Here is a 72,089-nt window from a genome sequence, read left to right as displayed (position 1 = left end):
ATCGTTACACAAAGAGACGGAGAGAAATGCATAATCGTTACACAAAGAGACGGAGAGAAATGCATAATCGTTACACAAGGAGACGGAGAGAAATGCATAATCGTTACACAAAGAGACGGAGAGAAATGCATAATCGTTACACAAAGAGACGGAGAGAAATTCATAATCGTTACACAAAGAGACGGAGAGAAATGCATAATCGTTACACAAAGAGACGGAGAGAAATGCATAATCGTTACACAAAGAGACGGAGAGAAATGCATAATCGTTACACAAAGAGACGGAGAGAAATGCATAATCGTTACGTTATTAGTTCGTCAACTTTAACCTCACCTTTTACCCTTACTCGATACGTCCGACAACTACTGCAGGCAAAATAATAATTTTAAAAAACGGGTTTATTATAAAACCGTCTCTGTTTTTGATTAAAAAACGGATGGAACAAGTTAGAGTATATATATTTATTTAGCATAAGTGCAACAAATATGAGTATGAATATGTGAACAATAAACAGATAAATCGGTACAGAGACGGGCAATACAGATTCGATACATTTTGCACTGAGTTTATTGTGACGAAAATGGGGAGCATAGTCAAATAAATGAAAGCGTAGTCGAAAATACTTAAATATCACCCGAAGGAATAAAAATAAGATAAACGCTCTAAAGGTAATACCACCTATTTTTTATTCCACCCCTATTGAAGGGATTGCAATTTGCGTTGTTATGATGAGTTAACTAAAGCGTTTATCATGTAAACATTTACTCTCTCTGTTGGAAATATTGACACATGAGACTACGAAAGCAATCTTTGCCATCCGAGATGTGTCATTGAATTCTACCATACATAAAAAAAAATTGAACGGATTAACATTCAAGAGCATCTTATGAACTTTTATGATTCCGATGCAGTTAATATCAGCACAGTTAGAAGATGGGTTCGTCAATTCCAGAGTGGCTATAGAAATGTAACTGAAAACGCGCACTCCGGACTTACTACCCAAGACATCAGAAGAGGTTTGCAAAATTGCATTGATGACTGTTATTGTTTTATGATGACTATGACGAAAATTAATTCCGGAGGATAAACGGTCGCTCTTATTAATATTATAACTTCCGTCTTCATAGCTTATCAACGTTTTAGGTTTTGAGTTTAAATAAATATGATGGTTTACTTTTGGAACGACTTTTGTAATTTGACAATTTAAATGAATTTCATTTTACTTTAATAATTTATTGTTTTTGCACTGGCATTTGTTTTTATGGTTTATAAACTGTATCTTTTCAGCGTTGCATAAGATTCGTGTGTTGGACTTTTAAAAATGAATTTTAAAGAAGCTTTGTTAAGGGAATCTACATTTAGGTTTAGACACAGATAAAGAGTGCGGGGGATTATTGATAGTGCTTTCAGCTAGACGAGTGTTTTCTCGTGAAAGTTTGGCAAGGGAGAAACATAGATTAGAGCTCAGATGAGCACCTGCCATGAAAATAACGATAAAGCAGAGACAAGCTCGCAACGTCTCTTCTGTAGGAAAGAGGTTGCAGGGAAGAGAAAATGCCATTCCCCACTAGGCCACGAAGCCTATTTTGAACTCTGTCAAGCTGTTTCTAGCAACTCCTGCCAAGATGTGTCAAACAGGTTTGTAAGTATGGAAGCTAGTTCTGGCTGAGGTTTTTCCAGCACTATAATTAGAAGACTGCCAGGGCCAGTTGCTTTACTTGAATCAAGATATTTTATTAGCTTGGCAACATATATGTCGCGTATCGTGCTTTCAGATACAGGAAAAATATTGGGAGTTGGCGGCCTTGATCGCAGAGAAGAAAGATAACTGCAAAATTCCTGGCCAATAGTTTGGCTTTGTCTGATACTGACGAGTATAATAATAATAGAGAGTAATTCGTAACTTACATATAGGCGAGAAACACCCATATATACAGAAACATGCGAATTGGTTCGATAATACCATTACTATAGCGAAGAAAATAAGAGACGAAAAAATTGTTTAATAAGGAAACGAATAAGGGAGATAAGTCATATTTTAAGTTGTATAGTTTTATATTACTTTTTGTTTCATAATTTAAAGTTTTTGCCATCGTATTTCTTTTTCAAATGAGTTTAAGTCAAACGCAGTTTAGTAAAAAACATATGCCCCTAAAGTAAAAAGACAAATGACCACCCAAAATAAAATATCGATGCATCAGATCCTATTCGCGTTTAGATGTTTAAATTCGACAAGATAAACATATATGTTAGACATTGTAAGCGTACAAAAATTACCGACTCGTTTTCAAAAGAAAATCTTATTTTAGAAGAAGCAAATGAGCTTGTCTGCCAAAAGATGATCATCGATTCGAACAACCAGCTGAGCAAGCGTGGCATAAATAATGACCAATCAAAAGTCACTTCCCCAAAATTGTTATCTTGAACTATTGATCGACATTCAAAAAAACTGTATTCCTGTGGTTATGGGGAAAAAGTCAAAGATTTACAGACGAACCAATGAGAGAATTATAAAGTGCAAAACGGATTGCGCATCAGAATGGCCAATATTTCCATATATTCTAAAGCTCTCGTAAAATGCCTTGCAGCTTTCTCCGGGCATTACGGAAATCTAATTGGAGTATTCCCCAAGACAAGGTGAAGGCGCACAATGAAAGTTTTATCTAATAAGCATTTTTCTTCACATTTATTGGTTTAAGCGTGGGAGTTTGGAAGCTCCGTATAATAGTGTCAGGTCGTACATCAATTTGATGAGGGCTGTATTGTGAGTGAATACCTCATTAGAACATGCTAGAACAACATGACGTCTACAAGTACTTTCTTTATGAAGACTGAAGATACCCGTAAATAATTAATATCATGGACAGAGAAGTGTAATGTCGTTACGCTCAGACCATATTCGTTACAGTTCTAACCTCTCTCGGAACACACGCAGCTGGTACAGTCGAAAACGAACAAATAAACAAAATTATATGAATCCGGCTCGGCTTTTCCTTCTGTTTTAGCAAAAGGTGTTTCCAAACAATGCATGCTTCTTGCTTTTTCTAACTGTTCCTTTCGTCCGCTATGAGATTAACAAAACTCCACCGTCTTGATACTAGCTTAAAAAGTCTTTAGCTGCCACTGCGCGTCACATGTCCATCTCCCCTGGTTGTGTTTTTCTTCCCGCTCCACTACACGCCGACCGTAGACTAACCATTTTCTAAATAAAATAAGATACATATTGAACACGTTTGAAGCCAAATAACTGCAACGGGATATTTTTTTATATAAAATAAACGAGTGTTTATTTATTTAGAAATATATTTCGGAGATATACTCCTTTGTCAATCTATATATTTTTTCCTCTTTTTCTTCGCCATGATGTCGAGTGGAAGAATGTTCAATGAATTAAGTCCATGTGATGTAAGCTGCGGGGTTTTTATGTAGTCGGATAGAACGCGTGGTCGCGCGGTTTGAAAATCTGGGTAGTGTTTTGTTTATATCCATTAGAGGCGTTGAGTGAAATTTGAAAATAAAATAAGATACGTATTGAACACGTTTGTCATTGATATAACACGTTCATCTTTTTCAACCACATTTTTCCTCCCGACCACGTGGTGTCGTTTTTTTTCTATTCCTTATCGCGCAAGGTCGCGTACCCTTCCTAATTTGCATATGTGCGTTTTTTTCTTCAGTTGCTGCTGCTGATATTCTCGCAAGCCAGCTATCTTGCAGCTTCTGCTGATATTTTCCCACGCGTTCGAACGTGCTTTGTTACAGAAGCACCTTACTAAAACTATTTAAAACTTCTATTAAGAGAAATTATTTGAGATAAAGAGACTGTGTATGTAAATCACTGAGTATTATCACTAATAATGCCTTACCTGAAAACTCTTTATTTAATATCCTTGTTTTAACATTCTTTATAAAATTTTCACCCCAAACAAGGCAAATTGCCACTTTGGTGTAGGGGGCTACTAACAGGGGCAACAACTACTGGGGTACTATGTAGGGATTTGGGCAGCAAGATGTTGGGTCACGTTGCACTTGAACTTCTGCACGTCAGTACAGTTGGGGAAGCAGGGACCTGGAATGGAATTCCAAAGTCTAGCGGTTCTGGGGAAGAAACTACTGGAGTAGAAAGATCTTTTACATCTAGGGATCTCTAGAGTGTGGGGTGGGATTTTGCAGCCTGTCGGGTCTGTCGAGGGTGTTCACGTCATGGGGGCACAAGTGCTTGCAATTCGTCAGAGCATTTACCATTATTAGTGTTAGTAGTTTTCTAGCACGGTAGAGAGAGCCCACCTTCCTTGCAGCGGCCCTTGCAATGCCCTCGATGTAATTGTTCCAACTCATGTGTCCTGGGAACGTTAGGCCAAGGAGCTTGAGAGACGTACTCTCAGATAAAGAGTCGTTGGCTAGTGCTATAGGGGGTAGAGAAGGTTTATTGTAATTATTGAATGAAACTCATCTCAGAGGAAATTTTGTCGGGGAGGTCATTTATGAATATCAGGAACAGTAGAGGTCCAAGGATAGACCCCTGGGGCACTCCCGCATTTATATCATATTGTTTAGATGTACGACCGTCGAGGACAACCTGGATTTTTCTCTTATCTAAGAAGGATTTAATTATGTTAAGTATTCTACCAGTGATACCGTATGATCTAATCTTCCTGAGGAAACCCTCATGCCATACTCTGTCAAAAGCCTTAGATATATCTAGAGCTACCGCTCTGCCCTCCCCCGCTTTGTCCAGTGAATGGTATATACGTTCAGAGATTACAGTTAGGATGTCCGCTGTGGAACGGGCTTGTCTAAATCCATATTGTTTGTCAGTCAGAAGCTTAGCATCTGTAAGGTGATGGACTAGAGCATGGATAATTAAGGTCTCAAATATTTTGGCAAAAAGTGGGAGGGGGCTAATGGGGCGATAATTTACTGGGCCCATTCTTTCGCCAGAATTCTTGAATACTGGTACCACAGAAGCAGTTTTTCAACAGCCTGGAAAGCATGATTCATTAAGGCATTTGTTATAGAGATGTGAGAGAACTGGAGTTACTTCAGCTGAGCACTTTTAGGAAATTCAGGTAGGGGGTGGTTGGAAGGGTCCAGTGTGGAGTTTGAGGCAAACCGACTGGCAAGCATGTTAGCCTTTTCAGTTGCTGAGCAAACTACCTCGTGATTGTTGGTTAGTGGGGGAATTGTTGATTGTCCATTATTTACTACACTGTTGTAGATTTTCCAGAAGTCACTAGTTCCTAGTTTTTGTGCTTCGATGCGTTTTTTAGTGGTTTCCATAAATTCTGTCTTAGCTGTCGCTATTTCTTTCTTAACGTTACTTCTAGCTTCTATGTACTTCTGTCTGTTTGAACTGGACTTATGTCGGTTAAATCTGCGGTATGCATGCTGCCTTTGAGCAATGGCAGTTGCGCAAGTCGAAGTAAACCATTGGGGAGAGTGGGGCTTGCAATAAAATTTCCGCATGGGAACATGCGCTTCGATTGCAGTTTTGAACCATTCAGTGGTCTCGTTTGCACACTGTTCAGCAGGAAGAGAAAAAAATATTTCCCCATGGGGCATCTCTGATAAGATTTCTGATGGCTTCCCAGTCAGCCTTTCTGTAATATCTCGTTGTTTTGAGCACTGACTCTTCAGTTTTGGCTCTAGAGTTTAGGGCGATTTCAACCATTATCACTGCATGATCAGCGTTCCCAAGTGGGCTGTGGGCATTCGTTATACATTCATCAGGAACTGTGGTCAAAAACAGATCTAAAAGTGATGCGTGTTGTTCTTTCTGGTCAGGGAAACGGGTTGGAAAACTAACAATTTGTGATAGGAAGTGAGATATAGAGAAGCTATGAGTTGTAATGCCTGCTGCATCTGTGTAAGTAGAGAATCCAAGCCAGTTTTTGTGATGGACATTAAAGTCACCAAATACATGTACTTGTGCGCTAGTGTCGATGGAGAGTGCTGTGTCTATGCTGTCAGGGACTTAAAAAATAAATCGCAACAAATACATTAACAACAAAATGCTGTAAAGTCTGTTGTTAAGAAAATGAGCTCTCTCTACTTTGCTAGAAAATTACACCTGAAACATCTGGGCTCGTGTAATTACCACTAGTAATAACAGACAGAGTCCAACCTGATAGGTCCCACACTATACAACCAAACATCAACCTTACCTATCGTCGAAATGTTTCCTCTGATGTGTCTGTTTTACAAAACTTTTTATGAAACTTACCTTAGGAATTCGTCGCATCTGTCCCTCTTCTACATAAATACTTTAACATATCCTACAAGCAGCAATATTCAACGTCTTCACTATTGAGGTCCGTAGATGCTGGAATGTATTTCACTCTAATATTTTATACATTCTGATCACAAGACTTTGGAATGATCTCCCGGTCTCTTGCTTCCCTGACTGTACTTACATGAAGAAATTTAAATTTAATATGAACAGATATTTCGCTACGCATATCTGTACATGATCCCAAATAGTAGCATTTTACGTACAAGTGGAATTGTGTCTTGTCTGGGATGAATACGAATAAAGTAACTGGAAAGAAAAGTTAAGAGTGGTGAATAGCTAGTTATCACAACCGCTGTTGCCAGTTAAGAAAAACGAAGAACATGCAGAATGAGAGGTCCATCTTTTTTGCAGAATCCCTTATTTGTTTAATCATTTTTAATATATTTTAACTTTGAAAGACAATCTTGGACATAGTGGGGGTTTCATGGATGAATTACTATGTCAGTGCTTCATCAGAGTCAGTGTAAAAATCTATTGAATTATTTCCCCTTTTCTGGGGCACTGCAGATAAAAAACACTGAATTTATTCTCTAAAACCGTGAAAAGGGCCATTTGCTCGCCACAAATAGTACGAGTAATTAACTTCTCATACTTATTTATTGATGACATCGAGTTTGAGGTAGTTCATCAGTTTTGCTATCTTGTTGGCATGCCCAATGCAAGTGGACGTGCAAAGTTCTGTAGCTCGTGTACGATCAGATTGGATGACATTTAGCGAACTGCTTCCCCTTTTAATAAATCGTGTTTTCTCTCAGAAAGTCACAGAGATACTATATACGACCTGTACTAGAAGTATCATGATGTATGCTAATGGGACTTGACCCAGTAAGGAGTGCATTAATAGAATTTCCAGAATTATGGGGAGATGGATGTGTGGGGTAAGTCTCAGGGATAGAAAACACCAAAAGAATTAAAGAATAGATGTCATATTCCCAGCATAGCTGATGTTTTGCACCAGAATAGACTGAAGTGTTAAGGACATGGTGAAAAGATGGATGATGTAAATCTAGTCAGCAGATGCAAGTTGATTGATTTAGAGGGAATGGTAGACTATGCTAGACATGGGGTAATTTTCTGTTTTTACACAGTGATCACCACTTATCAAGGCCCGGAAGTCACTCAGGGATAAGGGTTATTGCAAGTACATTACGTTAGTGTGGAAATTTGATGAAGTGTTTACTTAAGGGGGCGGTTCATTAGGAACTTGTTAACATTGGACTTGAAGACATCCAAGTTGTAGTCCGGTGGGAAGCAGGCAGACGGAACAGAGTTCCACAGACGCGCAGTTCTAAGAAAGAAGCTTTGTTCATGGAATCCGCGTTTTGATTTAGGCACAGATATAGACGGGTGTTTTTCGTGAAAGATTGGCGAGGGGGGACCAGAGATTGGAGTTCAGACGAGCACTTGCCATGGAAATAACGATAAAACAAGGATAGGCTCGCAACGTCTGTTCTGTGGGAGAGAGGTTGCAGGGTAGAGAAAAGGGCATCCCCCACTAAGCCACGAAGTCTATTTTGTACTCTGTCAAGGCAGGATAGGCTGTTTTTAGCAGCTCCTGCCCAGATATGGCAGCAGTATTCCATCCTTGGACGTACTTGGCTTTTATATAGATAGAGAATTGCATCAGTAGTGAGATATCTTCTGGAGCTGTAGAAGGATCCCACCATCTTTCCAGCGACCTTGGCAACAGACTTGATGTACATGTTCCATTTCAGATCAGGAGTAAAGGTCAAACCCAGAAGCTTGTCAAAACACGGGGCCTCATCCAGACGAGAGCCATCCATCACAATTGATGCCAGATGGGGATCCGAGCGTTTATGATATAAGGATAGGAGTTTGGTTTTGGATGCATTAAAGGTAACCAGCCACATCTTCCGCCACTGAACCACGCGCTCGAGATCAGAGGAGAGAGAATCAGAGAGAACTTTATCATTTACAGCCTTTGATGTGTTGCCGTAGATGGTCGTGTCATCAGCATAGATGTCAACGAATGATTTAAGTATGTGTTTAGGGAGGTCATTGATGTAGATCAGCAAGAGAGTTGGGCCCAGGATTGACCCCTGAGGGATTCCAGCATTTATATTGCAGGCCTCCGATTTTGTCCATCTACCACTACTCTTATGAGCCTATCGGAGAGAAATGATTTAATGATTGAGAAAACATTTCCAGTTATACCGTAGCTGGAAATCTTGTGAAGTAGACCCTTATGCCATACCTTGTCGAAGGCCTTTGATATGTCAAGAGCAATTTCTCTAGAAAGGAAGCCTTTGTCAAGAGATTCACTAATCCTGTGGGATATTACCGTCAGCACATCTGCGGTAGATCTTGCAGAGCGGAAACCATATTGTGTGTCACTAAGAAGGTTATTCCTGCTGAGGTGGTTGACTATTTCTCTATTTAATATGGATTCCAGCAACTTACTCATAACACACATGAGACTTATTGGTCTGTGCTGAGATTTAGTTAAGGACGGTATACGAAGTTGAGATTACGACCATGCCTTGCTAGGACTAGAATGTCTGAAAAAGAGTCATCAGGCAAAACCGTCTAAGCTATGCAAGCATGGAAACAAAAGTTAAATTTTGACAATCCCTCATTGGTAAACTGATTTTATTTTTGATAGGTATGCTTTTCTTGTTTCCTTTCTCTTTGCTGATTGTACAGAAAAGCGTTGAGCATTGCTACAATATTCCTTATATTATTGCTTCGGCGCCTCACAACGAAGCACACTGCTTTCCTTTCTTCGATGAATTGTTTAAAGTTTATACAAATATGTGTTTATTGAATAAACAATGACAGAACACACACAGATCTTAATGACACGTGACGTTGTTCATATATGAGAGAATATAGAGATTTCATAGATTCCATGAACAAGGCTTCTTTCTAAGAAGTGCACGCCTATGGAACTCTCTTCTGTTTGCCTGTTCCCACCTGACTACAACTTGGATGTCTTCAAGTCCAATATAAACAAATTCCTATTGAATCTCCTCCTTAAGTAAGACACTTTATCAAATCTCCAATACTAACGGTTACTACGATATTATCCCATTGATTACTGTACACACAATAACCCTTATCCCCGAGTGGCCTCCGAGCATTGAGAAGTGATGACCTCCATGTAAAAAAATATCTTGTCCGGGCTATTTTTCTGATAGAAGCTGTAGTTAACTTTATTCGCATGATAATGAGTAAGTATTTTAATGAATACTTTTTTCTGTTTTCTCCTACATAAGTGTATTTACTAGAGCTAAAGTGTATAAGAGTCAGTAATTATGCTAGCGAATTAAATGTGATATTTCAACTCGAACGAAAGCTTTATTTATATAGTTTGACATCGGTTCAGTACGAACGTGTTCGTGTTTCTGTGTTTAATTAGAAGAGATCTCAGCGGCTGATACATATTTTCGATCTCTTTATTTTTCTAAGAACAAAATCCATATATGTCACGTTATTAATGTTGAAGTATATAACGAAACACGAAATATTTCCGTTCGAATTTTAACATAGTATTTACTGTTATAATTATTTAAATGAAATAGTGTTATAATGGAATGACTCAGCACCTCTCAAGACAATCATATAAACACTGTAGATATACTCCTCCGAGATTAGAGTACGAAAGACACCGAACGAGACAGACTCTCGAATTGTATCCTTTGTAAATAAATCTTTGGATTTACCCTAATTGAGTGTTCTGTATCATGATTATCTACAGAAAGATATCTCAGTTGGCGACGAAAGATGAGTGTATATTATTTTGGAGACGGAAAAAACACTTTCTAAGAATAACCCAAAACAAAAAAGTGACACTGAATTCGGAACGCACATGGTCGCATTGAAAAAAAAAACATGGAGTCTGAACGAACGACGGAACTAAGTTCTAAAGCTTAAAATAATTCAACCAACTGAAAAAGGAAATTTTAAAACGAATGCGATACCAAAAGACAACACAAAACTAAGTCACACAAAAAAAGTAAGTAAGTCTTTTTTTTCAAAAGAAAAATAACTAATTCAGTCTGTTTAGTTTCATCCTGAAAAAAGGAAAGAAAAATATTCGTTCTATTCCTAATTTATTTCAAGTTTATTTTCTTTTAATAAGAAAAAAATGAAGAAAAAAGACTGCAAAAAAGTAGCATTTCTTATGCTGCTATTTGTGTGTCGGGTGTCGTTGAGTATCGCTGTGTATTTTTCTTCTCCAAAGGTTTTCGAATTTGTTACGAAATATGTGCCTTTTAAATAAATCCATTAAATTTATTTAGCACTTCCCTTTCGTACAATTAATCTTTTTTATTTTCTGCTTAAAAGTTTAATATAGAGCAAATAACTGAACTTACAAAAACTCTGTAGTTGACTTTGCAAACATATCAAAAGCAAATGGAATATTTACAAGAACAATAACTAAAACAAAGTGAATTATTACAAACTATCTTAATAAAGTAAATAAAAATAAAAAACTGTCGGTTTACAACCGAAGGAATTGTAAACTTTCTATCCGAATGTTTTTATGAACCAACAAATGGTCTGACTTTTCCAGCGTATTTTAGAAGATATGAAAATATTTTTTCTAAAAGATGCCATTCGTGTTCTGACGTTGAAAAGTTATTCTGCTGTTACAAAAATATCAAGTATAAAAATTTCATTCTTCCAAAGAAGCCTGAAAATATTTCTTTTAGAGAAACGATAGATATATTATCGAGACATTTTGCGTGGAGCGTGATAGCTTATTTTATGTGTCATAAGTGTCTAAATATTGTGAAACAAGATGAATAGGATTTTATTGCTTATGCTGGAAAAGCAAATGCTCAATGTGAATTATTCAGAATAAAAAACCTCACAGAAAATAGTTTTAAATGTTTAATTATTGTTCAGAGTTAAACAGTTAAATGTTTAATTATTGTTCAGAGTTAAACAGCCGCTAAAGATTCGTACAATCATGAACTTAGATACTGATATAACTTATAAAGTTACGGAAGAGTGTCAAAAGCTGTTAAATTTAAAACAGGACAATTCAAGTAATGAAGAAAAACTTATTGCCAGAGTACAAAGGGTTAAACAACATTTCCATTATAAAAACATACCTTAAAGCACGTGGAGGGAAAAATCAGTTCACAAAAGAGTGTTACTTTAAAAAAAATATGCTTTGAGTGTTCACATAACGGTCACAAATACATCAGTATGCAAAAAGAAAAAACAACGTAAGCCTGAAAGAACAAATACCATTGGTCTAAAAAAAGAGTTCATGAATCGTAAGAAAAGAAAATATATTGATGTCAAAATTAATGGCTGGACAGTAAACTGCCTTCTTGATACTGGAAGTGATATATCCCTAATTGATTAAGTAACTTGGAAAATAATTGGATATCCAAGTTATAAAATATCGAAAAAATTCTAGAGGCGTTTCTGGAAATAGATTAACATTCGAATGTGAATTTTAGATAAATGTGATACTAAATGCAAATACAGTAAAGACCAAAATTTATGTGATACCAGGAAAAAATTCTAATTTATTTAGTATCGACTTGATGATACTATTCAATTTATGTGAGAAACTAATAAACCTGCTTTGTAGAAAAGTAAGTTTTTTTTTTGTTTTTTTTTTTTTACACAGTGATCACCACTTATCAAGGCCCGGAAGCCACTCAGGGATAAGGGTTATTGCAAGTACATCACGTTAGTGAGGAGATTTTATGAAGTGTTTAATTAGGGGGCGGTTCATTAGGAATTTGTTAACATTAGACTTGAAGACATCCAAGTTGTAGTCCGGAGGGAAGCAGGCAGACGGAACAGAGTTCCACAGGCGTGCAGTTCTAAGAAAGAAGCTTTGCTCATGAAATCCGCGTTTTGATTTAGGCACAGATATAGAGTGGGGGAAATTTTTCACAGTGGATTCAGCTAGACGGGTGTTTTTCGTGAAAGTTTGGCGAGGGGGGACCAGGGATTGGAGTTCAGACGAGCACCTGCCATGAAAATAACGATAAAACAAGGATAGGCTCGCAACGTCTCTTCTGTGGGAGAGGGGTTGCAGGGTAGAGAAAAGGGCATCCCCCACTAAACCACGAAGTCTATTTTGTACTCTGTCAAGGCATGATAGGCTGTTTTTGGCAGCTCCTGCCCAGATATGGCAACAGTATTCCATCCTTGGCCGTACTTGGCTTTTATATAGATAGAGAATTGCATCAGTAGTGAGATATCTTCTGGAGCGGTAGAAGGATCCCACCATCTTTCCAGCGACCTTGGCAACAGACTTGATGTACGTGTTCCATTTCAGATCAGACGTAAAGGTCAAACCCAGAAGCTTGTCAAAACACGGGGCCTCACCCAGATGAGAGCCATCCATCACAATTGATGCCAGCTGGGGATCAGAGCGTTGATGATGTAAGGATAGGAGTTTGGTTTTAGATGCATTAAAGGTAACTAGCCACATCTTCCCCCACTGAACCACGCGCTCGAGATCAGAGGAGAGAGAATCCGAGAGAACTTCGTCATTTACAGCCTTTGATGTGTTGCCGTAGATGGTCGTGTCATCAGCATAGATGTCAACGAATGATTTAAGTATGTGTTTAGGGAGGTCATTGATGTAGATCAGGAAGAGAGTTGGGCCAAGGATTGACCCCTGAGGGACTCCAGCATTTATATTGCAGGCCTCCGATTTTTGTCCATCTACCACTACTCTTATGAGCCTATCGGAGAGAAATGATTTAATGATTGAGAAAACATTTCCAGTTATACCGTAGCTGGAAATCTTGTGAAGTAGACCCTTATGCCATACTTTGTCAAAGGCCTTTGATATGTCAAGAGCAATTGCCCTAGAAAGGAAGCCTTTGTCAAGAGATTCACTAATCCTGTGGGATATAACCGTCAGCACATCTGCAGTAGATCTTGCAGAGCGGAAACCATATTGTGTGTCACTAAGAAGGTTGTTTCTGCTGAGGTGGTTGACTATTTCTCTATTTAATATTGATTCCAGTAACTTACTCATAACACAGAGAAGACTTATTGGTCTGTATTGAGAGGGAGATGACTTATCACCTGAATTCGTAAATACAGGGCAAACTGATGAGGTCTTCCAGGGGGTCGGAAAGCACTTCTCCTTAAGGCAGCGCTTAAATAGTTTCGTAAGTATGGGAGCAAGTTCTGGTTGAAGCTTTTTTAACACTATAATTGGGATGCCATCAGGGCCAGTTGCTTTACTGGAATCTAGGTTTTTTATTAGCTTGGCGACCTCATGCACGGATATTTGTATATTACCTAGCTTGTTCTGTGTTATAGGAGGAAATATGGGGAGTTGATGGCCTTCGTCGCATAGGGTAGAATTAGCTGCAAAGTTCTTTGCAAATAGTTTGGCCTTGTCTGACGCTGACGAGATAACCTCTGGTCCATTGATAATGGTTGGGATAGAACGCACACTTCTGTTCAGGATCCTATTTGTTATTTGCCAAAACTGGTGGGAACCAAGCCGCTGATCAGCTACCTTGGATTTAACAGACTGGGCATATAGCTCTCTTGCATTTTTTATTACTCTTTTACAGTGGTTGCTGGCAGTCCTGAAAGCAGCTTTAGTCTCAGTGCATCTATTACGTTGGTAGTAATGGAAAAAGTGATTTCTGTGCGCGATAGCAGCAGCACATTCTGGGGAGAACCATGGCTGGCTGTTAGGTTTTTGTTGGAATTTTTTTGATTTTTTGTGTGGCAGGGATAGAAAATTCCAAACTGCCAGAACATTTATTAAGGATTTAAAAAGGATTTTAAAAATGTATTTTCTGTTGCACTAAGTTTGAAGTGAAACTTGAACTGAAGGACAAAGCTAAAACTGTGTTCAAACCTAAAAGAAAGGTTCCATTTTCTTCACTGGAAACAATAGATGAAATGGAGCAATTTAAAAGTGGATATTCTGACTATACCCACAGTATATGTAAAAAAGAAGATTAGGGTATGTGCGTATTTCTCAACTTGACTAAATGATTGCTTAAAAGATCATAACTATCCACTCCCTACACCCGAAGAAATTTTTTCTAAGTTGAATGGGGAAAAATATTTTTCAGAGGCATATTTGCAGGTCAAAGTCCATGAAGATTGTTCAAAATACGTGAGGATAAATACCCATAAAGGATTATTTGCCCTAAAACGGTTGGCCTTTATTTTGAAAATAGCTTCAAATTTATTCCAAAAAATTATGGATACTATGTTAGCAGGCCTAAATTTGGCAATGGCTTGCTTAGACGACATTCTAATAACAAGCAAGAATGTTGAAGAACATAAAATTCATATTCGTGAGGTAATCGAGAGAATAGCAAACTACGGATTCGAAGTGGCTTTCGAAAAATGTGACTTTGGTATGGATAAAATTCAATATTTAGGACAAATAATTAATCGAAAAGGTAGAAGAACTAACCCAAATAGAACAGAAGCATAAGAGACATGTCTAGACTGGACAATGTAGTGAAATTACAGCCATTCGTCGGTTTACCGAACTACTATAACCTTATATCCCAAATATGCATGAATTAAGCATACCGTTCAATGAATTATTAAAGAATAAAAATGGCACTGGACACAAGAATGCGAGAAAGCATTCCAAAAAATGAACAAAGGTTTGTTATCGGATCTAGCTTTCGCACATTACGATCCGAAGAAGGAGTTAATTGTAGCAGCAGATGCGAGCGAATACGGGTTAGGGGCCGTGCTTCTATATAGATTAGAAGATGGGGTTGCTAAACCAATTGCCCGCGCCTCAATGGTTTTATTACCCACAGAAATAAATTACAGTCATTTTGAGAAAGAAGGTCTGGCAATGGTATGCGCTTTGAAAAAATGTCATAGATTCATTCATGAAAGATTATTTTTCTTGCAAACGGACCATCAATCATGACTGCTGATTTTTGGTTAAAAATAAGGTGTTCCTACCCATAATGCGAACGGAGTGCAGCGATGAAGCTTTATTTTGCTCAACTACAATTATAAAATGCAACACTTACCATCTAACAAAATTGCACATGCAGATGGTCTCTTGAGACTTATTTCAAGGAAAAACGGAAATTCTCGAAGAAACGGTTATCGCAGCTGCTCGAAGAAATTGATATAACAGCACTAAAAGAAGAAATCGAATTAACAGACATTAATAAATATTGTTAGAGAACTACTTGTAACACTCGAACAAGTAAAAAAAGCACTGAAAATGGCCGAATACATTAAGATAAAAAAAACAAGTGTGGTAAAACGAAAAGAAGAAAAAAGGATTAAAAGTGTTTCCGTTTTCAATATGTGACGAAACTCTAATGTATGCAGATAAAGTGGTAATACCGAAAGTGTTACAAATGAAAATTCTGAAAGAATTTCACGGGTCATCCTGGGATCTCCAGAATGAAAGCTCTAATGAGAGGCTAAAATTGACCAGGACATAGAAAAAATGGTAAAATTATGCAAAGGTTGCTAACTAGCAGCGAAAGCTCCACCCATAAGTATGCAACCCTGCCCGAAAACAGATGTACCCAGCACGCGCATCCATATAGATTACGCATGACCACTAAAAGGATATTATTACCTGGTAATTGTGGATAGTTTTTCAAAATAATCGGAAATTTATAAACACAAAGACCCCAGATATGCAAACACTATAAAGGTTTTAGACGAGGTATTTGGTCGTTTTGGAGTACCAAAAACAATTGTTAGTGACAATGGTATCATGTTCACAGGACAAGAATGTAAGGACGACTGTGAGTCACTGGTCATGGAACACATCACAACACCAACTTTAACCCGCGGTCTAACGGGCAAGCAGAAAGGTTTGTCAAAGAACAACTACATCGACACAGGAAAAGAGTATCAAAAAAGTCCTAACAATTTAGAAAATAACACTCAACCATAATACTAATGAAAATTTATCACCAGCTGAAATAATGTTTGTTAGAAAAGTACCTTCTGTGTTCGATTGATTAATTCCGAGAGAAAAAAAGAGAAAAAATTATTAAAGATAATGCGAAGCATAGGACGAATAAAGACGGTGATAAAGTTTTCTTTAAAAGCTATCGGGAAGGAAAGAGTTTTTAGGGAAGATGGAACAGTCTACTAAAGAATCGCGAAAATTGTCTATATCATAAAAAGACGCATATTTTCCCATAAAAGATATATAAAACAATTGAGACCCAGATACATGGAAACGGTCGAAATTCGAGAGCCACCAATAGAAGTTTTTTACGACACTTTCCAAAGTGAACCTCAAAACAACAAGGAAATAGCAAGAGAAACATCAGTAACTACAAAAACTAGTCACTCTAAAACATCAAAGTATTTACAAATGCAAACTGTAAGGAAAAGTGAAAGAAGGGGAAAAGGGCCGAACGCTTTGGTTCAAGCTTAAGAGAAATAAATAGAAAAGGCAAATTCTAGGGAAGAATTTAGTTTTGGGAGAAGGTATTATAATGGAATGACCTAGCACCCCTCCGGACAATAAGATAGACATTGTAGATATACTCCTCCGGGATTAGAGACTTCCGAGACACTATTTTGCAAATATATTGTATGACAGATCAGGCCCGACGGAAGCGAGCAAGTTTGGTTATCTAGGTAAATATGCAAATGATAACGCCAATGAGAGATACAGAAGTGCAACAAATCGATATAAACGAAATATTTTGAACAAATTAGGAATTCTGGAACAATAAAATAAAGAAAATCACCTAATCTCGAACGTCAAAGAATGACATAATTGTCTAATTTGTGAAAATGACAATTCTAGAGAAGAAAGGAAAAGTAACATCTGAATCAGAGAGAGAGAGGTTTTACTTGGAAAGAGAGTTGCTTGCTTGTCGATAGAGTTTTATTTTGACGAGAGGCTTTGGATCTTGGAAGGCGAGAGGGCACGACACTTGTTTGAAGATGTATGGGCGAGCGAGGAGAACAACGTTGCGTTCCGGTCACGACGAGGTATTGAAGACCGAAATAAACTTACATTTAAAACTGGAATCAAAGAAATTGCTTTAGGTATTGTTCGCATGACATGCGATATCGGAAATATGTTTATCACAGCATCTCCAAGTAGAGTGCAACCACGAATAATTACAGTGTAACAAAAGGTATGCCTGTTTATATATCTCATTGTTGTCAAGGGACATTTTTTGTTTGTTGATTGGAGTAACAGCCCGTTTAAAGAACTGTCTCATATAATGTTTATTCTGTGTGAACACAACTGTTCATTGTATATGTCTATTATGTATGTTTAAACACATACACAACGCATTAATGCGGCATATGACGTAAAATTATTTTATTTCCGTGATCTTTCTGTTTTTAAGAAACAGTATCGAACTTGGTCGTGTACGTATAAACACAGAAGATAAAATTTACATATTTACTTGAATTTATGGGGAGACAAAAAATTCGGAAACTATCCCTTTGTCTTCATCATAAATCACATTTTCGAAAGCTACCCGGTTCTTGAAGAGATTCCTTTCATTTCCTCTACCCCAAATCTTCCTCCCTCTTTGCCATCGATGGCCGTTCACAGTCGACCGAAATAAAAGATTTCTTAGGGAATATCCTATTCTCGAGAAAGTTCTTCAACCCGCAATGAACAGTCGTAAAAAAATAAAATATTAAGTTTTCTTGAAGAAAAAAACCTAATTTTTTCCTGTACTTTCATTTAACAATTTACGCTATCGTAAACATATTTTCACGTATTTTCCTCACAAATATATATATATATATATATATAAATTCTGTGAAAATCTCACCCTCCTAAAAAATTGACTGAACAAAACGTCTTGAAAATAAGTATACTTACACCTTACAATTTACGTTTTAAAAAGATAAAACTTTCATCTTTTCTTGAAGAAAAAACAACAAAAAAAACATTTTGTTAATAAATATTTTGCAAAAATATTTTCAGTCGTTTAAAGGTAGATTTTTGTTATTTTTTATTATTTGTATTTGTATTTTTCCCCGTTTGTTTGTTTTTAAGTTGAACTGCGTCCGTTACAACGACCGATGGTTGCCGTATCGCCCGATCAATGCTTGATCAGAATTCCCGAGAATCTGGGTCAAATTATGCAGGAGTACCCAGACTTCGATTATAAGAGTACGGAGAGCATTGGGACTTTGAGTTAGCCTATTGCCACCCAAATCTTTCACCACCACCTGAAATCATCAGTAAGTACACCAGTAATTACAATAAACTACAACGTCTTCAAAAATGTTGTTTTTGGGGCCCACCTGTATTCTGAGTAAATTACAAGTTAAGTAAAATATCTTACTTTTAAAGCACACGTTTATTCGTGATTAATTATAACGTATATACCTATTTTACATTTTAGACGCGCCCTTTTTAGGTGTATATAGATACACCTGTAATCGAATGATAAGCTATCACATACATTATCTAATGTGTTACAGATATTTATATTTGCATTAAATTACCGATTGTTACCATACTTTTAGTATAATGGAATAATTCAATTACATATCATTAAATTAGAAGATTTTTATATGTTGTCGCCAGTGATCGCATTCTCTGGATTATATATTCCTAGACATCTTCGATTACTATCAAAGGCGTTCCAAAAGTAATGCCTCCTATTTTTACCATACATCCACACACACGCATACAACGTGAAAAATAAGGGTTCAAGCTGAAAAAACGGTATATATTAATTATGTTTTGAAAAAAAAAAGAAAGCAAGATGTTTATTTGATTGAGTAAAAAAATATGTTTAAAATGTGCGCGTCCTATTGTTTTTTTCCGTCACAGAGAAAAGATTTGTTAAAATATTATGAAAAATAGTTGAAATTCTGAAAAAAAGGACCCGTTTTGTTTGGTAATATTAAAAGAAACCATTTGACAATCATGTTTTAAACACATGTTTTATAAACTTATTTTTTAAATAAAACCTAGAAAAACATTTTTATTTTATTTATTTATTTACTTATTTACGGACTGTTATCCTCATCTTTATGGTTGTTGTTGTTTCTTTACGTTTCGGCTAATTCATTCTCTGGCTACTCTAGGTAATTAACCGCAACGGGATAGGAATGTTGAGTTTTGTAACTGTATTTCCAATAATTACTGTCTTAATCAAATGAAGAAGGCGAAAGGATGAGTTGGCCAAAATGAAACAACAACGACTGTGAAATAAATAAAATAAATACAAAACTTATTCATTTCAAAGGATTTCAATAAAAACAGTTAATAATCCTTATAATTTTAAATATTTGTCGAAAGAAAATAAATCTGTTTCTTATTTACAAAATCATCACCAATGTACAAAATTGGTTTAGAGAAATTGAGTTTGATTTTTTTTCAAGAATCAAAAAGATTCCAACAATGGTTCATGTTATTTGAAAAATAAATAGCTCCTATACAATATAAAGTTTTAATGAATTATTTTTGAAAATGTTCTTTATTTTTTAGATTATTAAATACATTACAAAAAAAAATGTCGAATTGGTAAAATTTGGCATTTGCGGCACCAATCGATGGAAAATGAAGCTAAAAAATAAGCCGTTTTTTCACACCCTTTATAAAAAGAAATATTGATTTTAAGAATGTATAACAAATCAGTTGACTAACTGAGTTCGATAGAGTTTAATCTAATGAAATCCACGGCAAACAATTAGTGATTAAGTGAAAGTGGTGGATTGAATTTTCAAAAACTGCAGTGAATACCCTATCTCCTCACCTAAAAATGTAGTGCCGCTAGTAACTTGTGAGACACCAAATAATTCAAACGCGTATAAGAGGATAGGAAGACCTAAGAGAGAAAACACTAAGCAGACCTCCACTGGATAAGTGCAAAGACGACCGGGATTTTGAGAGGCATATTGTCATCCATCTTTCGGTGAGGACCAATAATTGCTACCAATGAGAAATCACTGGTAAACCGTTATTGCGATAACGCTAACAAATTTGCAAATATTATCAAAAGAGGTGATGAGTACTGGAAATTTAGAGAAACTTGTTGTCACTCAGACTCTACCGAACACAACAGATTGTTCTCAAAGAGAATTATTTGGGGATAGCCTGTGTGAAAATTTCTAGTGAATAATAATAATAATAATAATAATAATAATAATAATAATAATAATAATAATAATAATAATAATAATAACAATAAGTAGAGGAAGCCCTGCAACGTCGTAGATTTCACTGTTCCAGAAGACTACAGAATAAATATCAAGGAAACTTAGACGCAGAACAAATATAACAGAACACGGAAGTGCGTATTGCAAATGTATGCATATGAGTGAGCCGTGTGCGAGATGACGTCACGGCAAGGAAAGAGATCATGAAAAGAATGTGTGCACAAACCGATCATCACATTAGAGAGGACAGCGGTCAAAGAGAAGGATCACGTTAAAGAGTTGGAAATGGATGTCTGTTGTTTCAAGAGAAAAAGGAGTCGGGTTATTATTTGTCTTTAATGCCTTGCGACGTGGCAACGTATGAATCAGAACGTTACACAAATACACAGAGCTAGCCGAAGAATGGAAACGTATATGGCAGCTTAGGAAGGTCACGATAAAACCAATAATAGTAGCAGCATTTGGAACAATTACAAAATATATTTAAAAGAGAATAGAAGAAATTATAGTAAAAAATGACTGTTAAAGAGATCTGAAAAGAAGATAAAGAAAATCAAAATAATATAATAGTAGGAGCACTAGGAACAATCCTGAAAAAATTTGATAAAAGAATGGGAGAAATTGGTATCAAGGGAATGACTGGAAAAATATTACGAACAACAATAATGAAAACAGCTGAAATATTAAGAAAAGCCCCTGAATGTGGAGACTAACACACATGAGCAACAAGCGCGGGCCAGACAAACTACTGCAGAGGCACAACATGAAGCGTTACATGGAACCAAGAACATTGAAGCCGCATATCTATAAGCTAAATAACCCCCTATCCCCTATTACCACATCACTGCTCCGCGCAAAAAAGAGCGAAACCAAACAGCCAAGTAGAGTAAAGGAGGAGGGAAAGGCCGAGGAGAAACATTGACTTGACCTCTGCTGGAAAAGTGAGAAGAGAACTGGAACCTTGGAGAGGCTTATTTCCACTCAAATTTCAGTGAAGACCAATAGCCGCTGCCAACGAGAAATCAATGCAAGAAACTGTCACGATAATGCAAATTTATTTGCAAATACTATAAAAAGAGGTGGAGAGTACTGGAAACATAGGGAGACTTGTTGTCACTCAGCTTCCAAGGAACACCACAGACTGTTTTCAAAGAGAGATCTTTGATGACCTGTGTGAAAGCTCCTTGTGATCCAATAATGATAATAATAATAATAATAATAATAATAATAATAATAATGATGATAATAATAATAATAATAATAATAATAATAATAATAATAATAATAAAAACAACAACAACAAAACGAGACACGGAAAGTATTGGGACTTTGAAGGGAGCTTTTTGTCACCAAATTCTTGAAGAGCAGTGATTGTTGCTTGAGAGAAGTTAATAGAGTACTAGAAATCTGGAAAAAATAGCTGTTACTCAATTTCCAGGTACCACAACTACGAATCATCAGTAAACACACCCATAGTTACCGTAAATTACACTGGTCAACAAATTTTTATTTTTTTTCTTTGGCAGACCATCTAGGAGTGTTTTCTGGGGTTTTGAAGGTCGCTGATTACGAATATACCATTGGTTTTGCCAGATTGGCTCTAGTTTAAAAGATACTGATAGCCCCAAATAAGCCTAAACTGCTAAAATTCTCCCTGAAATACTTCAATATAGAAGCAGTAAATAATAATTTTCTGATATTATTGAATCATTACAATGACTATGTATATATTGAAGTATTTCAGGGAGAATTTTTATATCATTATTTATATAGGGAGAATTTTTATATAATTATATACTGTAATTACTTAATAACATGTTCCATAAATATAGTTGCAGTATAAATTAAACAGTAATTAAGAATTTTCTTTTAAATTCCACAGTTGAAAATGAGTTCCAGAGAGAAAATGAGTTCTAGAAGATGTTGCAGATATGAACCGGATGTCTTTTGTTACATCTGTGGACAGTATATGATGGCACAACAAAAGAGGAATATTACAGACTTTGTCAAGAGGGCGTACAAAGCATACTTCGATATGATACTTGGTGACCATAAATGGCTGATTTGTTTGGACTTGAAAATGGTGAATTTTCTGCTTGGTCAGCAAAGTGGGTACACAAAGTATCCCTGCTTTCTTTGTTTGTGGGATAGCAGAGCAAGAATCCAGCACTGGAGAAGGGAGAACTGGCCAGAACGAGAAAGTCTCGAAGTCGGCACAGCCAACGTCATCAATGAGCCTTTGGTACCCAGGGATAGAATCATCTTCCCTCCATTGCATATAAAACTAGGGCTCATGAAGCAGTTTGTTAAGGCGTTGAACAAGGATGGGGATTGCTTCAAGTAAATATGCAGGCAATTTCCAGGTCTTCCCATCGAAAAAGCTAAAGGTGGCATCTTCGATGGACCTCAGATTCGAACACTCATGAGGGATTCTGACTTCACTAATCATATTAACACGGTTGAGTTAAATGCTTGGGTGTCATTCACAGATGTAGTGACAAACTTTTTGGGAAATCGCAAAGCTGACATTTACAAGCAATTGGTCCGTAAGATGCTTACTGCATACGGAAAACTAGGGGCAAATATGAGCATTAAAGTTCATTTCTTGTTTAGCCACCTCGACAGATTTCCTGGTAATCTTGGTGATTAAAGTGAGGAGCAGGGAGAGAGATTCCATCAAGACATCAAAACAATGGAAGAGAGGTATCAAGGCAAATGGGATGAGCACATGATGGCAGACTACTGCTGGAACCTTTTGAGAGACTGCCCAAAAGTTGCTCAAAAGCGAAAATCGTATAAACGTCAATTTTAGTTTTGTGAATAAAATATTGTTTTGTGTGTTCATTGTAACTAAGAATCTAGTGTATAATGCTTTGCATTAATTTATGATATATAACTGATTATGTAAATGTTTTTTTTTTCACTTGGAGAATTAAAATTCAGCAAATTCTTAGCAAATTTTTTGTATATCCTCGAAATCTATGAAAAGTGTTCAGTTATAGGATAAATGAAATGATTTTATATCTAACTTAACTTGTTAGATTGAGATTTTATACTGTCTTTGTGCTTTAAGATTATCAAAAAAATCAATATCTGACATTTATGCACTATTTAGCCGTTTTTTGTACGTTTAGCTATGGTCGCGAATGGGTGATTTCAGACAAACGACCCCCCTGTGATATCTCAAAAACTAGAGCCAATTTGAAAAAACTAATGTCAGATTCGGATTCAGCGCCCTTGAAAACCCCAGAAACCAGTCTTACTTTGCCTGCCAAAAATATTGTGTTGACCAGTGTTATAAATTGTTTAAAATAGGTTATTTTTATGTAACTAGGCCGTTACGCTCGAGCCGTGTTTGTTAAAGATCAAACCTCTCTCTTTGGCACCGTCGAAAAGGAACAGACAAGAAAAATAAATACATCCTACTCGGCTTTTATTTTTTTTTAAAAACACCGAATGTTTATTACTATCTTTCTTTCTCCCCGTCAACTTAAATGTCATTCTCTGCGGTGCCACACGTCCATCTCGCCTCGCTCGCATTTTTCTTTCAACTCCACTACACGCCGGCCGTAGACAGACATTTTTCGTCTTTTACTTTGCACGTCCATATCTTTTACATTCTCACTTCTACTTCTCCGACCACGTGCTGCTCTTTTTTCTTTCTCTTCTCGCGCCAGCCTGTGCACACTTCTCAATTTGCATATGTGAATTTTTCCGACTATTGCTGCTAATATCCTTAACAGCCAGCTATCTTACAGCTTCTGCTGATACTTTCCTTTGCTCTCATACGCAATCTGTTACATTGAGAGCACACCTTCATTCGCAATTAATTACAAGTTGCGTAAAATATCTTACCTTTTCAAGACATCTGTATACGCATTAACTTACAAGTATGCAAAATGTCTATTTATTCCTGGTTAATCATAAAGTATATACAGATATTACATTTTAGATGCGCCTTTTTATGTGTTTACGGATACACCTATAATCAAATAAGCTGTTACATTTTCTTATATTTTAGACATACGTGTATTAGCCGTATATTTCGAGTTACATACATTATCTAACGTTTTACAGATGCATTTACATAAAATCATCGATTGTCGATAGTAAACTCTTGAATTCAATGAAAACCTGCAAATTCGGAGATAAATATTGCTGTAATCTTACGTTAAATTTTTTTTACCATATTCTATTCAAATCATTAAATTAGAATTTTGTATAAGTTGTCGCCAGTGATTGCATTCGAGCGATTATATATTCCTAGACATCTTCAATTACTACGAGGGGCGTTCCAAAAGTAACGCCTCCTATTTTTATTTCGCCCGAATGAATTATAGGGGATTTCAAATTGCATTGTTTATATGATTAACTTTATGCATTTATGGTCTGAGAATTTAATCTTTCTGCTGCAGATAATAGCGGTATGAGACTTACAACAAACATACTATATCATGGACGTGCGTCAGAAGCAGATATGCATCATTAAATTAATGGCAATGGTTCTGATCATGCAGAAAAATAAATTCTTGAGCATAAAGGGTCGTTCTTTTAATGGAACCACTCTCGTCTTCGTGGCTCTTCACTTTGCGAGTAAAAAATATAAGCGGCTTTATCTTTAGATTTTTATCTTACATGACAAAGCGCGCCATAGACGCCTGTTCACGGCCATTATTCATCGCTGGCTGGGATTGAAACTGATGGTGACTATGTAGAAAATTGAATTCTGGCACACAAAAGGTCGCCTCTTTTAATGATAACTCATGTTTTAGTAGCTCTTCAACTTTTTGAGTTGTAAAAATAGGATTGTTTACTTTTGGAACGAACCTTTTTACATAGTGGGACGATAAAATACACAGAAAAGACGACATGATTCCATTTCCATTTTATGAAAATGGCTGAACTATTTCGTTTGATCATATGTCAAGAACATCACCAACATGACCTCCCAATACCTCCATCCGTCGAGTATTCGCCGAGTTCTCGTTGGCGCTTGTGGAAAAGGCGTACTCCCAGTTCTGGACCTGTATCGAGGCGGTGATTGAAGCTGAAGGCGGCTACATTGAATAGATGTCAGCTCTATTACATAATCAAGTTATCTGATTGGAGTTTTTCAATAAAAGTTTTAAAATAAAGCTGTAGTTTTGTTTTCTTTAGGGACAACACTTTTATCGTTCCACCGAGTATATTGTTGAACTACGCATGCGTCGCCGACAAAAGACTCGATTAAGCTTTTATGGCCCGTTGATCGAGCTTACAACTATCCTAAAAACGCAATACAGTTAATAACGCGGTACGTTAATGACAAACACATAATAACAAAAACGAAAGAATAACGTAAAAACAGTGTCATGTATGAATATGGTAATATTGCAAGGAAAAAACATAATTGAAATGAGGGCAACTTTTTATCAACTAAGATCCACACTCTTGTCCCATCGCCGCAATGTTGTACCTCTGTGCATGTTTAACAAGTATATTTATGGGGTGTGCTCTGATGAACTCGATGCATTTGTGCCTCCTCGACGTGCATACCCCTAACAAACCTGCTTGGCAACAAAATCACACCCCTTCACTATTAAGGTCCCTAAATAACAGAAAGATTCCTACTCTAATAGTTTTTTCCCTCAAACAGCTAGCCTTTGAAATTCCCTTCCTGCTACCAGCATTCTTGACTGTACTTATATGCACGTCTATGTTCGCAATGGTTGAATTAACAGGGGAAATGTCACAGACTTTTCCCTTACTTTTCGATCAAACCTTTTCAGAACCTTTGATATTACCTATAACCCTTCACTCTCTAATAGCTATACAATTGTGCATGTTTTTCTAATATATGCATAATTTCTGAAGATTGACAGGATGAAATTTTAGTTATATTTGTGTATATGTCATTTTTCCTGCTTATAAACCAAATACATATCGGTGTTAGTTAAAGGTGTTCTATACGGGATCTATACGATGTTTTGCAAAAAATTTAAACCAAAACATGACTCAACTCAACATTAACACTAAGACAGAACTAATGTACCGATGGAATTTTTCAGGATATTAAAAAATCCTTCAAGTATTCAAAAAGATATAGAACCCTCTTAAACAAAAAAATAATTAACATCTCCTATTCGACAATAGGAAACCTTGCACACAGACAATATATATATATATATATGTATATATATATATATACATCTTTGTGTGTGTGTGTGTGTGTGTGTGTACGACATAATCACGAATCACGTTCTCGACCTATCATCAAAGTTAAGCAACGATGAGTCTGGCCAGTACCAGATGCGTGACTATTTCCGAATAGTAAGTGCTGTATAGGTTGGCGGGACAACACTACTGTCAAAGGAATAAGTAAAGCGCACTCTTGTCTCCGTTATTCGGCCATGTTGATAACACACTGAGCCGTTAGGGTAACGTGAGGTCATGGACAGCAAGTGAGTTCTGTAATATCGAAGTAATCAAGAATAATTCTAATTTCGTATCTCGTTGTGCTGCAAATTCCTTTGGTTATAATTGTCAGAACCATCGCCCAATATGGGTACTGTTGTCTGTACAACTGCAAAGGAAGCAATGTCAATACATCAAAACACTTTCGAGAAACAGTGTGATGAGCAACAAGGAATTCACGAATGTCTCGATGGAAAGATATAGGTATCAGGCAGGACACCAATTGAATGAATACACACACACACACACATATATGAATACACACACACACACATATATGAATACACACACACACATATATATATATATACATGTGTGTGTGTATATATATATATATATAAAGCAAACACGTATCCAACGCGTCGCGATTCGTTTATTTTTCTCTAAAATTACTTTTCTGTTATGTTATATTTCCATCTAACTATGTGCTTGATGATATTTATGTCTGCATTGTTAGTTTCAAGATGATGGATTCATGGAGATGTAGATATTGGAATAATGACGTAAATACATGGAATGAACTCACGCCGAGAAGAAAAAAACAAACGCTTTTATGCACTAGAATAAACTCGCATACATTAGCATAACATTTAAAGCAACCAAATAGTAATAATGTCTGCCTAACAAAACCAGCTGTAATGAAGATTTCAGCAAGCTCATAGAAAGAAAGATGAGGGGAGAGAAAGCGACAGCACCTTTGAGTATATGTGGTGATAATTAGGCAGACCTATTCATCCATTTTCTATTACTTGTTATCAAATGTATAAATATAGAAAATGTCGCACACACACACATATATATATATATTATTTTTAAAATGTAATTATCCGCAAAAACAAATAACACACACACACACACACACATATATATATATGTGTGTGTGTGTGTGTGTGTGTGTGTGTGTTATTTGTTTTTGTTTTTGCGATACGTCTTGAATGAATTCAATTATTTACGAAAGTGCATTTTTACCTAAATGTGAGTTTTGGTAACCCCACATGGTGAGCGGTATATATATTATTTTAACAATATAATTATCCACTGACACGTAGTTCGTCGTCTACGACTCATCAGAGTGGCTGAATCAAGCGAAATTCAAAACCGGGAACCCATGGTTAGAAGCCTAAACCCTTACCCCTTCTCATCGCTGACTGTTCGGATATATCGCGATTTGCGTATATGTTATTTGTTTTTCTTTTTGCGATACGTTTTGAATGAAGTCAATTATTTACGAACGTGCATTTTTACCTAAATGCGAATTGGGAATAATTTTTAATATATATATATATATATATATATATATATATATATATATGATTGATATGTAGTTTGCTTGAAGCATAGTGTGGGATAGGTATGTACTTCGCTTTGTGATAGCCTTCTAAATCTGTAATATATATATATATATATATATATATATATATATATATATATATATATATATATATATATATATTAGCGGGGGTGGGACACCAGCTTTGACCAGGCGTAAATACGCTTAAAAATTATATTTTAATTTGTCCGGATTTCGTATATATTTTGATAGAGTCGTGATTTCAAAAGTTAGAAAAAAGTGCTATCACCAGAATCGAAACCGAAGCATTCAAAGCTGGTGACGTTACCACTGTACTAACGTGATACGTATATAAACTGATAAAATTTTTAAAATTTCCAGTACACGTCAGCGTCCCCCCTCAGTGAAGAGGAGGAGACAACAGTGAAGCCGTCCGTCCTCTTCTACGCCCTATGAACCTACAAAATATTTAACGATTTTTCAAATTTGACCAATTTTTTACCCACATAAAACAAATTTGACCGGTTAAAGATCTATAACAGAACAGCCTGTAAAAACCCCAATCAATTTAAGCCCTTAGTGTCGCTCTGCGCCTTTTTGTTCCAGTGAGATAGAGTTTACAAATATGGCGACGGACGATTTTTTAATAGTATTAAATATTTTATTATATTTTATTCTCCAGATTGTATATATAAAAGTTACTAAAGGTGGGTCTGATTACGGACTCTTTACTACGCCATCGATTTGGGTGTAAATGTTGCCTCTATGATCATAAAAAGAGAGCTCCGTTGTAGATATTAGTAATATAGGGTCGATTTTCAGTGTAGAGAGAGATGGGTCATTATATATATTGTCCATGATGATATCAATAGTTTCGTGAACTGGAAAGTTGGTGAAGAGGCTTTCTACATCTAGTGAGGCGGCGATTTGCTATTAGCTTTTTTGTTTGGAAGATTTGTATGAGTTCTGTGGTAATAAGCTAAGAAAAACAGAAGTCTAGTCACAGCAAGTGAGTTCAGGCCGAGAAAAGGAAAAACAAAGATGGCGGCCAGCATTTTATTACGTGCGTTCTCGCAAAATCTCGTGTGCGCGTGAAGCTGGAAACTACAAAACCAGCTTCATTTTTCGGTGCTGGGGAGATTCCAGATCTGGCAGGAGAGTAGGTGCAATGGGAGTGGAGATTCTACTTTCTCGGATTTATTCCCTTTTGTGTGTTTGAGGTGAACAACCACCCACCCACCCTCGGGAGGCGCAAGTTCTTCGGTAGATTTTACGGTAGATTATACGCTGTATTTGCTTTGTAGGTAAGGGCATTGGTTGTTCTGGTTAATTTATAAATAGGAGTTGTTGCTTGTAAAATAATGAGGGGAGGTGAGAATTGGGTTTATGGGTTTTTACATTACCATATAGGTATCGCGGTTTATAATCACCAATTATTTTAGGGAGTTTTTGATTGTCTATTATAGAATTGTTGGCAGTTATGAATTTATTGATTTGAGTTTTTAGTTGATTTATAGGGTGTCTATTCAGTGTTTTTAATTTGTGCGGTCATCTAAGATGGACTCTGGTTTTATAAAAATAATCAGATTTGGTAAGCATTTTTTTTACAAGGAAGTCACCACTTATCAAGGTCCGGAAGTCACTCGGGGAAAAGGATTATTGTGTGTACAGCAATCAATGGGGCAATATCGTAGTAATCGTTAGTAATGTAGATCTGATAAAGTGTCTTACTTAAGGGGGCGGTTTATCAGGAACTAGTTTATGTTGGACTTCTTTGTCGCTTTTTCTAACGATATTGTTTGGGTTATTTTTAAGCTCATTAGCTGCTTTTTCAAATTATTAGTTATAATTATATTAGATCTTTTGTTTTTATCGATAGAGGAAGTAAAAAATAAACAAAAGCATAGTGTCACTACCGATCAATACGAGGAAATCCAACACCGTCTATCTGAAATTTATAATAACTTTGAAATAGTGCATAGTGTTAGAGAATGAATCAAGAGAGAGAGAGAGAGGGGGGGAAGTGTGTAAATTATATTGAGACACGTTGACCGGAAGTCAAGATCAGTTGATCGGATCGCGTGTGAGTCACGTGATCAGGTTAGCTGAATCGTGGAGATTTAGTTTTAGGACGGACGGCTTCACCGTTGTCTCCTCTCCTTCACTGGGGGGGACGATGACGTGTGTAGAAACGGGACAAAGAGAAACCACACAAGCCAGATTCACTTTCCATCATTCTGCGAGACATCTGGAAAGTGAAATAAAAACTATAAAACAAATTCATCGTGTTGGAGTAAATGAATATTCGTCTAAAACAAGTACCAGTTACCCCTCCAAAACGAGATGATTCCAGATTGACCAACATCCAAGACGCAGAAGGTATGTTAAAAAATACATGTGCCACACACACACAACGGCATATGAACATAGACTGGACACTAGAAGATCACATGACATTAACTCTGACTAGACGATCACACACGATCCCCTTTATCATACAAGAAATATATAATATAGGTCATCTCTTCTAATCCCTTATTAGAGATAACGCAACAATAGAATATCTATCCAAAATAAACAAAACTTTTTATATAAATTATTTATTTTACTTCCTCAAAAGACAAAAAAACTACATCAATCTCTCAAACCAGAAACTTATCGGGCACCAAATTTGATTTCTTAACCTAGGACCCAATTGTCACATTTTTAACACCTACAATCAGCAAATTAAAAGAACTGAAATAGGACGTCTATATGAATACATTACGTTACGGTTACATATATATACATGTGTGTGTATATATATATATATATATAACTGAACTGAAATAGGACGTCTATATGAATACATTACGTTACGGTTACATATATATACATGTGTGTGTATATATATATATATATATATATAAAGCAAACACGTATCCAACGCGTCGCGATTCGTTTATTTTTCTCTAAAATTACTTTTCTGTTATGTTATATTTCCATCTAACTATGTGCTTGATGATATTTATGTCTGCATTGTTAGTTTCAAGATGATGGATTCATGGAGATGTAGATATTGGAATAATGACGTAAATACATGGAATGAACTCACGCCGAGAAGAAAAAAACAAACGCTTTTATGCACTAGAATAAACTCGCATACATTAGCATAACATTTAAAGCAACCAAAACGAACAAAAAAATCACTACGCAGCCAGGAATAAAAGACACACACAAAGCCGAATCCATTAAAAACCGGTTCAATAAAAAAAGATTTAATACAATCATAACTAATAATCCGAAAAAAGCAGCTAATTAACTTAAAAATCACCCAAATATTATCGTTAGAAATAAGCGAACCTGTTTTTAATAGATTCGGCTTGAATATGTCTTTTATTATTTGGTGCGTAGTTATTTGTTGTTGTTTTTTTAATGTAATAATATTTTCATACAGAAGTTCTGTATATAGCCATTATTTTGGATTACAGTTACAAAACTATATGTAGAAAATTGTTAAAAATCTTTGGAATTGTTTGGTTTTCATTCAATGAAATACGCATAAGATAAAATAAAAGATTATAAAAGAAAAATATAAATATATATATATTTTTTTGGTTTGGTATGTAAACTACTGATATATATGCTCTGAAAGTGTGAAAGCGTTTTCATTGAGCTTAAGTCATCGTTCTAATTGCAATAAAGTATACATACTATAAGTATATATTTTATAATTGAAAGGGTATATATAAACAAAAATAAGCTATATATGCATCAAAGATGATCGATTTGGTGAAAGAACATACAAATGCAATATTTGAAAATATGCTGTACATTTGTGAAGTGAAAATGATTTTTGTTTTTGCTGTTTGCCCGGCAAAAGACATTCGTGAGATTTTTTTTTTTTTTATGTAGTGCGATAGTGACGTGAAAAACGATAGCCGTAAGAATTAAAAATCTGTTTATGTAATGGAATGAGCGATTTTGGTTTCAAAATTTATTTAGTATGCATTCCTTACGGGGATAAAAGCGAAAAGATTGTGCGAAGCTTAACTGATATATATATATATCTTGCTCTACTCACGAATTGAGCACTGTTGAAGTAAATACTGAAAATCGATACAATTTTATGTGAAAATATGAAATCTAATATATAAACTACTATATGACTGTCAGTCTGTCTGTCTGTCTATCGGTCTGTCTATTTGTCTGTCTGTATGTCTGTCTCCATATTTTTAAGCTCTATCTCCTCCGAAACTAAAAGTCGCAGAGTGGCAGTAAGGGCCTCAAATGATTGCATTTTTTACGTGTCGTTCTTTTATGGCCTGTAGCCGGCAAAAATAGTTTTTATAGGGGTCAAAAAACAGTCAAAATTGCAAAAATCGTTAAACTTTTTGAAAATTCACCTTAGTTATATAAAATTTTTAATTCTTAATCACTTTATATTCGTCTCACATTTGTACAGTGGTAATGTCACCAGCTTTGGATACTTCAGTTTCGATTCTATCTGATGACACCTTAATACGAAATATGGATAAATTAAAATATCATTTTTTTTAGCGTATTTTACGCCTGGGCAAAGCCGGGCGCCCCCTACTCCACCGTTAGTAATATATATATATATATATATATATATATATATATATATATATATATATATATATATATATATGTATGTATGTATATATGTGTGTGTGTCTGTGTGTATCTGTGTGTTTTGTGTATTTAGTTGACATATTTTGAAGATAAACGTTAGTGCGCAGTAGAGAATGTTTCTGCTTAAGAAGTCTTTTTTTTATTAGTTTTTCGATTTTTAAGATCATATATCAAGTATTTTTGTTGCATTGACGTCCTATTTTTTGCAAGTGCTTTCGATTTATCCTTTCAGCTGTCCTCGGGCGGGGCATTAGACTGGCTGGCCCATATCTGCTCAATTCGTCAAACGGTTCGGCAACGTATGGCTTTTAAATATATGCATTGGTGAAGAGACGCCGTATGCGCGACGTGATCACGTGCTAGCCAGGTTACTAATTAAACATTACAATAATCATGAAATTCAAAGTAAGTTTTATTCAGCTATTAATTTGTTGAAGTTAATTACTAAGAATGGCACATATTGTAGCTAGATTCGTAATTGATAGTGGGTATTGTAAAGTGTGTAATTTTGATGTTTCTTTTATATCATCAAGAATCTTTTGTTTTTATTACATTTGTGGGGTTGTTGACAGAGCGATGTTTGAAAGCCCCGCGTACAGATGATTAAAGAACTCAAATAATGAAAGAAAAGTCCTTTAGCTAACGAAGATCAAGCAAACTGCGGCGAAATCCGACTATCGAAATGTGCCTACTTCATTCAACTATTGAGAATCCATGCAGATGTAGTGTTGTAACTCTTGTGCTCGGATCACAGCGTAACATCCGAAACTCTGGAAGGTAGTGCCAAGAATTAAAGCATTATTATTAATTATTGATTCGAGTATGGCGGGTAGGTGGATCGATTATTATGATTAGAAAAATTAAAACAATTAGATTGGGAAAATATGAGTGACAGCTAGAATAATAAAAGGCACAAACGAATTGAGAAAAAAAAGGTAACCAAAGTTCTGGAAGAATTTTCGGTTTTCCTAAACAAATAATAATATTAAGGTTTACGTCAACGTTGCGGTCTGTGACACGTGATGATACGTAGATTTGAGTAGATTTTTTTATCAGTCGTTAGCTGAACGCCGGTGAAAACGAACGACTGAAGGGGGAGTTAGTCTTTTTCCACGACGCGAGGAGCATCGTCTTCTGAGACAGCGAAGATATGTCAAGACTAAAAAGAGAAAGGGATGTAAATCTCTGAAAGAAACACCTATCTGTTGAGAATAAGAATAAACGAAGAAGACCAAAAGAGGTCTTGCTGTTACTGCTTCACAGTGAAATGTTTTCTTGCAGTGTCCAAGAGACGAAGGGAGCCAAAACCTCGGGTTGATAGTCCATTATCAAACGGTTATTCTGTGCTTACGTATCATGTTTGTTGGACCTGTCCTAAATTAATGACTGTTACCTTGTGCATGTGACGCGAGCATACCTGTTTGAATAGGTGTAAACACGCACACACACACACCTTCAACGAAGATGTATAACCACTGGACGATACAATCATGGGTTTTATACACACATATATCATATAGACTAGATGGGCATGAACACGTATACAACAATATAAAATCAGAAGTAGCAATTTACACTCACTTAGACGATGTGACCCAACAAACTCACCTAACGAATTAGTACTAGAATTATGGGTTAATATTAATAAATATGAAATCTGCATACATTAAAATGCTATATTTATAATTATGTTACGACTGGGAAACACCGAGCATCTTTTAAATAATATATATATATATATATATATATATATATATATATATATATATATATATATAAATATAACAGGCTTGCTTGTGTGTGCGGAATGGTCTCTACTAAATTCCTTTCTCAATGTTTGGTCTACAGACCTTGAAACTTATATAGAGGAGATTTGGACCTATACAACAAATTCGATTTGAGTTTTAGCCGGTAAAAATAGTTGCCAAGGAGTCATAATTGTACAAAAAAAATTGGCACGATTAAGCTGACTAAACCTGTTACTTCTGCGCATGTGCAAATGTATCTTTGTAGGCTAAAGTCGCTTAAATTCTCCTTTGTACTTAGCTCAAACAGTAACGACCAAGGTTGGAGCGCTAAATGTTTTGGTTTCGATTCTAGCTGATGGCATCGAAGTCATTCGTTAAAACTTTCAAAATCATCACTATATATCGGGTACAATATAATAATCAATTGAAGATTGGTTCTATAATAATAAATACGAAATCTTAATAAATTAAAATAAAATAGTTAAGCGTATTTTACGATCGTGCAACGCCGCGTGACCTTCAATTATATATATATATATATATATATATATATATATATATATATATATATTAGTGTTGGGAAGATTAATCGGAATCGGAAAAACTGAGACTTTTAGGGTTATATAGAAACGATTCTTTTAATTTTTCTTATTTAATTCTGTAAAAAGCAAAATTTTCCACTGCTGGTAGTAATGATAAAATAACGAATATGTAATAATTTTTAAATAATAGTAAAACTAAAATCTATAGATCATCATTACAAATGTATTTTTGCACTTGAGAAAATATCTGCACATTTGACATGTGTTTTTACTATAATTGTGGAAAAAAAACTATCTCATAATAAAATATTTAGAGTTTATAAAGAATCAAAATCGGAATCGGTAATTTGTATCGGAATCGGAGAAAGTGTTGGAATCGTTCCATCGCACACACACACACACACACACACACACACACACACACACACATATATATATATATATATATATATATATATATATATTTACACAGTGATCACCACTTATCAAGGCCCAGAAGCCACTCAGAGATAAGGGTTATTGCAAATACATTACGTTAGTGTGGAGATTTGATGAAGTATTTACTTAAGGGGGCGGTTCATTAGGAATTTGTTAACGTTGGACTTGAAGACATCCCAGTTGTAGTCCGGTGGGAAGCAGGCAGACGGAACAGAGTTCCACATGCGTGCAGTTCTAAGAAAGAATCTTTGTTCATTGAATCCGCGTTTTGATTTAGGCACAGATATAGAGTGGGGGAAATTTTTCACAGTGGATTCAGCTAGACGGGTGTTTTTCGTGAAAGATTGGCGAGGGGGGACCAGAGATTGGAGTTCAGACGAGCACCTGCCATGGAAATAACGATAAAACAAGGATAGGCTCGCAACGTCTCTTCTGTGGGAGAGAGGTTGCAGGGTAGAGAAAAGGGCATCCTCCACTAAGCAACGAAGTCTATTTTGTACTCTGTCAAGGCAGGATAGGCTGTTTTTAGCAGCTCCTGCCCAGATATGGCAACAGTATTCCATCTCTCTCTCTCTCTCTCTCTATATATATATATATATATATATATATATATATATATATAGAGAGAGAGAGAGAGAGAGAGAGAGAGAGAGAGAGAACTACTTTATTTAATCACATAAATTAATATACAAAAATTAAATTTTATGCGTAAATTCTCGGTATTTACTTCAACAGTGCTCGATACATACGTAAAGCTAGGTTGTAAGTTATGAAAATATATATGGCAATTATGCTACACAGAATATTCCGTATGCATAAGCCTGACGAATTCTCAATAGAATGAAACACGGAATATTCTGTGTAGCTTAATTGCCAGATATATTTTCATAACTTTCTCTCTCTCTTTCTTTCTCTCTCTCTCTCTCTCTCTCTCTCTCTCTCTATATATATATATATATATATATATATATATATATATATATATATATATATATATTTAAAAGAGTGTAGCCATCAACAATTGTGGTTTTTTTTTAAAGGTTTTCATCATATTTTTATTTTAAAATATTTTTATAACGCGTTTCGAGCTTAGGGTGTGCTCTCTTCAGATATTTTCGTAAAAAGTTTTTCTTTAAAATGGGAGTTTGTAGATATGCCTCCGCTGATATTAAATATGTTTTTCATAGTGATGCGATGCGTGTGTTCAGTATTCAGACGTTCTGTCTCCAACTTTAAGTGTTCACAGTGACCGGTCAAAGTTAGTTTCAAAGAGTGTTTTTTAGTCCATATGGTGAAGGTTTTTATGGCTTTTTTAGGGTTCTTTTTAAAGACTTTCTTTCCCCATGTATAGCATACACTCACACACAATCACATACGCATACATATACATTCATGTACATGTATACATGCACACGCACACGTACGCAGGCACACACACATACACACACGTACATACATAGAAATATATGTAAGAGCATACATATATACACATATACATACCCACCTACACACCCACACACGTACTCGCATACATCCACCGCTAACAATGTCTGTAGAAATATATTTTTTATAATATATACCAATCATTAAATAACAGAAAACTATATTCCAAAATTCATGATGTTGACCATCTTATAATTTATTTTTTTAATTCAGTTTACATTTACAATTCTTGACAGTATCTGTTTCGTAGCGCAAAATCAATCACTTAATTATTTTCTCAATCAGTGAATCTATTTTTCCCTTACCTCAGCAGAAGAAATAGCAATCAATCTGTCAAAATGAAATAAAGCGTGATTTGACATGATTAAAATCCAAAAACTGAAAGAGAAGCTGCAAATACCTTTAATATGTTTCCATCATGCCATTTTGAATTCACGATAGCTAAAGAATTACGGAATCAAGAAGAAAAAACTGATGATTAAAAAGTAGACTACTCGGAATGGGCATCGCCTGCAGACTACGTGATAAAGAAAAACAATAACATACGGGTTTGCGTGGATTCCTCGACCGGACTGAATTACTGTCTAAGAGACCATTTATATACACATCCGACACGGGAGGACATATTTTCAGAGTTGAATAGAGGCAAAATCTTCTCGAAAATAAATTTGTCAGAAGCTTATTCGTATCTCAAGGTAGAAAAGTGAATGTGCAAACTATTAAACCATTAACACATAAAACGGTTGAACCTGTTTCAACAAATTATGGACAAATTAGGGATACGATGCTCTCTGAATCTGGAGTACACAATGGCATACTTGAGCGACATATTAATAACGATTGAAAATTCCGAACATAAAAATCACGTTGAGGACTACGGATATAAGGTTGAACCTGACAAGTGCGAATTTTGCATTAAGAAAATAGAATATTTTGGTAAAAAAAATCGAGTATGAAGAAAAAGAAATTGAACAATAAAAAGACGGAAACCATAAAAATACGCCTATTGCAGATAACGTAATTAAACTATTTCTGTTATGTTACAGAAGGCGTTCTCATTTCGTTCTTCCTCTCGTCTGTCGACCCCAAATAAAGTAAATACTTTGAACTCAGTTTTTGTGGAGAGAGACTTTTATTTCCTTTCCGGGTTTTCCATTTTGCATAACAATTTTTCACAGAGCTGTCACCGCCTAGCGGAAATTATCTGTCGTCTGCTCTCTTTCTGCATCCCGTTCATACCGTCATGTCTCGACCACTCCCATCTCTTTGTCTTACTGCTGCTGTTGCTATCTTCGCATGACGTCACCAGTCCTGCTACCTCCTATTGCTCCTCTCTCTATTTCACTGCAGCTACTGCTGTCTACGTGACGTTGTCGCACACCATGGTACATCCCTAATATGCACGAATTGAATCAATTGGTTAGTACAAGTAAAAAGTGCTGCTGGACGAGTGGATGTGCTTTATCAAATAAAAAAGTGCTTATTATCGCATTTAGCTTTAGAACACTACGATCCGCAAAAATAGTAAAAAAAAGTGAGGATGGAGTACCAAAACATATAATACATTCTGCACGACATTTTCTGTAAAAAGGTGTAATAGATTTATTATTTATAAACGGACCATATATCATTATTGTCGCTTTGGGGGTCGAAAAAGATGTTGCTACCTATTCCGTAAATAGTTTACAAACACGGGTTGTGGTTTTTATTAAATTACAACTTAACAATACAATATATTCCATTCAATAAAACCGCACACGGGGGTAGTTTTTCGAGAATTATCGAAGAAAACTCTGAATTGTTTGAAGAAACAATGATTGCAATACTAAAATAAGAACAATAACTAACAAAAGTATTGATAAACAGTATTAGAGAATTATCAGTTACGATTAAAAAAATAGCAAAAACGGACGAGTACATAAACAACCTGAGTAAACAATTGAAAAAATATGAAAAGAATAAAAAAAACTAAGGATTTGGTAAAACATTGTAAATGGTGTCAATGAGCAGCCAAATCACCACCAGTAACAACTTTGTCCTGACCAAAGAAGGATATAACTTGGTCACGCATTCATGAAGGACCATTAAATAGGTGTTATTATTTATTAACCGTAGATGACCAGAGATTTTTTTTTAATATAGCCATTCAACAGCAGCAAATACGATAAGAGCGCTAAATGAAGTACTTAGTCGGTTAAGAGTACTAAATGAAAAATATGATACAATGTTTACGGGAATTGAATTTAAAGTTTATCGTGATTTGTTAGCAATCAGACACATAACAAACCGACGTATAATCCTCGATCTAACGGATAGGTAGAGAGAGGCGTAGATACATTTAAGCGAGTATTAAAATTAAAAGAACGGGCTGGTGTGGCGTGCGATGTGTAAATGGAGGGGTGGACGGATTCGACTTTCACTTCAACCGGATTCGATAGACTAAGCTCACTGACTTACGTAAAAATGCTCCGCGCATTCTTTTATAGGGGATAGCGGTGTTGGGATTTAGAAATCAGGGATTTACATTTAGATAATCCATCTTCATTACGTCAAAATTGGATTCGCCCTGATTGGCTAAATTGGCTAAATCAGTTGTACATATTATGTAATTATCTAACATGATAAATTTAATTTTTCAGCACAAGAGTCCAATAATATTTCTCGTGTGTTATATCTCCCCTCTTTGGTTTTCATGTATAAAGTAAATTTCCCAGTATATAAGGATTATTTGATACTGAAGATAATCATAATCGTAGCCTATTTCCAAAAGCAGGGAGATGTCACATATGAAAAGAATATTTGGAATCAAGCTCCCACCCATTTCTGTTATTTCAGATCATTTGAAAGCATAACAGGAAGTGTTAGTCTTCCCTCTGGCAATGCCAGAGGTTATATATATATATATATATATATATATATATATATATATATATATATATATATATATATATATATATATATATTAAAAGTTAAAGGTATTCGGGAGATAAAACTCATAAATTAAAACAAGGAGTGCTCAATAAAAAAAAGTAAAAGTGTAGCGAGTTTGTAATATTTATCTATATAAATAGAATATTTATATCATATTATATTATTTTATTTTATATTACATTTTCATGATGAACCTGATAATGGTATTAAAATCCACAGATAACAATAAACTTCGGTGAAGACTTAAGCAATCTCCCAAAACTAAGGGACGTATAATTATGAATGCAATATATATAATTGTGCGGTAAACTCTAAATTCAATAAAAAAGGGAAAAACATTCGTAAACTGTTAACTACTCCGACCGTCGCTTACTGTAAGATTTTCGATAGAGATGTGTTTAAGACGATGTTTGCTAGACGCAGTTTCTATCATTAAGTACGACTACGAAAATAGTTATTTATTTTTCTGTCTAGAATCAACATCTCATTTTGGATACTGTCTATACATTTTTCGGCTTATTCACATTTGTCTTCTTTACTTTAATGGCAATGTTTATGTTTAATAAAAGTAAACATTAAATAATAAAAAAATGAATTATCGTTTATTTTGAATACACTCCCGATTTTAAAAAATGGCTAATATTACTTCATATAATTTTAGACAGCACAATAAAACTACATTGAAGAAAGATACAGAAATGAAAAATTTGTGTAACGAAGCTAAATACATAAAATACACAAAACCGGTATCGAATCTATACCTGGAGGAGAGGGCTAGTGTGCTAACAACTGGGATTGGTTGAGGTTTAACTGCGACACATATAAGATTATCCCTTCAGCCTCGATGGAAGGCATAGGAAAATATTTGACATTCTTGAAAATAATTACCAGCAGAACATCGGAAAGCTTTGGTTGCCTCAAGAAATACGCAATGCTGACCGGTGAAAAAAGTAAAATAACGACACTTAGAAAATAGTTTCACTGCCTTGGGAAAACATTTAAAATTGCCAGAGCAGATGATCATCATCGTTATAGAGAAATTCAAGAACAGATCTAAAAATCACCTGTGTGTCATATGAGAAAGAGGAGAGAAAGAAAGAAAGGGAGAAAAAGCAAGAAGACCAGTTGTTACCAAACTGATTTGATTCCACAAGTTGGGAACCGATTGAGATATATACTCTACTCCTCCTTCTCCTAATCATCATCATCATCATCATCATCATCATCATCATCATCATCATCATCATCATCATCATCACTAACAACAGTAGATGCAGCATCGTTAGCAGCGGCAGCAGCGGCAGCAGCGGCAGCAGCGGTTCTGCTGTTTAATAGCATCAGCGACCACAGCTTTCAAATGTGAATGGCTATCTATAGCCCGAGCAGCTCAACTTTTGACTATAATCCCGTCCAATCGGTCAAGTTGTTCATCAAAGTGCGTTTTGATTGACTTTGCTTTTTTATTCTTGCATTCAACCAATCAATACTAGATGTTATATCCGTTTTTTTTACGGTAAATATGTCCGAAGAACATCAGCAATCCTTTAGTGCATCCAGATCTAGTGCATACTTTACATTAGAAATGTGATGTTTCCCAAACCAGATTTCTGCGTTATTGATGCGTTTCTGCATGTTAGACGAAGAGTCTAGCTTTCGCAACCATATAACAAGACATATATTCACATCCATCTAAAACGAGCTATGAATGACAAAATATTAGGAGCGTTTGAGACCTTCCGACTATACCGCTTAATAAAAAAGAAGTTTTACATAAAAGATTATACAAGAAACGAGTCAAAAACTATAACATCTAGTCAAAAAGTACTTCAGTATATTGGTAGCAGGGAAAGAATTCTTCAGTTATTATGGAAAAAATAACATTTATCTGGCGGAAAGCCGGAATGGTGGATAAATGGAACTTCTCTGAAACAAGTTGCTTTCAGATTCAATTCTGGGGAACAGCTCAAACAGTTATAAATTCCATTTGTCCCCTAAAGAACATCTTCAGCCGTCTTCAGAAACGACGATTAGTGAACATAAAACCCCTCGGCCAATCGAGGAAAAACTTCTCTTTTCTCTCACATATCCCTGTCCACTGGAGGCCCTAGCAGTGACGATCTTCGCCTAAATATAATTTCTGACAAACTTGTGACATTTAAAAGAAATTTCACTGTTTTACTTCGAGGCTGGACCAACATTCTTTCGGTTAAATAAATCCTTTCTTTGTTGCGTTAAAAAGAGTTTTGTTTTTCATTTTATTCGACGTTTTGGTTTAATACTAAGATATAGAAGTTAATCTCACATTTCTATAAGATTATAATTATATATTAATTCATAACAATCTGGAGCGCTAGAGTAAAGAATTATATGGAATATGTAGGACGTTTAGCTCACTCGTGGGAGAAGCAAAGAAAAGTGCATGCGACAAAATAACCTGCTACCTGAAATTTTTAGTGCTTATATGTTTATATGAAATAAACAAGAGAAAATGCATTATGTATCAGCAGTAAGAAATATACTTCGATAATAAACAACATCGTAATTATTTGTAATTTCTAGTTGTTAGTAAAATAAAGACATAAAGACTACGTTCAAATTTCAACATCTACAAAAGAGTATGAGTACAGATTGCTCGATTGCCCATTTCGCTTTCGAGGAATAGCCCAGCTAGCCACAATACAATACTGAGGCTCTCTGTCGAAGTCAAAAGTTCGTCAACCGATAACTTACATCGGCGAAATGATCGTTTAAAGACAGAGATAAAAGTTCAGAGGAATTGAGAAAATGCTAAAAAGTTTCTGTTCAGAAATATTTATCTTTAAAGTTTTCAATTTTGAAACTAATGGGAAACAAAATTACGTGGTGGTAAAAAAAAAGATACTTGACGTTAACGGAACCCTATTTTTTTTAATCCTAAAACTAGAGCTTTTTATGAGAATAGACAATGCGTTGCATTGCGTTGTTGGTTGGTTGGTTAGTTGGTAGTTTTGTTTTACGGCATATCAACCCTTTTCAGGTTATTTAATGCCGAATCTGGTGATTTTGAAGAACGATTTTTTAATATAGTATATTTGTTTTTTAAGTCGTATTCTATTTAACCCATAATTGGGACCCTAACAGGTGCTACCACTCCGGGTCAGAGTGGACCTGGGAGCAATGGCAATTAAAGGGTGGCTCCACACTCCCTAAGGCCTGCAAGCTGGGGCCCTCACCATCGGATATAGTTTAAGGTCATATCCAGGACCGCATTGCGTTGTAATAGAAGATAAGTACCCACTGAGCATTTAAAGTACTGTCAATCCTTGGCTAAAAAATGGAGGATGTAGATAACGGTAAATTTGTTCGTAGAATCAGATTTCCCGATGAAACTTGGACGCTGACGCGTGTTAACAGCAGCAACAGCAGCCTCATGACACGTATCAAATGATCAAGCCGGTGCACGATGTGACGCCACAGCAGATGAAGAAAGCGGGGAGAAAAAAGCACCTTGTAGCGAGGACCGTAAAAAAAGCACGTGCCGGCCTAAAGTTAATGTGTGGCCGGTGGCCGGTGTCGGTGAGAGACTTTCAAGTCCGTGCCAAGACGGTGGGGTTTTGTTAACTATATCGCAGACTAGATGAACTAAGTGATTATTTAAGCAAGATGCAATGCGTTATTTTTGGAAATTACAATGAATAAATGCCTTTTGTTTCAACTGAATTTCTTGTTTTTTTTTTGTTTGTTTTTTCTTTAGTGACTGTCTCTGTATGCAACGTGTGTCAAAATATAACGGCTCAGTTGAAGATTAACTACGCTACACGGATAGGAAACTTCACATGCCTATCGCAGTGATTTAGTCCCAAATACATTGTAGTCAACATTGTACTGTAGAGAACCTGCGGATGATTTTATAAAATCATTTATACAAGCGGAGTAGCGCAAATACACTTAAATATATATTAATTTATACGAATTTCGTATTTATTATTACAGAGCCAATTCTATATTAAATGTTATATTATATCTAATATATAGTATCATTTAGGTACGGGCAACATGAATGGCGATGTTCAAAATGTATAAACATTTTGACCCCTCCCTTTACTTAAAAATTCATCAAAACTCTGGGAATCAACCAATTTTAATGAAATTTTCAGTATTTATTAAATAATGATCGCGGAAAATAATGAATTAATTATTTTTATTTACATCTGAGTGGAAATGTATTATTTTGTTTAAACAAAAAATACCTTTACTAAAGTTATGGTTTTCAGTAGTAAATAAGAAACGCAAGAATTTATTTTTGCTTTTTTATATAAATAAAGCATCTTAATTTGTAACAATAAAAAAATAAAATAATTTTTGCATGAACATTACGAAAAAGACCCTAATGAATTCGATATAACTCGAAGAAAAATGAATTTCTCGAACTACCGATATTACCATTGAATTAAGAATTGTTTATTTAATACTTTCCCGCAAAAAAACTTATAATAGCAAAAATATATCTAAAAATTTTTTAATTACAGATTTCGCATAATTTTTATATGCAAGATTTTAATAATTTCCTTGCTCGCAAGAACGTAGAACTTTTGGTGTAACATAATTTTTATACATTATTGAACAATAATTAAAAATAATAATTTAAAAACAGGAACATAAAAAATAATTAAATTAAAAAATGATACAAATTGATACAAACGTTCAGAATAGGAATATACGTCTGGGGAAAAAAAAGAAATCTGACACCCCTACCTCCTTTTACTATCATGATTTAAATTTGAAACAGCGTTTTGATTGACTGAAAGTTTGAGCTTCCGTATATTCGTGTTTACAAACTGTTATCTGCTGCGTTTTGCCGAACGGCATAATTACTTGCTTTTTGAGGGCTAATTAAGTTGTATTTTGTATAAACAAGGTGTTTTTTTTATTTACTTCAATATCTTAGGAATTTACTTTACTAAATATCTTTGAAATAGACCCAGAAAACTAATATCTATCTTTTAAAGGATTTTTACAACGAATTATTTAATTTCAAAATTAAGCTGAAGTGGTTAGCTAACTTTTTTTCACGTGTACAAATAGTTTTTCCTTTAGGAAATTAACTTTAGTTTCTAATCTTTCAAATACAATCAAAAAGTCGTCGGAAACCTACAAAAGAATAATGATAAATCGGCTTCCTAACTAGCCCCCCCCTATTTTTGCCCGTAGTTAGTATTATTCTATATTAAATATTATATTATATCTAATATATAGTATGATTTCAAAAGATTTTTTTTAAAATGACTTCGGTGGCATCAGTTAGAATCGAAACCCAAAATTCAGTACTCCAGCCACGTCTCCTAGCGATGTAGCTATCGATAGATAAGTAAGAAAGAATTAACATTAAACAACTTGAATAAATGAATTGAATTTGGGCATGCGAAGAAAGAAGTAGAAAATATATCAACAACGCGTCATTCATTCACCTAAAGCAAAGATTTTACTCGTTATAAATCATTGATGGTCATCTTAATTTCAAAGTTATGTACCTAGTAGTTTATAAGTTTATCGGTTAAATATTTACACACAGACAAACTGAGATACACACTACTGTGATATTCTTATAGATGAACGATGAATCGGAACTGTTTTTTTTAAGTTAATGCAACATGATGTAATCAACCATTTTTACCTGAAAATATTGTTAAAAAACTGAATTACTTTTATAAATAATCGATATATGTGTTTTATATATGTATTTATATGCTCCACTTTATAACAACATCGCAATCGAGTTAACTAATATTTCCTTGGTGAGTATATATATATATATATATATATGTATAGTAGAAATTTAGAAGGCTATCACAATGCGAGAAATGAGATATAGTCGGTGTTGGTGAATGAAGACGAAACAAGTGGCGATTTACAAATCAATAAGTACATACATATATGTATATATATATACATATATTTATTCAGTGTATTAAATACAAATGTCTTACTTGTTATGTCTGCGACAATATCCATAATAATTTCGGAAAAACTTTCCTTTTCAAATGGTAGACGTGGCAGATCGATTCAAAGCATGCTAGATGATAGAGCGGAAATTGAATGACTGTGTAGAGCCTCGGAGCAAATTTATGTAGCCTGTTTTAGGTGATTAACTAATTTTTGGTTCCTTTTTTTATAAAATATTTTGTATATATATATATATATATATATATATATATATATATATATTAGTTTATAACTTGTTGCTTTAGCGTAAGCGTTTTTTTAATTTTGTATATTCTATGTCTATTTTGTTGTCTTGATTATTTTTCTGCTGCTATGTATTATTCATTTATTTGTTTAATTTATTAACATCCTAGCATATTCAGTGGAATGACTTGGTGTATCTAACTCACACATAAGTCGCTAGCAGGCGGGTACAGGAAGGCTTTTGAAGGACAGTAGAAAGGGGATGTGAGAGAGAAGGGTAGGGTGCGGGATGAGGCGCTCTTAGTCGGCTGTTGGGGTGTTTAGGTTAGGGGTGCGGTTTTCAGGAACAGAAAGATAGCTGGGAAGGGGGGGCGCTGGATTGATATTCCTTGGGAATTGTTAATGTATTTATTTTATTAAAACTATAAGTGGTTATAGATGGAACATTTTTTCTATTTAATTCTTTATTATTATTTGTTTATTAATTCATTTGTGTTTGTTGTTAGTGTTTATTTGGGTTTGAATAGGTGGGTTAACTTAAATCAAAAGGTTTTTTTTAATTGGTTTATGTTACTTCTGCTAACTATTTTTTTTAATATATATTGCTGTTTTTTTAACTTATTTATTTAATTTCTTTTATTTTTATATATATTTTATATGGGAGAGGGCTTGTGGTAAGGCCCTGTCTGGACTGTGAGTTGGTGTATGAGCGGTGTGCAGTGATTTACCTGTTCTAATGGGTTAAGGTAACGGTAAGTCTTTGGTGGGAGCCGTATGTAAAGTTATATAATGAATGATGATCCGAGCTCCAGTCTGTTGTTGAGTTCTGGCCGTAATTTGGATATTTGTAATGATTCCTTTATGCGAAGATTCCCAATATTGTGTTCTGTGGTTAAAATATCGACTTTAATAGGTATATTGGTGTTTCTCAACACCTGCAGAAAAACTAATATATGATTTTTATGATTGCAATGACAATAGTTTGAATAAAACTTTGTTTATATATTCAAAATTTACAATCCTCTCGTAACATTTCTCATCATTAAAGTGAGAATCGTCCCATCATCTTAACACTAACTTCGAGTGGCTTTGGACATTAATAAGTTAAGATTTTTCGTAATAATTTAAATGACATCAAACATAACTAAATATTTATTTTATGGCATATCGTTTATCTTCTAAAATCCTCTGTAGAGAAATATAAAATTATGATTTATATTTCGTTATCTCCAGTAGGAGAAGATTTCGCGCTGACATTAGTGTTGGAACGATTAATCATAATCAGTATCGAGAATCAGAAATATCAGAACCTTTTTTACGTATCGGAATCGGAAAGAATTGTGTTTCCGATGCCAAAAACGATTCCTTTAGTTATCTTCTTTTTTATTTAATCTGAAATAAAATCTTTCGCGGTAGGTAGTAATAAAGAAATAATAAATATTTATTGATTTTAAACCACCAATAAAAATAAAATCTATAGATCTCTCTTACAAGTCGGTTTTTATGTTTGAGAAAACATATGTACATTTAAATAATAAATTTATAATGAGATATTTCGAGATTTATAGAGAATCGGAATCGGTAATTTTATCAAAATCGCAAATTAAGTACGTAATCGGTAATTGTATCGGAATCGGGGAAAATGTTAGAATCGTCCCATCACTAGATAATATTCAAAGTTTTAATGGAATTTTTCTGTCAATGTTTAACTTTCTCCAATTATTTTCTTTTATATTAACTGATCGATATATAACTGATTTTTAATTTTTTTTTAATTTCCCTCTTTTTCAAGCTCATATTTTTGCAGCCAACATGCAATATGGATATTCTTATTTTATTCATGTGTTATTTCTTAATGTATTCGCTTTCAGGCTTTTATCTGCTTTCAATAGTTGATTCGGATACATTTTAGTTTTCTATATGATTTTATGATTTTAATAGAAACATAACAGTTTCAACTTGTAATTAGCAATATTCCATTATTTATTTCTTCCTTCTTTACCATCAATAAAATGATTTTATCGATTTTCAACTCAATAAACATAGTAAATACAATGCTCCATGTGCCTATATTTTCGTCACTCACAATAATATGTTAGAAGTTTTACATCATAGGAAAGAAGTCAAGCAACATTTTCAACAAAGCTCTACGATAACAGGTAAAATAGAATAGAAATTCTAAGAAAATAGAAGAAAAAGAAATATAATCTGGTATACACCGCCCTATAATCAGATACTCTAGACTTAACTTGATAAGTAAATTATTAAATATCACTGAAAAATGCGTATGCTTGTAAAAATATAAAATATTCGATAAGATAAATAAACATTCTCATACAGCTGCATACAGCTTAGAAGTGATAAATAAAGCACAGAACAACATAATAAACACGAATAATAGATAAAAACAATACGGTGCGTTAAACGTGATCATTATAGGAAAATAAAAAAGACAAATAAAAAAATATATACAGTAGCAGTAACTACAACCGTAATAACAATTACATAATAGCAATAGCCCTAATAAAAATAAGACACTAAACAATGAAAAGAAAAGATACAATTCTATAACTCGTTCATTGTGTCAATTACAGATTAAATGCCAAATCAAAAGGATTTTTTATTTTGCCACATTTCCTAAAACAAAACAAAAAGCCTGGATAACACGAAATACTGGATCTTAAAACTACTTTTCACGACCATAAAAGTAACAAAAATGTCCACGCAAAACAGAACTAGCGACCCATTACTGAGAACTAATAAAAAACGAGTGAAAAATATGACGGAAGGCCATGTAAGTATTGCATTTGAATGAGTAGTTTGAAATTCCAAATTTTAAGAATTCCAAGATCCTACTAAAGCCAACAGCTATATACACATAATGAATTTTACTATAATATAAAATTAAATTTTTTTTAAATATATAGGTGCATAAATAAATAAAATTTTAAAACGTAAAAATAAAGTAGATGGAACTAAAAAGAAATAAACCAGCACTTAAAATAACAACTAATAACAAAATATACTGAAATTAAACTTACACAATCCCGCGCGTGTAAAAATAAGGTCACCTTTTAATTCACCACATTGATGAGAAGGGCTTGGGCAACCCCATAAAAACAAACGAAAAAGAGGTCGAATAAAGTTCAGCAGAACTTTTTTATAGAGTAATTACTAATGAAAAAATACACTTGTAGGAGAACTTTTTTTATAGAGTAATTACTAATGAAAATACACTTTTAGGAGTAAGTAACAACGAAGCTGAACTAAATACCACGTGGATATAAAATAAGACAATAATTAAAACGAATTTTATGAACTTAGTCTGACGATTACCTACAGGTATTAAACTTGGACGTCTCTGTACAGTTTACTTGCAACAAATATATTTCCATATATTACTATCTAGCTCTTCGCACGCATTCAGCACTGTGAAAGTAAGTTTTGAAAACCTATGCATGATATATTATATATTTATATAATATTCTATGTGTATACTTGAAATAATAATATTATATATTTCATCTGTATAAATACACGGTGATTTTATTATAGAGAATTATTCGTCTATATGGTTGAGAGAGAGAGAGAGAGAGAAAGAGAGAGCGAGAGAAAAATAATTATGATGGCAACCGTCTAATCCGACAATTACATTCTGCATCTATTCTGGTGCATTGCAGCGTTTACTTTGGCTAGGAGGTCGACGCTGGGTTGCTTTTCTAGATGCAGGCCTGGGTGGGTGATAAGGAGACCTAGATTTGCCCAGTTATCAGGCTCTCCCTCTCGGCGTTGCGGACAAAGTTCGACGAAAAGGCAAACCAATACGGTCGGATCCAGTGCAGCTGCAGGAGTTGTGGTGCTTCACCATCGACCTATGGGGACGCCAAACCAGATTTTTTGTCAGAGTTTACTCCTGTAGCTTATGCCATTACCACGACACCCACAAATGATAGTTGACAAATATTTTTATACACAAAGTTTTGATTAGCTTTCCCGATTGATAAGTGCTGTGACAGAATGGTTGGACTTAAACCAGTTGTATTCATAGTGAAAAAAGTTGGATTTACTGCAAAGTAAATTGACTTGCGTCATTCTCTATCTTTTGTTATTCTATTTTAACACACACACACACACACACACGCACACGTCCAGAGAAACACAGAAGAAAATAGAAGTAAAGGAAAAGAGGGAGCGAATAGAGAGAGAGATAGATAGAGAGAGAGAGAGAGAGAGAGAGCGGAGAGTCAATGGAAAAGAGAAAAATGATAAGGAAGAAAATTATAAGAAAACCAATACCGAAACAAAACACATCAAGGAAAGATTTAAAAAAAAAACAGGGCCGATAGCCATTAGTCGCGTGCTCTCGTGTAATGAATGAGTGCGTGAATGTAAGATTGACATGAAATTCTTAAAGATTAACTAAAATGACCGTAAAATGGGCTGAAATGACTTAAATAAATAAAAATTAAATGACTTAGAATGACTTTAATGAACTTAATGATGAATTGAATGGCATTAGGAATGACTTGAATGCTTAAAAATAACATGAATCCTTCAAAAACAACTTGAATGATCTGGAGAATGACTTGAATGGCTTTGAGACTGATTGGTTGTAAAGTGGCTGATCATTTTACATTAAATTAATACAGAAAAGTGTTCCCCCAATTTATATCACAAAGTTACAAACATAAGTACAGCATGTAGTAAGAACAGATACTACACTTTCAGATATTAAATAATTTATTTATGTTAAAAAACAGTGAAAATCAACAACGAACATAAAACTTGGGCACATGGCCAACTCAAAGGGGGGGGGTCGTTGGTCATCCCTGTCACTCCAGAACTAAACAAAATCAAAAGTTTCTCCCAGCTAGTATCTTCTTTCACCATAATACCGCATTCATTCTTTCGTACTGGGGGACGTCCTACTTAACTCCCAATTTTTAAAACATTTTTATTGGCGTGTAAAAACAAAAAAGATAACAATAAAAATGGTACAATAATTCATTTATGTCGAGAGCGAGGGGAAGAAAAAACAAAAGGTGATTAGTAGGACTCTGCCAACCCCGTCTAGTTGATAGACTGCCCGTTCTACTAGGTTTGTAAAAGGATCCTCGCTTCTGTGGGTTAGTCTCTAAGCGGGGATATCCTCTAGATGGGGGTGAATGGAGAAAAGAAAATTTTGTGGGTAAGGAATGAGGGTTAGTGTGTATTTCTTTCTCTCCAAAGTGGGTGAAATTTAGAGGAAGGGGTGAAAATCAAAATTGGAAGTAGGAGAGGGTGGGAATCTTGGAGGCTTCCTAATCGAGGAGGGATGGAACACACACTCAGCTAGATGAGAGGCTACTTGTTTAATTTTACTTTACGGAACTGCGCGTTCCACACCTAGGCGGGGAACACGTATTTAAATTTGGCTCCTCTTCGTACGCACAGACTTGCTACATGTATCCATCTTCTGTCAAATGCCGCGCGATGCAGCCTTCTTCTATCACATCTGATCTTCACCCGTAGTTGGTGTTTAAAGAAAGCGATCAGATCCTGATCAGAAAAAGAACCCCCCACCGGCAACCTTGCAGACGCGACGTCCAAATCACCATTTTCGCTACTGCCAGGATCGTAACGTAGACGATTTATCTTTCCCGGTCCCACGGCGGCCTCACGTTGTCCACGACATTGGATACGGTAATTGGGCGAGGATGCTCAGGATCGATGCGAGCCGTTACTTCGCTGACATACAACCAGTACTGGCGGAGTTCGCGGCAATCAAAGAAAGCATGATTAGTCGTTTCTACGGCCGTTGTCCCACAACGGGGACAATCAGGCGACTCCAAAAAACAAGGTCTTATATGTGGAGTTGGTATTTATTTGCTCCCTCACCGAGAAAATTAGGCACAAGGCCGATTTTTAAGGTGAGGAGTGAAGGGGAAATGGGGGCCAACTCCCCGGGGAGTAGGGGAGCTGGATAGTGACAATTTGTATAAAGGGTGGCCCCTACATTGACCAAGGTCTTATATGTGGTGTTGCCACCACATATGGTCTTTGCTTGCAGTATCTGCCGGATAGATACTACAAAAGGCCAAGAAAAGCTTAAAAAGCTAAGAACAGCATCTATTAACAACAGACCTTTGATCTTAAACAAAAAGGCCAAGCACAAAAGTCTTACGGACAGACCGACCGACCGACCGACACATGGAGTGACTTATAGAGTCGCTTGCACGCGACTAAAAAGGCAAGAGTGAAAACTAAACGGTTACTTTCAAATGTTGTCGTTCGGTTTTATCCTTTAGTCCTCATATTCAAACAGGTATGACAGAGTGGGACCATTTACTGTTTTATAAGACGACTCTTTTTGAAGTAATTTTTCGTAGTATTTGTCATTATTGAAATATAAATTCAGCCGAGTCGTTAGAAATTATTCTGGAGTTCTTATCATAAGTTGTAACCATTAGCATAAATAGAACGCGAATGAAGGAGAATGACGAAAAAAGAGAGAAATAAATAGTGTTTGAAAATAAGACTAAAAGATGAGGATATAAAGAGAAAAAAGAGAAAAGGAGTGAAAGGAAAGAGGCATATAGTGAAAGAGAAACAAAGGGGAAAGTAATCTAGAAAGCGATATAATAAAATGGGAAAGAGAAAGCAGAAGAGAATGTGAAAAAGAAAAAAGAAAGCTCGAGAGAAAGAGAAAGGCTGAATGTGTGTTTAATGGATGATAATAGCCATAAAGTAACCGGAAAACATTTAAACAGGTTATTCTGGCGGCCATTCCACTGACTCTTCTGCGTTATTTGACGCATAATCACATTAACTCGAGAGTGACTGTGATCACGTGTGACCAAGGGCAATGGAACAATTGACAAATCAATCGAGAAACCTGCGTAACCTTTGATATCGAGTCCGAGATGTGCGAAGATATGCCAGACGCAATGATTGACTTTTCCTGAAACTATGTATAAAGTCCAGGTAAATAAGTTGCTTTTTTCCTGTCATCATATTCGGTATTTCAGTGAACTTTCGTAAATTATGAAACTCGGGGTCGTAAGAGTAATGTAACCGTATTTATTCATATCTATAAAAGTGAGACTACGTGTGAGAACATTTCTCAACCTATATACTAAAAAAAAAATTACTTACAAGCTTGAAATTTTGTATATATGTATTCAGACAGGTGGAAAAATTTTAATAGGTTTTCATCCGGAACAAGAGCTTCTAAGTAGTCACAATTCAAACATTAGTGCGCGTGGGGGTCATCGGATTTTTATCTGTTTGTCAACTATTTCACGAATGCTCATGCGTGAATTGTTCACACAACCCTTATGTTAAGAATAATTAAGTTTGTAAACACTTCTTAAATATATATTAAAGATACTATGTAAAAAGGAATAGACACACAAATATTTACTCATTTTCTAAATGTTTGTGTTTTACTGCCAACAGCTTGCATAAAATTATATCAACAGTTATGCATGGTTGCCATGGTTGTTTTCGTGCGCGCATGTATTATATTTTTGCGGGTTAATACATTAATTCTGTATACTCATTGCACTTTTATACACTAATTCTGTATACCTACTATTCATATACTTGGTCGAGTGCCTATCTACACTTTTTTTTATTCCATAGCTAGCTATAACATACACTGACCCAACGGGCCACAGGTTGTCTAATATATATATATATATAAATATATATATATATATATATATATATATATATATATATATATATACTAGCTAGACTACTTCTAACAGTAGGTTTTCAAGTAACGAGACACGCTTGGAGTCATTAATACGTACTAGAGATACCTATCTGGTGTTGCCGGGCGTTTATCGGGTTTACCAAATTTTACTTCTCGTTCAAAGAAAAAGAAATACCTATGAAGAGAGATATAAAATTATGTTTTATATTTCGTTATATCCAGTAAGACCAGATTCGCACTGACATTTACATTCTAATGACAGTTTTATGAGTCTTACTACTTTCGTGTTGGTTCATAACAAATTAGAAGCAGATGTTTTTGTTTGTGATACTAGAATATTTCTGGACCGAGTCAACAGCCTTTCTCTAGCCGATTTGTTTGTCAACAGACCCTCCTCCTAGTATTGCTTTCATTACGGCTGGGAAATATTTACCCTCTGGGCAACTTTCCATAATATTAGAGGGGTATTATCAGATTGTCCGTGTGTGGTCTGGAACTAGTAAGTAAGTTGTAACGAGGTATTATATATAACCGCTTATCTTATTACATACATTATGTGGACCCAAGGTTGGCACTACGGAAAGAAAACATGGAAAACTGATTAGTTGCAAGAAAGATATATTAACCAAAAAGGTTACAAGGATAGGATACTTACTATCCGGTGGTGTCCATTACGGATAGTTGTACGCGCTGCGTTCTACTAGTTCTCCTGTGGATTCTACGGTATTAAGAAACTGCTCACTGAAAGTGTTATCTAACATTGTATTATAATACTGAAAGAGTCTATGATGCATGTAAGTTTCGGTTTCACAACAATACAGTGTCTGGTGTTCTTAAATAGGCACAGATCTGGTACTGGTTGGCCTCAATGTCGCTTAATATTGATGAACGAGAACCGATGTTTCAACATGATTTTGCCGTGTAAAAAATTAAGCTATTAATTTAAATCTGAATATTAAGTTAAATATAAAAGATATGAAATATTGAATAAATCATAAAAATATGAAAACTTTATAATTCTCTGCTTTTGAAGGATTAATGTAATAACGCATTTGTTTGCCAACAAAATGTTTTTAGTGCGTGTCGCGTATCATACATTGATAAGTACGTATGAAACTATACTATTGACAAATTAACTAATGGTTAAACAAGATACTAAACTATCCAGACCTGTGCATCGGCGTTGCCCAGGAAAATGAAGAACTGAATAACCTCTCGTCCTCTCTTCTAAAACTCTGTATAAGTAATTTTACTTTATGTTTAAAAAATATCTGTTAAGTGTTTCTTATAGTGTTTTTAATTGATATTATAGTGATTTTAATTGATATTATACTGGTTTTAATTTATATTATAGTGATTTTAATTGATATTATAGTGATTTTAATTGATATTATAGTAATTTTAATTGATATTTCTAAAATGAATCTTAATTGATATTTCTAAAATGATAATAAACATTTAAACGTTTGTATTCATTTATATCATAACTCGTAAAAAAGCATCCTTGCGGAAACGTACTTATGCATAAGTGGGGAGTTTAATGGAAATTGTAAAACAATAGGTACGATAAATAATAGGGTATATGCATAAATACTATCAGGAGAGTGCTATTTTATAGGAATAACTGTATTTAAAATCAAGTTATTTTCTAGGTAGTATTTGTAAGAAAAAACGAGTTCTAAATTTAAAAAATAATTTAAATATGAATTAAATTTAAGTTACAATAAAGTTAAATATATATAAATAAAAATACACAGTGCAATTTTCCTAGAATTATATCAGTCAACTGATATCATACTAAGAAATAATAGAAGCATTCAATGATATCAGTCAACTGATATCATTGAATGCTTCTATTATTTCTTGTGCTACATTTTAATATTACTAACTGGTTTCAATGTTAACTTAGTTTTTAGAGCTCTTATCTCCTAACCGCTATGATTTTCCCTTTCTTTTTCAGTAAGTATATATGGAGCACACGTCAGAATCACGCTGACATACCGGTTCTCGCCATATCACCGAAGTTAAGCAATGACGAGCCTGGCCAGTACAAGGTGGTTGACCATTTGGGAATACTAAGCGCTCTATAGAGTTGCAGGACGGCAACAATGTCAAAGGAAAATTTCAGGCACTCCCTTCCCTCCGCTAATCTGTGTGAGACTCTTGAGTAAGGCGTGAACGCATTTCAGTCATTCAATCAGGATAATACTGAAGCAATCATGAATAATCCTGTTTCCGGTTCTGTATCTCGTTGTCCTGAGCAGAAGATTACTTTGGGTACAAAAGTCACGAAAATCACCTAGTATGAATATTGCTCAGACAGAAAGAAACTGCAACCTACTGTTTGTTCAACTACAAAGAATATAATGGTAATATATTTCGAGAAACATCGTGAATGTAGCTCTGAATAATGAACAACAATAAATTCCTGAATGTTTCCAAATTAAGAGACACATGAAGAGTCATAGTTGCCAATGGCTGCACCAAGCGGGGCACATGTGAATAAATGAATAGCCGACCCACTCATAATAAACAATGAGTCGTAAAAAGTAGTGCTTAAATTTGATTTTTAATTTAGCTGAAAACAAAGACTTGTACGGAATTGTTTGTTATGCATATTTTAATCAAATCATAGTAGAGACGACGGAGAATATATGCATATTATTTGTCACCTGAAAACATTACTTTGGAAAGTCTTAGTAGCGGCTAACTGCTTATAGGCGTAGAGATTGATACGAACTGGATTTACGGTAATTATAAGTGTAAATACTGACCATAATTATAATATTATAATATACCGTATTTCTTTGTTTCCTGAGAATTGGGATAAGGATGTCACTTTAGGATTAGTCACTCATAAAAACAGATTTAATTCAAGAGAAATCGATTTTGGGAGCGAAGGTGTGCTGAAGCATTTGCTTAACAGAAACTAAAAAGTTTACAAAGTAAAATTCTATGTGCAGTTTTTTTTCTATGGAGCTATATCGGACAAAGAAATAGGGGAACGTTGGGTTCTACGTTATCTAAAAGATATCGTAAATTTGCACTATTATTATAGACTTACAACTACCGGATACCGATGTTCTGTGTGTTTGAAAATGTGTCTCCACTAACGCTATAAATAACTTGTTTTTTTTTTATTCGCAATGATTCACCATAAAAACTAATGAGTCTTGACAGACGAAAAATTATATATTTTTCATCTAAAAAAAAAAGTAAAGTATATTTTTTTAATAATAATGATCTATTGCAACGATAAATAAAATATGTTAAATTTTTCTGGATATTTTGTCGTTATCTTAAAGTATGTTTGATATTTCTCTCTCTGTATCTCATTCTTTCTCTCTCTCACTCTCGCTTATATATATATATATATATATATATATATATATATATATATATATATATATATATATATATACACGGCATAATCACGTTGACACACGGCTTCTCGTCGGATCACCGAAGTTGAGCAACACTGAGCCTGGCTAGTGCGATATAAGTGGCCATTTTGGAAGTCTAGGCGCTGTATGTGCTCTCCGCTTATCACGGCATTGTTTCCAGTCGTTTTGAACTATCAACTTTACACCGGTATTTAACAAAGTCGACTCAAGAGAGGTGTGGTTTGAGTTTTAGCAACTCTTCCTACAAGAAATCCACGCACAGGAACACTTACAGTTGGCATCCGTAATCTATCAAGACTAAAGGAAGCTACGATATATACACATATATACATTATAAATATATTAGAAAATATATGACCATTTGAGTGACATATTGCACATTAAACAGTAAATGTTGATTGGCTCAGCTTTTAATGCATTGAAGAATCTGATTGAAACTAAACACAAAACTTGGAATATTTTTAAAGATACATCGATAATATTTTTGTTTTCACTTTGCAACGAATACAAACTTACACTATCTTTTACCAACATAACCCCATTCAAAAACTAATACGGATACATTCTAGCTAAAAACGCAGGTATGTGTTAAAACATTTCATCATGTGTAAGCCTAATATGAGTCATGCGAAATACAGAATTCTGAATAAATCGTAAAATTTAAGATATGCATTACGAAAAAAAGTCAGTTCCAATGGCGTAAAAATGTCTAAACGCAATTATTATTTAAATTGTAAAATAATGAAGGACATGAAAGGTTTATTATTTGACACTATCGCATTTGACAGAATCTGGAATCAGCTGAAGTCGCACGTATATATCAAATAAGCTGGAGTTTTGGATTTTAGGAAGACCTAACATAAGGATAGGTTTAAGGCATTTTCACAATCATCAACAATTAAAAAAGCAAAAAAAAAAAGGAAATGTTTGTCTTAAAATTGACCGGCTAAAGAAGCTGCAGAATGCCTTACAAAAAAAAAACGATATTTAGTGCAACGTTAGACACGTCAGGTAAATAAAATATGGTGGCTCAAAATCTCAGCAAAAATCCAGACAGCTTATGCACGCAACAATTCAAATGTCATATACTATAAAATCATATTGGCATTCGGACCACATCCCCTACCAATGGTTACTCTTGAAGTCTAAAGATAACTATAGCATTTTAATAGTTCTCATGAGCGTTGATAGTGCATTTAAGGAACTTATCTGATAATCTCTCTGAAATAAATAAACTAGTTATTTATAGTCTCCTTCAGAAAAAAATTGTCGAGGATATGCTAGTTGATATCAGCATTGATGAGACATATCTTGGATATATTCTTTATTGATACAAACACTACTAGATCCATAAATACATAAATATCTTGACCGTAGCTCGAGGCCCAAAGTATAAATGGTTACAAATTGAAATCATATTCTCGTAGCGTGGAATTCACGTGAAACTTTGAAGATTTAAGAACAAACGAGTTAGTAAATAAACGAACAGTAAAAGAAGCTGTTGTATCTTGATATGCGATTATCTCTACGTACAAATATGCGTTTTTTTTCAATTGTTAGAATTTTTAATTTACTTGTTGGCTTTGGAAACTTAGTTGTTTTAAGTTAGTTGTAAGGTTGATGAAAAAGTTCTTGCAGAATTTTAATATTGATTTCAATTGATGTATTTTCAAATAGGTTTTCTTGTAATACCTTTACTTTATATATATTTTGAAGAGCGTTTTTCTCTCTATCTAATCTTTTTTAATTATAATCGTTTCAAATAATGTTTTCTTTTCAGAAAGTTGATTACAAGACGGGAAAAATAAATTCGCACAATTTTTGTATTTCAAGTCAAGTATGACTGAGAAGCTGCTGAAACAGCTGCAGTATCAATGAAGCGTTTGGTCTAATAGCAACTACTGAAAGTACAGCACAATGGTTATTTGGTTATTTAAGAAATTTCGAGGAGGCGAGGAGCGTTTTGAAGATAATAGGAAAGTAGTGGTCGGCATCCAGATGTTGACAATGATCAATTAAGACCCTTAGTTAAAGCCCGTCCACGCACAACTCTTCACCAACTTACTTCTGAATTAGACGTAACGTATATGACGATTTCGAACCCCTTGAGAAAGATTGGATAGAAAAAAATGATAAATGGATGCCTTATAAATTGGACGACACCAATAGAAACGCCGTTATGTAGTGTCATCTGTCCTTGTTTAACGCAACAAGAACGACCCGTTTCACAACCAGTTTGTGACAACCGGAGACGCTCAACCCAGTGGTAAGACGCCGACGAAGTTTCACGATACTTGTAAAAGTCAGTGTTTCACCAAAAGAAAGTCGCGCTGTCTGTTTAGTGGCCTGCGATCGGTCTCATCCATTGGAGTTTTTTTGTTTGCAGGCGAAACTATTACGGTGGAAAAGTACTGTGCATAAATGGATGAAATGCATCAACAACACCATGTGTCAACAGAAAAAGCCCAATTCCCCTTCACGACAATGCCTGACCGCATGTTGCTAAACCAACCCTGCAGAAGTTTAACGAATTTAGCTACGAAACTCAACCTCATCCGCCATACTTTCCAGTCTTCCCACCTATCGACTACCACTTTTTCAAGCACCTTGACAATTTTCTGCGTGAGAAATGCTTAAAAAACCTAAGCGATATTAAGAATTTTTGTTTGAGCCGAGATATATTCATCTGAATTTAAAAATTAAAAGCCGCAATAATTTTTATGTCAACTTGATAATATAAGTATGTATGGTTCTATCCTTTATTGAGCAATATAAGATAAATACGCCATGGGAAGATTACTAGGAATATTTATATAACATCTATAGAACAAATCTGTATCTGAGATACTCGGTCGTACAATACGCTTAAACATGATATTTTAATTTCTATTTCTTTTTTGTTTTCTTTTCTTATATTTTTCTTTTATTTCTCTTCTTTATCTTCTTTCTTTTTTCACTTATTTAAATTTATTTTATTTTGGAATATCATGTGACTACCCTTTTTAATATATTTTCCAATTTTTGTCACGGACTTTACCTTTGTGTAAAGGCAGCATTCCCTGAATAATTCTTTAGTTAATTGTAAATGATTGACCGAAACATGACCATGAATGTGTAGCAATATATAAATGCTTATGTAACACACACACACACACACATATACATATATATATATATATATATATATATATATATATATATATATATATTAGGTACTGGTACAATTAAGTTTACAGGGTTAATCGATAAAGTAAACTCCAAGATGATATATCTCCCTCGCAGATTCCTCAGCGTTGAATCGCCTTCAAACTCTTAGAAGACCCTTTTTCCCTGCTACCCTTTTACTTTAAAATTCACTCTTGCTAATGTCAACATATAGTTTCCTTCAATTACTACGAAACTTATTATACTTGATCTGATTTAGTTGGTTTTGATCAACTTGCGATTCTGGTGTCATTTATTTCTTGTCAAAGTCCTGAATGTCTTCGACCAAGTTTTCATACTACTACCATGCAAGGATTTCTCAACACATAAATAGCTTACTCATTTTAATTTTTTATACCCCCACCTTTCTTTCCCTCTTTGGCCTAAATTGTCTCCAGCTAATTCCCCTATTCCACCACACACTTTGAACAATGCAGCTTACTTATTACCGAAAGAAAGATGCTTTCTCCATTTATTACAGCTCATGGAAGCTGAAAGGCCAACAGTGTCGCACATATTCTGATCCTGACACCCGTTCATCGATTCAAATCTGCCCCCGACTAACGGATCAAATACCATATTTTAATAGTTCTTTTTTGTTTTTTTCGACACAACTGTACAGAATTCAATTTTATACAAAGTGTCCACCATCATCTTTTGTACTATTTATTTTTTTAACTCTGAAAACAGCTATTCACATCCTTCACTTCAGGACATTTTCCCTTCCCCTTTCCTCTATTTTCACAAACATTACTATGCGTAAACCATCTATACAATCTTTTCGTACAAACAGTATTTTAAATTCTATCGCAACAATCATGGAATGCAGTTTCAGAAATGATAAAACCAGCAAATCTTCTAGCGCCGCTATCTATATGTTTAGTTAACTAGTTTTCTTTTCTCTGAAGAGAAGAATCCTTACATTCTTTGAAACTCCGCGGAATAAGGACTATCACCTGCATATGCGTTTCCTTACTGAGTAATAAATATGCTTTAAACCTTTGCTAAAGTGATCTTCAACATAAATTATTAATATATATATATATATATATATATATATATATATATATATATATAATGTCGAGTTGTCTCTGAATGAAGGTTTTAGCTCTTTTAAGAGATTGTTATCTTCGGGAAATTAATGGAAGTGTTTAGGTTTGCTTAATCTTTGGCATGTAAGCATCAATACGTTTCAACAAGAGATTATGCAACGGCGAAGGATCTAAATTTCCCAAGTAGATTTATTTTTTTTTACTGGAGAGAAACAAGTCGCAAGCACATAATGGATAGTTTTTCCAAGACAATATGAGACGATAAAATTGTCGCCCTAGAAAATACGACATGATTCCATTTCCGTTTAGTGACAGCCGATTTTCTTTTCTTTTTTTTTTTGTTGCAGACCATCTACTAGCTAGCCAGTTTTGTACACATTCCAAGGGGGATAGGATCTTTCTATCATGTCTGAAAGTGAAACAATGTTCAACGAGCGAGATCGGGGCTGCGCCACTGTACAATACATGCTCCAAGTTATGACAACAGGACCATTTCCAGCACCCTCAAAACGTAAATCCGGACGGTTCAACGCTTGAGCGCACTGCTCAATGCAGCGGGTGACACACTGTTATAGTCTTTGGCGTCACTTTAAGTGAGTCATATCATGCCACCTCAGATTTTCGAAGTCGGCTTGTAAGTCAACACCAAAGTGTACCTGGATGTACAAAAGAGTGTGATGATACCCTGGTGCGATTAGGTGGCCACTGGTAGACCCTAAGTGTGACAGCAGACCTCGACGCCGGCTCATAATTCCAAATAGACACAGGCTTGGCTTCAGAAGGAATGCTACGACTTTGTATCCTTCTCTAATTGCCCCTATTCTTATCCGAGCTGAACCCACTGGACTACTTCGTTTGGTCATACGATGAAAACATCACCAACATTACTTCTCACATCGAGAACATTAATATCATGACCTGTGACAACACCAAAGCCAGCCGAATCGCCCCCATCCACCGAATAATCGCTGAGCTCCCCCCGCTTGTGGAAAAGACATGCTCCCAGTTCTGGACACGTATCGAGGCACTGCTTGAGGCTGAAGGCGGTACATTGAATAGATGTTAGCTGTACTACATAATCAAGTTGCCATTTTTGTTCTTGTGTTGGTTTGACGGCATATCAACTTGTTTTTATGGTCATTTTTTTAATTCAATCTTCACCCTAAACAAGGCAAGTGCCACTTTGAAGTAGGGGGCTACTATCGGGGACAATTTGCGGGGGCATTATGAAGGGAGATTAGAAAGATGTTTGTTCATATTACACTTGAACTTCTGCATATCAGTACAGTTGGGAAAGCAGAATCCCGGAATGGAGTTCCATAGACCCGCAGTTCTGGGGAAGAAACTATTGGAGTAAAAGGCTTTCTTACACCTAGGGATCTCTACTGTAAAGGAGTGGGACTTAGTTGCTTGTCGGGTTCGTCGGGGGTAGTCATGTAGAGGAGGTACAAGTGCTTGGAGTTCGTCAGAGCAGCCACCATTAAAGTACTTGTAGAACAGGCAGAGGGATGCAACATTTCGTCGATGGGACAGAGGCTGAAGCTTAGATGACAGTTCAGGACTGATCAGGTTGGCGACTCTCTTTTGAACTCTGTCCAGGAGTTATAGACAAACAGCAGATACACCATCCCAAATGTGACAGCAATACTCCATACGTGGGCGAATGGTGGCCTTATAGAAGTACAGGATACTTTCAGGCGTAAGTAATTTTCTGGCACGGTAGAGAGAGCCCACCTTCTTTGTAGCAGCCTTGGCTATGCTCTCAATGTATATATTCCAGTTCATGTTCCCTGTAAACGTTAGGCCAAGGAGTTTAAAGGAAGTACTTTCAGGCAGTGTATTCTTAGCCATTGCTATTGGTGGTAGAAAATGTTTCTTGTAGTTATTGAAGGAAACAAGCTTAGTCTTGGCAGCATTGAATATGGCCAACCATTTTTGTCCCCATTCTACTACAGATTGGAGGTCATCGCCTAGTGATTCTGCTATTTCCTTAGATATGTGTTCATTTGTTTTCCCCTCATGCCTGTTATAAATTGTGGTGTCATCGGCAAATATACCCATCTCCGAAACAATTTTATCATTTAATCACATTAATAAATAGCTAGAATAAAGCATTAATTCGAAGACAAGTTGCAGTTTCATCTATAGTTGGGATAAATCTAATATGCAGCAATCAGTATTCGCTAGCGGACAACCATTAAATATTAGTCAAAATTAAAGTTACTTATTTTGTTGTTGCAAGAGAGAATAAGGAAACAAAATTGACTTCATGCTTAAAGCCGTTAGATTGCATCAATAAACATTAAATATCAGTGTTTTTTATAGGCGACTGCTGTTTTTTGTCATCAAGTTTGTAATTTTTTTTCAAATATATCGCTGCATACGTGCAGTTATTGCTGGTCGGCTTGTCATCATCTGGCAACTTAGATGTTGACTTGAATTTTTTAGAAATGAATGCTGCTTTAAAAGATGAATTCTCCCAGAAATTACTCCCTATTTCAGGAACGATTAGTTTATTGTCAATCAGACGACAGACGAGGCGCTCTTACTTGGGAATGTTAATGCGTTTGTTCCCGGTTATTTTGCAACCAATTAGAGTGCTTATTCGGGTGAGTTGAGTTAGTTGTTCCCCATATTCTGACCTCGTGTAACATATTGCTGTAGATGGAATCAAATAAATCACAACTATTTTCTTCACCAATGTGTTCAGACCTTGAACCTTACGGATATTTCTTTTACCTATGCGTCCAAATGTTACGGAAATTTTAGGAACATTTTTTAACTATGTCTCAAGACTTTACGGAAAGTTTACGGAGATTCTTTCTCTATGTTTCTAGACTTTACAGAGATTTCACGGAGATTGTTTTACCTATGGCTACAGACTTTACAACGAATTGATGGATTTTTTTTCATTTGCGTCCACTCGGACTTTTTTACCTACTCTTTCAAGCTTTATCCAATTTTTACGGGTATTTTATTATTAAATATAATAGATTCGACTAAACGGGTATTTTCTTACGTATGTATGTAAATTTTACGCACAAATATTTTTACGTATGTGTCTACACTTTACAATACGGTAAGTTTCTGTGTGTCTAGATCATACAGATATTTTACCCCACCTTAAGGACTTTTTACGGACTTTTCTATTCATGTACCCATACTTTACTGACATTATTTTACCCATGTGTCCAGACTATACGGGCATTTAACGCACATTTTTACGTATATATCCAGATATACAAGCATATTAATATGTCGAAACTTTACGGGCATTTATCGGAGATATTTTAACCGTTTTTCAAGACCCTACATATATTTTACGGACATTTCTATGAGTCCAAACTTTACGAGTTTTTTGCCTATGTGTCCAGTCTTTACAGAGATTCTGTGTTTCAGAAGACGACACAAGATTTTCGAAGAAGTAAATTCATAAATAATTTCAACGATCAATGTGCCAAATCTATGACACAATACAATAACCTGAAAGATTAATGCTATCTAAAATAAAATACATAGTAAATATTACAGTGATACTTGTATAAATTCATTCATGATAATTGTTATTCTCAAAAATTTATACAAGTTTTGACTAGCCACTCCTCTATATTTCCAAATCTATTTTTGGAAAAAGATAATTTCCATAGCCATACCTGTCCATTTTTACACAAACGAGTAATTAAGCTCTTGACTAAATCTCCCGGCTTAAAAATATCATGTCGAATACCTACTGTGCTCAGGGAGTAGCTTTTCGTCTGCTCTTCTATAATGAGTTCAGTAATTAATGTACTTTTCGTATTACACCGCCTTAAAATAATGTTGCTTCTTGCCTTATTCCTTGTAAACATCGAATAGTTCTATTCTACAAAAGCAAGATCTACATAGTTTTCGTTTCATGAATAAAATACGTAAAACCTGTTATCAACTATTTCGCGGATTTCTTTTATTCGAACTTGCACGGGAGGAGACATATAACCGAGATAAAGGAAAATAATTGCATGTTTCTAAATACGATTTTAAGACAATCGTTTTAGTATTTTAGCATTGTTTGTCTTTTTACGCAGTAAATATCTCGCCGACATGTCTCACGTATCAGAAGTATGCTAATGACGACAAAATGTAACAGCAGTGCTAATGGGTTGTGATTGACTCCTCTTACTCAATTTTGTATTTTGATAGCGACAGCAATCCTCTTCCAACTTCGCCTAACTATCATTCTTTCTCTCATTCGCTAGATTAATAAATGTAGCAGTTCTGTCTTGTCTGTATTCAAAATAGTAAAGGACCAAAAAACTAAATGTTGGCTTTTATATTCTACTTCGAATTATATTCTCTAAAAAAATGTACTTCGCATTTTATTCTTTAAAAATTGTACTTCGACTTATATTCATTACAAATTGAATTTCGTAATATACAGGGTGAACAGAAAGTCCTTGGACCAATTCAAAAGTGGTTTATTAATAGAAAATTACAAAAATATAAATTAAACATGAATGAAAATTATAAGTTAGGAAACCAAGAATAAATTCAAATGATTTATTTTCAATGTGATGTCACTTCCTTTCGATTAGACGTGGAATTCTCTGTCTGAAGTTACCAACCGAGGCACGCAGCGTTTCCTGAGGTATTTTAGCCCATTCACTCAGAAGAGATGTCTTCAAAGCATCAACACTTGGATGAGCAACAGAACAGACCCTTGCCTCCAACAAAGACCACACAGAAAAATCCATGGGATTCAAATCAGGCGATGCAGGAGGCCACATCTCCTTACTCCAGAATCTTGGAAAATGACGTTGGCACCAGTCCTGAGTTTTTCTGGAGGTGTGGGATGGTGCTCCATCTTGTTGGAAGGTGAAAGGCTGATTTTTGAAGTGTTTCTTCATCTCTTTAAATGCTGGAACCAAAATATCGTTAATGTAGCGATCTGTGTTGATGTTAACCCCCTGCTCCACGAAAATCAGAGGCGACTTCCAAGATTTGGAGACTACAGCCCACACCATGAGGGAAGACGGCTTTTGTCGGCGGAAAACTATTCTCACGGAGTCATCAATGTCTGCTGAAGATTTTGCGTAAACTTTGTCGTTCTGATTGTTAACAGTCGTTTCAATTGTGAAGAGTTTTTCATCGGAAAAAACGATCTCTCGCTCTGCCGTGCCAGCCTTCAGTTCTCCAAGAAGAAGCTTTGCTCTTTCAAGTCTCTTGTGCTTTTGGGCAGGTGTGAGGTACTGTCTCTTTCTCATTTTGTAGGGGGACAACTGGAGATCGCTTTTTTACGATTATTCTCATCGAGGTCACGCTCACATTCATGTCTTTAGCCATTTGTCTTGCAGATCTCTTCGGGTTCCTCCTTAACCTCTCTCGGACAGCTTTAATCACCCTCTTTGTTCGAGCAGTGCGAGGTCTTCCACTCCTAGGACGGTCTTCAGATGTACCAAGTTCCTTAAATCTGTTCACAACATGGTACACGGTGGATTTAGCCACTTTCAAGAGCTTAATAATCTCTGAGTTTGTCCTTCCCGCGCAATGAAGTTGAATTATGGCCTCTCGTTTGCTCATTTTTCTGAAAGTTTAAACAAAATTATTTTAATATTTTTGTTGGAAATAATTAGATCAATAGTTAGACTAAATACTTACTTTATTCGAAAAGAGAAAAAGTGATGTTAACAATATTTAGTTTTAAAACTAAAAATGGTCCAAGGACTTTCTGTTCACCCTGTATTATTTACAAATCATACTGCGCATAAAATACGCCATAAATTGTACTCCGCATATTATACAACAGTTACTTCGCGTTATATTTATTGTAATCCCTGCTATCTTCTCTAAAAATTGTACTTCGCATTCTATTTTCTACAAAATATAATTCTTATTATTCTCTCTGCATATTTTCCTTCGCATAATATTCTCTACAAAATGTACTTTGCATTATATTTCTACAAAATAGACTTTGCATTGTATTTTCTTCAAATTATTTGTCGCGTTATATTCTCTACAAATTTTAATTCGCATTGTATTCTCTACAAAATGTACTTCTTATTATATGCTATAAAAATGTACTTCGTATTCTATGCTATACAAAATGTACTAAACATTTTATTCTTTACAAAATGTACTTCGTATTATATTATCTACAAATTATACTTAGCTTTATATTCTCTACATAATGTACTTCGCATTAAGTTTTATACAAAATGTACTTTGCATTATATTCCCGACAAAATGTGCATCGCATTACATGGTCTACAAATTGTTCTTAGCGTTATATTCTCTACAATTTTATCTTTCAGTTCGTTTTACTCGTTGGTCAAGGGGTATTCATCAATTGTTTTAATACTTCATTGTAATACAGTTTCTTGTTGCAGCAGCTTCTTTCGAAGGACTGCAAGGTTGTTGAACTTTCTTTCTGCTCACTGTTTCCCTTCTACTTAAAGGCTTGTTTTTCCTGATCTGAAATGGAACACGTATATAAAGTCTGTTGCCAAGGTCGCTGGGAAAATGGTAGGATCCTTCTACCGCTCCAGAAGATATCTCACTACTGATGCAATTCTCTATCTCTATAAAAGTCAAGTACGTCCAAAGATGGAGTACTGCTGCCACATCTGGGCTGGAGCTTAAAAAGCAGCCTATCCTGCCTTAACAAAGTACAAAATAGACTTCGTGGCTTAGTGGGGGATGCTCTCTTCTCTTCCCTGCAACCTCTCTCTCCCACAGAAGAGACGCTGCGAGCCTGTCTTTGTTTTATCGTTATTTCCATGGCAAGTCCTCGCCCGAGCTCCAATCTCTGGTCCCCTCTCGCCTATCCTTCATGATAAACACCCGTCTAGCTGAAACCACTGTCGGTAATTTCCCCACTCTTTATCTGTGCCTAAATCAAAACGTAGATTCCATGAACATAGCTTTTTTATGAGAAGTGCACGCCTGTGAAATTCTATTCCGTTTGCCTGTTTCCAACCTGACTACAACTTGGACATCTTCAAGTCCAACATAAACAAATTCCTGATTAATCGCCCCCTTAATAAGACGCTTTATCAAATCTCCAATACCAACTATTACTACGATATTATCCCATTGATTATTGTACACAAAATGACCCTTATCTCCCGAGTGGCTTACGGGCCTTGATAAGTGGTGATCCCCATGTAAGAAAAAAGACTAAGATCATTAGTTTTTGCAATAATCATCTTTCGTTCTTGTCAGCTCCTTAGATCAAGTGGCTTTATGCCTCGTCCTGAGCAATTTTCATTAAAAAAAAAACAGTGTAATTAACACGGAGAAAAAATAATTAGTTGAAGTGTTTCATTTTCGTTCATTTTTCACCAGAATTTCTTAGTTTTTAATAACCTGAAGAACATTTTTTGTGTGTGTTTTTGTATATGGCATTAATTAGCCGTAAGGCTAAAGCATTTGTGGAGAAAGAAGTGGCTTACCGTTAAAGCGGCTGCGCGTTTGTGCCTGCAGAGCACAAATGCGCAGCCGCTTTAACGGTAAGCCACTTCTTTCTCCACACTCTCCCCCTGATCTCATGATCACAGAGACGGCAGGGGGAGGCGTTCGCCGCCATCGGGTGCTTCTGCGAAGGGGGACAGTGCTGCTCTCGTCTTCGCGTGCGCTCTCATCCACCGCCTGATGGTCGGGGAAGGCTTCATCTCCGTTGAGGCTACTGATATCAGAGTCACTGCTTGAAAGGGATGGTGCAAACCAAAGCGATGGCCCACTCGTCTCAGAGTCAGAGTCACTCTCATCGTCCACTGGAAGTCGTACATGTGTCGACGGCCGTAGGTCCCTAACGTGACGGGGTACGCCATCAACCTGGACACACTGCTGACTCACCACATCGGTCACTGTGCCCCGTTTATACTTGTCAGTACATCGGTTTCCTGGCGGCTTCACCCAGACAACATCCCCCGTAACTACGTAACTAGAAGTAAAAAACATCTTGATAGGATTAAATAAAGATAGTATTCACATTTTTCTTCCAAATTTGCAATAGATTATAGAAATGTCTGATGTGGATAGGAAGATACGCTCTGTCTTTGATGAATTTAATGAGACGAAGCATTGTCTTGGGTAGATTTTATCTTTTACGTAAAATGTCTCGTTCTTTTTTCATCAGAAATTCTTACATTCTTTTTTTTTTTTCAAAATAATCATAACACGATGTATTTTTTTCAAAATAATCATAACACGATGTATTTTTTTCAAAATAATCATAACACGATGTATACTCTATTTTGGATTATGCCACCCACTGTCTTATCCCGAGTGTTATTTTATTAACGTTTAAACCGATGAACCTCTAACCTTCCGTAACGGTACTCACATTTTGTATGCAGTCCACGTCGCAAAGTTAATCAAAACAAAGACGAACACGAACTCACTTTTTCGTGCAATAAGGACATTTATTTCCTCGTTCTTTAGCCACGCCTGACTTCTCGTTACGACTGTGAATACCAGTCACGTGATCGTCTTCTCAACCGTTCTTTCTCTTTTGTATAATCTTCTTTTTCCTTGTCGTGACGTCATTTCGCTTACGCTCGCTATGTGCATATAGCCGTCCGCGTTATGTTACACTTTTACAGCCTGGCGAACTCCGAAATCTGCTCGGAATCGCGAACATAACTCTTTATTTAATCCATAGAGGTGACGTTCACTCATTCCGTCAGCCATGAATGGATAGAATCTTAATTTGCAATTTTATTTTAAGTATCACCAGCACTGAGGATGGAACCTTCAACCTCCACTAGATTGTAACTTACAACTGAATTTTATCAAGTACATTATCTTTTACACCACCGATCGTTGGGACTTCGACAGAAATAGTGCCAAGTTTGACAAGATCGAAAGGTTGCATCGATCGAAACAGTAGTCCTAATAATCCAAATAACACGAATTATCAATATTAATCTAAAAAAAAATCAGAAACATTGTACATTAGAGTTAGTTATTTTGTGCTCAGTCGGATACTTTTTTATCGATTGCTGTCGTTATATGTCTAGGTTGAATACAGTATTAGTAAGCACGACTTCTATTTTTAAGTGTAGTATCCTACTATGACACTATCGTTTGCCGGGGATTGTTACTTAGTTTGTCCATGTCGTGATGACGTCTCTAGAACGGTTGTTAGGCATTTGGCACGACAACTAGCCCCCCACGTCTGTAGACACGATGAAACGATTACCACATCCCCTTTAAACAAAGGTGTTAATACGAACATTTGTCGTTGCTGCATCAAGGATGGATTTGTAACATAGCGCAGATACGTGGATGTAAATGCGAAGTGACGTCACCGAAGAACAAAAAAAACGACTATAAAAAAGAGAAAGAAAACGATCACAGAGGAAACGAGATAACGTGAGAGCCGAGATAGCGTTCGAGATCTCGTGAGAGACGTGGAGCACGGTAATGAGATAACGGTAGAGATTTCGTGAGAGACATGCGGAACGTTCTAAACAAAGCTTCTTTCTTAGAACTGCACGCCTGCGGAACTCTGTTCCGTCTGCCTGCTTCCCACCGGACTACAACTTGGATGTCTTCAAGTCCAACGTTAACAAATTCCTAATGAACCGTCCCCTTAAGTAAACACTTCATCAAATCTCCACACTAACGTAATGTACTTGCAATAACCCTTATCCCTGAGTGGCTTCCGGGCCTTGATAAGTGGTGATCACTGTGTAAAAAAATGCAGTTGGTGACGTCACGGCTGTAACAAGGAGGAAATGGATGTCATTATACAAAAAAATAAGCGAGTTGGAGTTATTTCCCATTCTTTGCCTTAGTCTCCTTTGCGACTGGAGCTGCACACAACGTGTGTTGGCATGTGGACAATGTTACAGATCACTGGGATTTATTGGACGTGTCGGCATGATAGCAGGGGTCGCTATGCTGAAATTTGAACGCTGTATGAAATAACGAATAAAGACATTTTTTTTTTTTTTTTACAAAAATAGAATTCTATTAGTTTCAACAATGAATGGATATTTTATCCCGGGAGATTATAGACTCATATCCGTCGTGGACTGCCCTCACCGGAAAAGTACACGTATGTGTTCGACATCGCTCGCAGCTAAACTGTTTTAATACAATACAATTCTTTTCTCATTAAAAGCGAATGAGAGTGATAAGGAGGAAAGGGAGAGAATGATGCAACCACGCTAAATAAGATAGTCACTAAAATATGATTAGTGCTTTACAACAGGATGTCAACATGCGGATCTTACCTTTGTCTTTTTGTACCCGGTTACATAAACAATTTCGGATCCCAACCTCCGCCCGTCAATCAGCCAGACTTTGGCAGGCTGGCTGACATTTAGATCTCTGCACCTACTTGATTTCATCTGTCTCTCCACGAGTACAGGACAAGTCTGGCACAAGGGTCCAAAATGTGGGGTGCATTAGAGCTCCCTTGAAAAGAGCCTCCATTCATTGTGCCACACTACAAGTACTGCTCATTGTCTTATTAAACGAATACTCTGCAAAGCAACCACTTTCAACGTATGCAGAAATAAAGCTTTTCATATCCTGTATATATTTATATATAAAAAAAACCTGATGCCATTGACTGGCTTATGATTGTTATGCTTTCACAAAGTAAAAGCTGTGATTTACACAAACACGTTAACACACCGGTTCTCGTTAGATCACCGAAGGTAAGCAATGTTGAGGCTGGTTAGTACTAGATGGGTGATCTATTAGGGAATTCCAGGCGTTGTATGTAGG

This window comes from Euprymna scolopes, chromosome 16 (assembly GCF_053919585.1).
Source record: "Euprymna scolopes isolate OS-2025 chromosome 16, ASM5391958v1, whole genome shotgun sequence".
Taxonomy (NCBI): Eukaryota; Metazoa; Mollusca; class Cephalopoda; order Sepiida; family Sepiolidae; genus Euprymna; species Euprymna scolopes.
Note: the sequence above shows the minus strand (reverse complement) of the source record.